Source organism: Orycteropus afer, unplaced genomic scaffold, assembly GCF_000298275.1.
Source record: "Orycteropus afer afer isolate SDZICR_OR568_19922 unplaced genomic scaffold, OryAfe1.0 scaffold00064, whole genome shotgun sequence".
Lineage (NCBI taxonomy): Eukaryota > Metazoa > Chordata > Mammalia > Tubulidentata > Orycteropodidae > Orycteropus > Orycteropus afer.
In genome coordinates, this window is record NW_006921651.1 from 3,964,672 (window position 1) to 4,015,275 (window position 50,604).

A 50,604-nucleotide genomic window follows, 5' to 3' on the forward strand; every position below is an offset into this window, starting at 1 on the left:
TTTAATTGGATTGTTTGTCTTTTTGTTATTGAGGTGCTGGAGTTTTCTATAAATTCTAGAGATAAGTCCCTTGTCAGATATGTTATTACCAAGTATTTTTTCCCAATCTGTAGGTTCTCTTTTGACTCTTTTGGAGAAGTCTTTGGAAGCACATAAAAATTTAATTTTTAGAAGGTCGACATGGGACTTTCTTAAATGCAATAAGTTGCCTCCTGTCTCAAGTTCTTTGCAAATGCTGTTCCCTGTGCAGAATGCTATTCTCACTCCCTTTTCTCTAAGTAACACCTACTCATCCTTCAGATTTCAGCTTAAACATGATCTCCTCAGGAAGTCCTTCTTTGAAACATTCCCCTCCTCCAACCTCCTCTGCTACTAGATCAGGGGCCCTGCCATCAGCCCTCCTGCCTGTGTGCTTTTTGTTTAGAGCTGTGACAGTTTGTCATTCCACTCCGTGGCTTTATGTTGATGAATGCCTACCTCCCCCACTAGGCCAAGAGCTCCTCCAAGTCAGGGGCTGTGTTCATCTTGCTCACCACTGCAGCCCCGGGGCTTGGCACAGTGGCTGCGCGAGGAAGGCATTCAAGTATGTGCTGAACAAGAGGTCCAGTAAGTCGGCATTTGGATAGTCAAGCCTGAAAGAAAGCAGAGAGCACAGAGGTCTGGGCTAGAAGTGAAAGACTGAACCAGCTGGGTGGAGGTAGTTTCAGATACAGTTTCCAGTGAGAAGACACAGAATGGGGAGAGAAGACAGCTGATGACAAACCCTGAAACAGCGCTACATTGAAGAGGCAAGCTGAAAAAACAAAGGCCCCAAAAGGGTAAGAACCACCAGAGAGGTAGGAGCTGGGGAAAGCCAACATAGGGGGAAAGAGAGCTTAGTGGTCAATTTTATTTTTTTTTTTAAGGATTTTAATTTTTTTTTTAAGGGAGAAACTTCAGCTGGGTGATATACTGAGAGCAGGTCAAATTGGACCAAGGAGGAGCCCGGGGCAGAGTGGCCAGTGGGGGGTAACTACAGCACACCTGCCTGACCCTGACCCACCAGGGAGAAGCCAGAACCTGGCACAAGCGTCCACTGCCCAAACTCTAACTTCTCCTCTCCCCCACGGAGCCCACGAGGAAGCCCTGGGCCCTGTCCTCCAAGGACAGGCTGACTCAGCCTCCTGCAGCTAGTTCAAAGACCAAAGGCATTTCGCTCAGACTGCTCACCAGAAAGTTGGAGGTTCAAACCCACCAGCCACTCCTCGGAAGGAAGGTTGGGCAATCCTACTTCCGTAGTGATACTGCCTCGAAAACCCAGGGAGGGGTTGCTATGAGTCGGCCGACTCGACGGCACATAACAACAACAACAACAAGTGGAGCCTACGAGGGGGAGGAGGGGAGAGAACTCACCTTCCCTGACTCTGTTGTTGCTTTGTGATTCTGACTCAGTGACCCTACAGGACAGATCAGAACTGCCCCACAGGGCTTCCTAGGTTGTCATCTTACTGGAGCAGGTGGCCAGGTCTTTTCTCCCACAGAGCAGCAGCTGGTGGGTTTGAACAGCTGACCTTATGGTTAGTAGCCAAATGCTTAACCACTGCACTACTAGGGCTCTTTCCCTGACTCTACATGAAGCTAAAAGCAGTCTGCCTGGCCCACAGATCATACCACCTTGCCTTACAGAAGTCCAGGCTCATAGGTGCTGGTGAAAATGTTACACCCCCTTTTCCTCAACACATACACACACACCCCCACCTTCTCTGCCATCTCTCTCCATCCTCCAGCTCAACACTGGAAAGTCTTCTGCCTTTCACTTCTACTGGGAAGGGTAATCATTGGCTAAATTACGCAAGAACTTTTGCCCTTGTTACAGAGGTCAGGATGGGAGCAACCCAGCTCCTGTCTTCTGCGAAACATAAGGCAAAAAGAAAAACAAAATCTAAACTCTCCGTCTGGGACAGGAGCTCTGGTAGCGTAGTGCCTAAGGCACTTGACTACTAACCAGAAGGCTGGCAGTTCAAACCCACCAGCCACTCCTTGGAAGGAAGATGGGGCAATCTACTTCCGTAGTGATACTGCCTCAGAAACCCAAGGAGGGTCGCTATGAGTCGGGTCCGACTCGACAGCACATTAACAACAACAACCACCACCACCACCGTCTGGGACATTTCCCTCATACCCAGTGCCCCCCAACCCTCTTCAGAGTAGATTATCCTTCATCCTCTCAGCTTAAACATGACCTCTTCAGGGCCCAGGGCCCTGCCTGCTTCAGGGCAAATTCAAGTCCCTCTGTTATACCCCCAAGGCCCCTGGACTTCTCCTTGGCAGCACCTGGGGCTTTTGCAATGACACTTTCTTGCTATTTACAGTTATTTGTTTAAAGTCTGCCTCCTCTGATAGACTGCCAGCCTTATAAACATGGAGAACACATCCCTGTTGTTTACTGCTGCATCTCTCATCTGCCCTCAAGAAATATCCACTGCATGTAGAAATATATTCTTACTTATTCTTGGGCCCACTGGGAATGTCATTTCTTTTAAGTCAAACTCAGCACCTGCCTTGGCTAGTGGACCATGCAAACCTCAGCCTATATGAATATGAGACCAGAACTAGATGGTGTCCGACTATCACCGTCAACCACTCAGAAAGGGACCAGTGCAGGAGATCCTGGATAGAATGGGAGAATAATGTAGAATAAAACTCAAAATCATAAAAAAGACCAAGTTTACTGTTCTGATAGAGATGGTAAGACCCCTGAGACTATGGCCCCTAGTTACCCTTCATGCCTGGAATTGAATCCACTCCTGTGGCTTCCAGTCAAACAATAGACAGGCATATAGGGTGAACAGTTACACCAGGTAGATACACTCCTTAGAACAATCAATCATGGGTGAACAGAGGGCAGTGTTTGCAGAGGAAGACAGCTCAGGGGGCAGGAATACATAGGGAAGGACACAGGGAAGAGGTAAGCACAGGGAGGAAGTAGGAAAGAGTTATTACATTGTAGGGAATTGCAGTCAATGCCATGAAACAAACTGTGTGTGAACTGCTGTATGGAAAATGAATTTGCTCTGTAAACTCACCCAAACCACAATTTAAAAAAAAAAAAAAAACACCTGTCTTGGCTACAGAACTAAGAGTGGGCATTCTTTCATGAGGTTGCAAATGGTCTGCCCCAGCTGCACTGACCATATGTGCCACTGTTAGGTGCCACTCAATCGATGTTGACTCAGCGATCCCATAGGACAGAATAGAACTGTCCCACAGGGATTCTTCTTGACCAGGCATTTCTCTCACAAAGCTGCTGAGTATGTTCAAGCGCCATCCTTTTGGTTAGCAGTGAGCGCTTAACAATTCTGCCACCAGGGCTCCTTGAACCATATGTAGTCTCTAACTTTTTTGCCACAGTTACTCTCTCTCCTCCCACACTACACCTAGTGCTCCCTGAGAAGGTCATTATCATGTCCAAGGTGGCTCCACTTCTGAAGCAATGTGGTTCTCGCTACTGGAAACAAGAGGGTACAAATTAAACAGGGGAATGACTGATACTTCATCTTCTTTGAGGGTTAGAGAATGTCATAGCTCAAAGACACTGGGCACCCTGGACCAACCTTCTCTGTTCACAGATGGGAAGACGGAAGCCCTTAGTCTTCCTTCCGAGTAGTGGCTGATGAGTTTGAACCGCCAGCCTTCTGGTTAGCAGTCAAATGCCTAGGCACAATGCCACCAGAGCTCCTAAAGACATGTAGCAGGGACAAAACATTTCTCCAAGAGCTCATGATAGCTACAATCCTACTCTCCCAAGGTCACAAGGCTTGGCTTAGGGCCACTAGACAGCTTCTCTTTCCACTAATCCATGACCAAACCCATTGCCATCGAGGTAATTCCAACTCACAGTGACCCTACAGGACAGACCAGAACTGCCCCTTGGGTTTTCAAGACTGTAAATCTTTATAGAAGTAGACTGGCATGTCTTTCTTTCTTCCATGGAGCAGCTGGTGGGTTTGAGCCACCAACTTTTCGGTTAGAAGCCACTGCACCAGCAGGGTTCCTTCTCTTTCTGCCACAGTCTAGTTATTTTCTCCTGGGGGGGGGGGGAGCAGCAGAAGAGAAAAGAGAGAAGGAAATAACCCACTACCGCTCCTGAAGTAACTCTCACCCTTTCCAGAGTGCCTTGTTTTTCTCGGCAAACAGTATCACAGTTCAGGGAACAGGCTCCCAACCCCCCCTCGGGTATTCCCCTGCAAGGGGTAAAGTGCAGGTAATTTTCTCTATCCAAGAATTCCCTGTTTGGAACCCCAAGTAAAAAGACAAACAAAATGTCATCTCTGGTATTCACACCAGAGGAACAAGGCAGCCAAAGACTCAAGAGGGTTTGCACACAAACCACACAGGTGAGGGCTACCGTCAAGACTGGGGCAAGCTGGAGACAGAGACTAATAACTCAGAGTTGGCTGAGGTGTGTGCCTGTGTACACCCATATTATTCCAAGGCAACCGTGATAAAGGACACAGACACAGCTCAGAAAGAGAAATCTGCCTTGCCTATTTCACAAAAGGGCCATCAAGGTGGGTAGAGATGATTGCTGTTGTCTGCTTATTGAGTCAATTCTGACTCATAGTGACCCAATAGGATGGAGTAGAAGTCCCCACACAGGGTTTCCTAGGCTATAATCCTTATGGGAGGAGATTTCTTTTCTCCCTCGGAGCCACTGGTGGGTTTAAACCATTGACCTCTTGGTTAGCATCCAAGCTCTTAACAATTGTGCCACCAGGACTCCTTGTAGAGACAGTACACACTCTGAATTCACTGTTCACCTTGCACCTTCTAAATTAAGGTTCTGAACTGAGTTTTCTCTCCAAGGTTCTGAAGCAGTTACACAAGTAGCAGATACTTAAAAATTCACTGAAGTTGCGAATAGCCAAGGACCGACTGGTTGCCACTGAGTCAATTCTGACTCATAGCAACCATACAGCACAGAGTAGAACTGCCCCATAGGTTTCTGAGGTTGTAAGTCTATGGAAGCAGAATGCCACATCTTTCTCCCATGAGCAGCAGGTAGGTTCAAACCACCAACCTTCTGTTTAGCAGCCAAACACTTTAATCACTGTGCCACCAGGCCCCTTAGCTAAGGACCACTCAGATAAAAATTTGCGTTCATTCCAACAATCTTGGATAGGCTGGAAATTATTTTGGTAGAAGAGAGTCAGAGGCCAAACACCTAGATAAAACTATAAATAATAGCTAACCCCTATATAGCTCTTCCTGTGTGCAATATTGCTGTATGCCTGTGACATAAATGAGAAACCCAAACCCACTGCCACGGCGTTGATTCTGACTCCTTGCAACCCTACAGGGCAGAGCAAAATTGCCCCATAGGGTTCGCAAGGCTGTAAATGTTTACAGAAGCAGACTGACTCATCTTTCTCCAAAAGAGTGGCTGGGAGGTTGGAACTGCCAACCTTTTGATTAGCAACCCAATGCTTTAACCACAGCGCCACTTGAGCTTCTCCACGTACAATTCATATAATCCTCAAATAACTGCAGAAGGTAGGTAACAGGCACTCATGCATCTGCAAACTTCCAGGTCTGTCCATCTATGCCTAGACTTTATCAGCTCTTAAAAGGTCTGGTTGACACTGCAGATATAAACCACTCTGTTCCTCCTACCTGGACAACAGAATAGCATCAAGAAGCACTCCCTCAAGGGTCACACAGAACTAGGCTCAAGCCCTATGCTACTGCTTATAATAACCAACTTCCAGGGTGGTCGTCAAAATGAAATAAATCGTGCATGAAAAGCATTTCAAAAGGAAGCAAATTCTGTCCACTGCTATTATCTCCAGTGTCCAGAACAGGGCCTGGAATGGATGTGATAACTCTTCTATGGGCCTCTGCATGGTAAAGGGGTGGGAAGAAGCACTTCCCAACTCACCCAGAACCCCCTCGCTCTTCCGTGGTTAGAAGTCTAGGTCCATTTTTGCTTCTTCTCAGACCGCAGACGGTGTACGACCTGGTGCAACGTAGCTCTGTAAAACCCGGCCAACTGCAAAATGCCTTTCACCCATGCTGTCAGCTCAGATCAGGGTCAGTCCCAGATTGGTCTTTGCCCTAAGAAAGACGGCTTCCTCCCCTCCCATCACTGGGATCCCACATCACAGACTCTCATACAGGATGTGGAGGTGAGCGCGGAGCCCAAAACGTCCCTGCCCCTTTGCCTAGCATAGAACTTCTTGCGCCACGTGGCTTCTGCAGGTCCAGCGTCCAGCCAGCGCTGCATTTCCTTCTGGGCAAACTAAGGACAGAAATCCCTGCTGGAACGTGGAGACTCAAAGTAGATTTAACAAGAGGCCTGCACCCCAAAGCCCTTACCTGGTCCCAGAAGTCGTGCACTGAAACAACTACCACCAAATACAACATGCTTTGGAAGCACGGTCTGGCACTAGCGGCTCGCCCTGGGAACCGCCCACTCGATCCGCCCCCCAGGCCCCTTAGTGACCAATCACAGGCTCGGCAACCCAGCCAGCGGCGTGAAGGGTTTACACCATTCTCCAAGTTCCAGCAAACCAGCTGCAGCCTCGAGTCGCTCGAGCAGCACGCCTGCGCAATGGGCGGGCCTTTGGCGCGCTTGCGCATTTCGGGGAAAGCGGAGCTGGACCCGCCTCTGTACCACTGCTTTCCTCCTTCGCTGTGCGTGCGAGGGACGTCGGGGGCGGCGCCGAAGCAGTTGCCCCTGGTAACCGGGAGGCAGGAGGAGGAGGAGGAGGAGGAGGAGGAGGAGGAGGGACTCGGCGGGAGGATGGTGAGTGTGGGGGCCCGGGCCCCTCCGGAGCTGGCGGGTCACTCTCCCGTCCCCAGACCCAGGGCAGGGCACTCACTGCGCTATGAGCTAAGGAGGGAAAGGGACGATGCGCAGTCCGCTGCTCGGTTCCGGATCGGTTTCTGGGGATGGCGGGGAGCCCCGAGGATGGGTCCTGGAGGGAGGTCTGGGCCTAGGGAGGAAGGCGGGGCTTGCAACGGGTTCGAAGCTCTGGGAAGGGGCTGACAGGGTGCGTGGCTGGCCCCGTACGAAGCTGGGGCTCCATCATTGCTCTGGGGACAGGGCTGAAGGCGGATCCGAGGAGCGCGGAGAACAGCCTCCGCACGAAGGCTTAGATCTTCCGGAGGAATCCGCCTACCCGCACCGCAGGAAAGTGGGGTCTGCCCGGGCCGAGCCCGAAGCCGGGAAAAGGGCCGACGCTGCTCTCTTTGAGGTCGCCCTGGCAGCCCCTAGGGAGGGGTTAGCCGTAGCTCGCCTCTGCCCCTGGAGACGCGGGCCCTTGGGGTGTGGAGGTCCCAGAGCACAAAGGTGCTGCTTGAAAAGGATGCCTGGTGAATCTTAAACTGCCTTGGCGTCTGCGTGGCGGGCGTGCTTCTGCAATCTCGAGTTATTTATTTGCTGAGGCTGCAAAATCTGGTTGGTGATGACTGGTTTCCTGTTCAGTACTTAGTCCACATTGGTGTAAGCAAATTACCCACCCAGTCTCTAGTGTTTCTGTTGGAACTTGTGACCTTTTGCATAATACCATACCAAGACTAAAGGTTTAATCCCAGTTTGAGGTCTGCAAACTAACTGGGAAATTAAAATTGGGAGTGACATCAATTTGGGGCAAGTCTTTTCACTGTTAGCTCAGCTCTCCCAGAGTGTGAATTATGATGTGTGACAGATTGGACACTCTGTGCCTTCTTGATGTGGGAGAAAGATGTGGCAATCTCCTTCTTGGAAACCCTATGGAGCAGTTCTACTCTGTCCTACAGCGTTGCTGTGAGTCAGAATCAACTCGATAGCAGTTAGCCTTCTTGATTCCTCTGCAGTTTCTTGAAGGGGTTTAAAATGGAATGAATAGCTTTAGAGCTCTTCAGTAGAAAAAATGATTTTGATTGGAAGTAGATTGGTTGGTTTGCCAACTGCGAAGAGCCAGTACTCAAACTTATAGTTACTTCCCTATCTCCCACCCCTAATTTCTTTTTTTGACTTTTTAAAATACTTATCCATTTCTATCGATTTAAGAAGAAAAAGTTAGGTGTGCGGGAGGAGAAACAAACTACCAAATGTATCTTTGTTCTGATTATCCAGTGAGAAAGAATATTTTTATTTTTTTAATTCTACTTGATTGTACATTGTCAGATTGTTAAATTATTTGATCCAAAGCTGCCAATCACTTTTCACAGTTGTTACACTGCAGTTTTATTAACCGCAGGTTAAACAGATTTTACAAGTGTTTTCTTTATATGAATCGTTTATATACGAGCTGTCCATTAAAAGGCTACATTTTTCTCAACACAAGAATATACACATAAATATTTACACAGAAAATAACTGGAATTGAAAGGACAAAGGCATGCAAACCAACAGAGAATGAAGTTTGTCGTCATAGATGAGAAACACATGAGCATTGGCCAACTTCTCCTAGTTTGTCAATTAAGTAGACTGTGTAATTTTATGATTGTTTAATTTATAATTACAGGCCACAATAAATTTAGCACTACTTGTGTTTCCAGGTGCAAATTGACATTGTCTCCAGCAAATAGACACTCTGTCCAACCAATTGACAGTGTATCCAACCATTGACAGCGTATCCAATACTATGGCATGTAACTGTGGTATTCAGTGATCAAGACAGATTTTTAATTTACTTTCATTTTTCCTAAAATGAACAGTAAGAAATTAGGACAAAATATTCTAGATTCTTTATCTTGTTTCCTAAACATATATATTTTTTTTTTCCTGTCTCCAAAAGTGTGAGCTGTTCTTAGAACTGGAAGTGGAACACCAAATTTAAATGGTCAGTGGTTTGATTAAATGTGTCACATCTGATATCCTATGACCACTGTGGTTAATGTTGTTGTTGTTGTATTTGCCATCAAGTCAGACCCAACTCATAGCAACCCCTCCTTGGGTTTCTGAAGTAGTATGGCTACGGAAGTAGATTGCCCCATCTTCCTTTCGAGGAGTGGCTGGTGGGTTTGAACCGCCAGACTTCTGGTTAGCAGTCAAGTGCCTTAGGCACTATGCTACCAGAGCTCTTGTGGTTAATAGTACAACTAAAGAATGGGTTCCAGGCTCTTTGTACTGGTGTTTTTGGTTTGTTTTTTTTTCCCCTAATCTTAAGCTATGAGTAATACTTTAACTTGAGTTACTATTAAAAAAAAAACAAAAAACTCATAATTGGTTTCCCTGAACATTTAGGATTAGCATGGTGAAATACTAAGATGACAGTAATTTTAGTACATAACTAATCACTGTTTATTTAAAATATGAATCATTCACTAACTATTTATACTGGACTTTCACCTATATGAACATAGAGCTAGTAATCAAATATTTGAAGATGGTTCAACAGTATTTCTGTTTCCTGGCCAGAAAATGGTCAGTGAAAAATACTGTTTTGAGTACTTAACTATGTGCCATGTGTTACATATATTATCTCGTTTAATTCTTGCAAAACATTTTTTTTCTTGAAATACAAGTATTATTCCCATTTTCTACAAGAATCCACGCTCAGGGTTTGTAAAAATGTTGTGGCAGTAACATTTGACCTCCTCTAGCCACCAGCCACTCCTCGGAAGGAAGATGGGGCAATCTACTTCCGTAGTGATACTGCCTCGGAAACCCAAGGAGGGGTCGCTATTAGTCGGGACCTACTCGACGGCACATGACAACAACAACAACAGCTTCATGAGAGGGAAGGAGGATCAAGACCAACAGCTCAAGGCTGATGATTCCTATGAGATGGAGGTCAGACTTGCCTCTACTCTCCAGCCTTTTTACCTGTCTGGCAACAACCATCCTGCCCATGGCACTCTCTGCTTCTCTGCTGAGTGGTCATTTGTTTGCAGCACAGCACTCACAGACCATACTCGATAACATGAGATTTATTAGGGAAGTAAGAGGATACAACTCAGGACCAGGATCAACTTAGAAGTAACAAGAACAGCTCAGAATACACTTCTTAACCACACATCTTCTTTTCACCTTCTGCTGCTGGGCCCTGTTCAGGCCTTCTTGGGCAAGTGTTACAACTCTTAGCTCCAGTAGGTCAGTTAGCCTAGTTCAGCCAGTTGCCAAGGTACCTCTCTGTCAGCATCCTCCTCAAGGTGCTCAGCCTTGTCACTCACTCCATGGGCCCAGAAGTCCCCTGCACTGTCTCCTGCCCACCTCCTGGTTCTGCTGCCACCATTTCTCCGCTGCTGCTTCTTGTCATCGTCTCTCACTGTCTTCCATGTAGTAGTTCTCTTTCTCTCTGTCTCCTGGGTCTAGGAGGTTCTCAGCATAGGGACCCCAGGTCCAAAGGACACACTCCAGTCTTGTCTCTCCTTCATGGTGATAATGAGTTCCACCCTGTGCTCTGGAATTAGCTCACTTAAGCCTAGAAGAGGGCAAAACTGACCAATCCCCTCTTTAGGGTTCCATATACTGTATTTGCATAGTCCCACTCCAACATGGGTTCCTTGCCCCTTATTTGCAGGCCGTTCAATCCACTTGGTGGGCCACAAGTACCTTATTTGCATAGTACCACCCAGTCATTCTGTAGGAGTCATAAGACCATGGTGAGAAAGGCCATACAAAAGTGATCCATCACACCTCAGAGTTAAACATATAGGGTAGTTAAAATACAAGTGTGAAACTAAAACCCATAGCATCCTTTTCATCAGGACTCTGGTGAAGTGGAAACCAGTCTTTCTGAGAAGATGTCCATATCTGTTCCTGAGAAAACGTTCTCTATATTTATTCAGTATAGTAGTGGTGAGAAAGACAAAGTTTGGGTGTGGGATTGCCTTTCAAAATCAAAGGAGTTCGTGGAGAAGAATAAGGTCTCTCTGGGCAGCACCTTTTTTTTTTTTTTTTTAAATAGTTTAAAGAGGTCAAAATAAATTAAAGTCAATTGCATTTAAGCTAGCTACATAAAGTTACTTGACAACAGACCTAGTAATTTTTTTTTTCTTGATGGCGGTGGGTTGGTTGGTTTTTATTTAAAGTACCAAGCCAAAAACCAAACCCACTGCCATCAAGTTGATTCTGACTCATAGCAACCTGGCCTAGTAATTTTAATATTTAAATGTTAGCTACTCATGACAGCCACCTGTATTTTCCATATCCACCACATTTTCTTCCCTTGCCCTCCCAAGTCTTTTTGAATGCACTACTTTGTATCGTTTTAGGTTAGTGCACCAGGCCTCTGCCTGTGGTTGAGTTTCAATTGATTTTGAGGCAGATACATGTAGTCAGTAGCACATCCATTCCTGATGTGCTGATAGGAAAGTGTGTTTGTTTTGTGGCTGACTCATACCAGTTCTGTCCACCAGGGGGCAGATAACTTGTGTACAACACAGGACCACGACACAGGATACAATTAACTGACGTTCTTATTTCTTAAATTGCCTTCATTTAATGTCAGAGATGTATAAATTCTGAGGATGCAGAATCCCTGGAGATGATGTCTTATTTCCCTCACAGTTGTACTTGGGGTCATAGTATGGGTGCTTAATGAAAATTGAATGAATGGATGCTTTGGTCAAAAATACACTTTGAAAATAATTTTCTTGTGATTGTACTGCAAAACTTGGCCCCATAATAAATTTAACTAGTAATGTTTGTTTTCTTTCATTTGACATTTAAAATAAAGTATGGGCATATATGAATAAAAGCATGAAATAGATTTACTCTGCTCCCTGTCCTCCAGCCTCTTAAATCAGCTTACTTTTACCTTTCAGGCAGAATGCTCAGATAATCTATAAATACCTCTTCCCTATTTAGCGCACCCTGATAATCCTGTGATCACTGTCCTCAGTCTCTGGGTTAATATGATGTGTGTTGTCTGTGCATTAGTCTTCTCTAGACCATGCTTCAGATGTCTTTATCGTTTTCCTGGAAGAAAATATTAGCTAAACTTTCCATTTCTCTGTCATTTCACTTGAAGATGAAGCTTGTGAAGTTACTTGCTTTTGAAGTTACTTTCCTAACAAGGAAAATTACTCATTAGAAGTGGAGAAGTACTGTTTTCTGTGTCATTAAGTTTATAGCATTTAACTATAGTCAGAATGGTTTCTTTTTTATCTGTGCTTTTTCTCTGAATTACTCCATTTCAGATATAATGAATGTGTAAGAGGCCTCAGCCTGCAGGATATGTTTTTATTCAGTTTTTTTTTTGTTTTGTTTTGTTTTTTGTTTTTGTTTTTTAAGAAGGAGATGATTCTGAGGGAAAGCTAAAAACATTCATTTTGAATTTGGAAAATATTGGTCAGAAAACAGATTTTCCTTCACAATTTCTACACTCATAGTTAATACGTGAGAATGCCTTTGCCCTGTACTGTCGACTAATGTGATTAAGTTTCAGTCATTTCAGAATTGACTGTAACAGGTAATAAGACTCTTTCTTTTCCCATGTAATTAGGACCTCAGGATGAGTAAGATAATGTGATTTCCCTGTTCTGAGACTTTTTATATCATTAGTCCTGCAGGGATCTCAGAATGTGAATTTTACCTGTTTGAAAGGTAACCCATGGCTGTCGAGTTGCTCATGACTCATGGTGACCCTATAAATACGACGGATTGCAATATAGCCACTAAAAGCCACCTCTAACTATGGCTCAAGAAGGAATGGTGTCGAGGTAGTCAAGGCCAGATGCCAGAAAAACAAAAGTGAAAACTGTTCTGTTTTTGTTTCAAATCTGTTCAGTCTCTCTTCCTCAAATCTTTTGGCTTAGAATTTCTTTCTTCCTTAGGCTAAACCTTCCAATTTATTGTTTGAAAAAATTAAGGCATAGAGAGGTTAATATGGTCCTTAACAAGACAGTGCAATTACAGTACTAAAACTGGTGAAACAGTTTCTGAGGCAGAAAGAAATGCTTAATAATTAGGCATATTTGCATATCATTGTCCAAAGGCCCAATTGTTGAGAATTACTTCACAGAAGTATTATTTGATCTTAGTGAATAAACTAGTTTGCATTATTGCCTGGTACAATGCTGATAACAAACATGACCACTTTATATACTTCTAAGACTCCTCTTCAAGGAATTTCAGCTCAAGCTGGGAGATTAGATTATATGCCCTTTCAACCCTGGAAGTCTTTGATTGTTGTCGTAACCATGCTTGCCTCATTAGATCTAGATTGTCAGCTTTAGGACAGAACAAATAGCTGGCATGTAAAAATTATGTTCTTAGCTAAAAAGCAACATGATTTTAGTCTCTCCATTAAAAAATAATAAGTAAAAACAATACACAGAAAATATTAGATTGCAAGTCAGAAATACTCTTGTTATATTTTGATGTTTTTGGCTTCATGAGTGACTTTTTCAAAAAGTCTTTTGTGTCAGACTCTTCATCTGAAAAACATAGGTAATTTGTATCTTGCACCTATTCTTGCTGTAAGAGTCTTGTGAAAAGTTAGGTGACGGTCGGGTGGTTTGAACAAAGTCTTAAACACGAAGCGAAGGAGATAGTCTTCAACAGAGATCCCAGCTACAAAGTTGTACCTTTTTGTGTTTTTTTTTTTGTCACACCTTAAAATCTTGTTAACTCTTTGGAGCAATCAATCCTGTGAGAATGGAAGGGCAGTGTTTGCACAGGGAGACACCAGGGGGCCGGAGTGCATGGGAGGGAAGGACACAGGGAAGAGGTAACTACAGGGAGGAAGTGGGCAGAGAGCTGTTACAGTGTGGGGAATTGCAGCAGTCAATGTCATGAGACAAAATGTGTATGAACTGCTGTATGGAAAATGAATGTGCTCTCTAAACTTTTGCCCAAATCACGATTGGGAAAAAAACAAACAAACAAAAAAGCCATTGTATGTTAACTTGGCTGGATAGTTCTGTTTAATCAACAGCTATTATGTAGTGTTTATTGAATTAAGATGCAAGAAGATAGAGAACTATAGTCCTTACCAGCAAGAAACTTTATTCTAGTGAAAGAGAAAAATACACAGAACAGCTGCCTGTAGGCCTGATAGGATGAGCACTCTCAAATATGTACAATGAGCTGTGGGAATATAGGTAGGATAGCAGTTCATACTCCCAGGAGATTTGGGGTGACTGTTAAGCTGGTTTAATAGGAGAGGCAGAAATAAGCTGTGTTATTTATTAAGCTGCTGAACTAGGCTTCTGCCAGAACTTGAAAAGAGGAAGCAAATAGAACAAATGGAATAAATTAGAGTGGAAAGTAATAATACTATAAGCTATCCATAACAAAAACGTTTTCTTTTCAAAGGAGGAGGAGACATTCAGATACCCAGTAATGTCAAATCAGTGCCCCAAAAGTAATCTCTTTCTTTATGGTTGTTCAAGGGCTTACTCTCAATTCTGCGCAAACTGAAAAGTGCACCAGACCAGGAGGTGAGAATCCTCCTCCTGGGCTTGGATAATGCTGGGAAGACTACTCTTCTGAAGCAGCTGGCATCTGAAGACATCAGCCACATCACACCTACACAGGTGAACATGGCCGTGGTCCCGCGTGCTTGTGTGACACAAGGAAGGTGACAATCGTGAAAGGCAACATGGGTGATATAATTTTGTCTACTTCTGAGCTTTAGTTTAGAAAAATAAAAGTCTATAGAATCTAAAATTTCAAAAACATATCAAGGCAGTTGATTCTCTCAGATCTAGCTTTATCTTCCTTGATTATGAAATTAATACACATAGAATATAGAGCATGTTTAAATGAAAAAACTAATGAGCGCTCTGAGAAGAGCCACTGTCAGTAACTTAGTGTGTACTTTCCAGGCTTAGTAAATACAAATATGTACCAATTTTTAAAAAACAGTTACCTATCTTTTTAAATCAAGCATCATCGACCTTCCACTTTCCTAAGGCTGCTCAAGGTGGTGCTCACAGTTTAGAAGTTTAAAGACAAGTCTTGACTAGAAGAATTGTAGTATGCTTCTTTAGGCCTCATTCCCTTTAGAAATCCTAAGAAAGCTTGACCTTTAGCTGGGCCCCTGGGTTTCTTAACTAAAGACTGCCCTGTTAATAGCTTTGAAGTATCTGTTGCAGAGGTTTTAGCAAAACCATGGTTATTGAGCATTTCTGTCACCTTCCTGTGATAAGACCTTGATGTTGAGTTTGAATGGCTGCTGCCAGTGTGTGTGCTTCATGGCCTGTGAGTCTTAGGTTTGCAACTCTTTGTAGAAAATTCATTTCAACTACTACCCAATGAGCAATGTTATAGCTTCTGAACAAATTTAACATATAGCCAAGGAGGAGCAAATTATAGTAGTCTAGCCTGGAAGGCCTGAAAATGCATATTAGTGTGTCAGAATTTCTGCCAGAGAAAGAAAAGCTACTTCATTGCACTATTAGCAGTAGGCTGTGTCTCTGGAGAGCGGACAGAGGCCTTCCTCACGGCAAACATAGAAATGAATCCAGAGTTACAAACCCCAGGTTCTAATTCTAACTTTCACCATCAGGCTTTGTTGAATATGTCATAGTTGACCTTGTTATCACATTACGTCAAGGTTCCAAATTTATTTTAAAACAAACTTTTATGTGTTTCTGTTTTATATTACAAAAAGTAATTAATGTCCATTAATTTAGAATAATGAATAATTAGTTATTAATTTAGTAATAAATTTAGAAAGTGTCATTAACGTATGGGAATATATCCATTGAGTCTTTTTTTCAACACATATATATGATGGATATATTTAAAATAAAAAGTAAAAATGGCTTTGTATCATCTTTTTGACTTACTGTTTCATGAACATCTTTCTACATTGTTGTACATTTAGTCACTGATGCAATACACATCTCAGATGTTTTTACCCATTCATTATTGTTTCCTTAGAAAAAATTTCCTAGAAGATTTGTTGGGTCTGAGGCCTTATAGAATTTTAAGGCAGCTGATACATGTGACCGAATTCTAGGATTTACTCTTATTTATTCCCTGTCTCATTCCAGAAAGGATTTTATTTTACTGGGTTTGATGTTTAATATCACAATGAGTATAACATTTTTAAATACACAAAGTGGTTTTGTCAGTGAGTGAAAATGAAGTAGCCTTTTGCAATAAGCTTAATCCATTTCCCTTTAGAGTTCTTAAACTTCTAACTTATCTGTTTATAGGTATTTTAGAGATGGGGTAGTCATCATCATCCCTTCTTATTCTCTATTGTTGTTGTTATATGCTGTTGAGTCGGACCTGGCTCATAGAGACCCCTCCTTGGGTTTCCAAGACAGTATCACTAAGGAAGTAGATTGCCCAACCTTCCTTCCAAGGAGTGGCTGGTGGATTTGAACTGCCAGCCTTCTGGTTAGCAGTCAAGTGCCTTAGGTACTACGCTACCAGCGCTCCTTCTTATTCGCTAGTGTCTTATTCTCTCGTGAGTGTTTCTCCTCAGTGGAAATTGGGTGGCAGTGTTCCTGTGCCATTGCATTATGCCTTGTCCTTCTGTGCTACACAGTAGTGTTGGCAAGCTGCCAGATGAGGCATATGTTTATGGACACAACCCCAGACCCATTTAATACCAGTTATTGTGAATGAAATTTTTTTTGATTGTTGCAAGCTGATGATTGGATTGTTCAAATCCTGATTTTACTGTATCATTCTTTAAAGAGGTTTTTTTGTTTTTGTTTTTAATTCTTGATCGTGAAGTGGGTTCTCCAAACCCGGAGGTCTTGTTCATTTGTTTCTCTCCACACTAACTCCCAGCTCACAATTCTGCCTGCCCCTGACTTACTTGCCCCCCAGGGTTCCGCCTAGAGTAACTGTGTTCATGTTCATCAGACATGCCATTAAGGAAGAGTTCTGAACGCCCTCTTGTCTGTCTCCATCACTGTCTATAGGTGAGGGCTCCGCCTCAGAGCATGAAATGCTGTCCCAGCAGGCCCCTCCTTCCCCGTTGAATTGATTACTGTGGATACAAAACCAGCGTCTCCTCCATAGCGTCCTAAGTCCAGCTCCACCCTTTTCCCAGTTAATTCATAGGAAGACATTTCTTTCTAGCTGCTTTTGAAGAATCCAGTCCTCCCTGTTTGTAGTTTTTGCCTCTTTCAAACTCAGGATTTGTTCTGTTCTGTGGAGTCTTCAGATTCAGCTTCTGTTATTTCATTAGTTACAGGCAACATCCTGTTAAATTTTTCCAGCCCGAGGCCTCATCAGGGAGTGTGGACTGTGTTGATTATCAGACCTGTTCTTACACCCAGTCCTTGTAAGCAACTTACACGGGTGCACTCATCACACAGAGTGTGGCTGTAGCTGTGACATTGGCACTGACTCAGCAGCCTGAATGAACTGATATGCATGTAGATGTGTTTTCCCTCTGCCCTGGCACAGCAAGCCATTGTCAGTATTACCAATGTCATATATAGCCACATGACTCAGAATTAATAAATAACAGTTTTTAAATGTAACTTTGTCAGAATTAGGATCTCAAAGCATAATAAAACTTGATGTTTTTGCCTCTTTCTGTTTTAGGGTTTTAATATCAAAAGTGTACAATCACAAGGTTTTAAACTGAATGTATGGGATATTGGTGGACAGAGGAAAATTAGACCATACTGGAGGAATTATTTTGAAAATACCGATATTCTTGTAAGTACTTCTTCTAATGCACTAATTCGTAGTCTTTTCTGCCATGTGTCGGGAACGTTAACACTGTAATGTTCTTTCTTGTCAGCAATTCCATTGCCATAACATTAATCACTTAGTGGGGCTGATAGAAGGCTGCAGATTGGGAAGGACAGATCTTTGCCTAACTTGTATAAAGGTGTTTGTTGCTCAATGACAGTATTATGCCCACAGCCTCCTTATTAATTACCATAGTGGTTTGAACAGCAGAGGGGAAGTCAGAAGGTAGTGCCACTGACCTTGTTACCCCAAGGAAATCAGCAAAGCAGAGTACATCCTGCACAGAAGAACAAGACAGTGAAAGTTCTGGAAACCGTCACATACTGGGAGTGTTTGCGAGACCTGATGATATTCTGCCTGGAAAAAGAGAATGCTTGGGACTGTCTTCAGTTGCTTTAAGAACTACCCTAAGCCAGAGATTAGTCTAATCATGAAGAGTTCTACAAGACTGAGCTAGTAGCAATATGGAACGTATTAGGGAGGTAGAGTTCAACTCAGAATAAAGAATTTTCCTATAATTACAAGTTCTCAGAAGTAGGAGAAGCTGCCTCTTGCATTGGGGATTGGTTCATGCAGAGGCTGAGATTTTAGGTCCCAGTGCACTGCTGTTTTCTCTAGGATTGTTTCAGAATTCTTGCAAACTGCAATATCCACCTACATGATTTCTCCTGTTTCTTCACTTCCATTTCTTCACCTTTGCCTCTGATCTTCCAGTGCCTTTACCCTCCACCCTCCCTTAGCCACTCACTGTCATGTTCATACCCTACAATCAGGGTCTCCTGAACTTGGATGGTGGCTAGGGATTGCATATTATTTTCGCTAACCTCTAACTGCAAGTTTGCATTTACTTCAATTAGGAGCATTGGCAATAGACTGCAACAATATCGGTCAGTTGTATAACTTTGTTACCAGTAGAAATGTTAGTAATTGTTACCAATAGCACTAGGTATTTGCAGCTCACGTTACAATTACTGCAGACATCATGAAATATTGTTTAGGCTCATCATTTCTTCAAAATCATGGTAGCTGTTAGACTCACCACGGGATCTTGTTACTTAATGTGTTATAAAGAAGTACATGTATTCCTCTGTCACAAATTTTAGAAACATATTTTGATAACTATTTTATACATTTATAATATATAAAATACAATTTGTCTCTAATACTGTTATTTTATTTTATGCATTTTAGAATATTCCAGGAAGGGATCCAGGGGTCAGTAGGCTGCTGAAAAATTCATGATTCAAAAATGGTTAAGAACCCCTGCCATAGACCTTATCATCTCCAAGTCTCATTCCATCTAGAATCATAATGTCAAGCTTCTCACACTCTCACTACTGTTTCCTGTCTTTCCAGCCTCCCTCCTAGTCTGAGTCCAACAATTCTTACATCACCTATAATCTATTGATCCTAACTCCTTTTCCTGTCCCTTATCTTCCTCATGTCCTCGCTTCCCTCCTTAACCAGCTTAAATTTTGTGATCCGTCTTTATAATCACTCCCTTGTAACATCATCCAATCCCTTGCTTTTATCAGCCTTAATCACACTTGCCTAGAAAAACTCAAATCCTGGTCTAATCCAACTTTCTATCCACTCCATGGTTGAACTTGTGGAGCTGAGTGTAAGTAGAAAACAAACTAAACCAAAGTGACAGCTTGTGCTTAAATGTTTACCCGCCCACCTCAGCCTGGTCGTCTTCCTACCCTTCCCTGGTCTGCTTACTCCTCTCAGCAGTGCTTCACTCCTCTTTTTCTCCTCACACTTCTTCCCTCTCCAGTGGTTTCACTCTCTGCTGATGACGTTGCCTTCTGTTTGTCTCCCTCTCCTGGATCATTCCTATCATACACACAGCCAGTAACTTCTGTTGTTTGATCAAACAACAAAACCACTTCTCTTGACTGTATATTCCCTTCTAGCTACTGTCTCATTCCTCATCCCCCATTTACTGCAAAACTCCTTGAAAGAGTTTTCTGTGCTGTTTTCTTTTTCTTCTTCCCAACCTTGAATCCTGCATGCAGGCACCCCAGTAATTCCACATTGCTGAGGCCAGTGGTCAGTTCTCAGCTTTCACCTTACTTGACCTATCAGCACATTTAATGTAGTTGGTCATGCTGTCCTTGAAATATTCTCTTCCTTTGATTTCCAGAACCCTCTGTATCTTGGTTTTCCTCCTCTCATACTCCTCAGTCTCTTATTTTTTTTCTTATCTTCCCAGTCTCCAAATGTTAGCATGCCCCACTCCTTGTGCCTTTCTTAGGTGACCTCATCCAGTATCAAGGCTTTAATTGTCACCTACATGCTGGTGAATCTCAAACTGATGTCTCCAGCCTCTGGAACTAACTTCCCTAAACTCCAGTTTCATTTACCAAACCAAAAAAAAACAAACTCTGCTGCCATTGAGTTGTATCTGACTCATAGCAACCCCTCCTTGGGTTTCCAAGATGGTATCACTACAGAAGTAGATTGCCCAGTCTTCCTTCTGAGGAGTGGCGGGTTGAACTGGTTCAAACCCACCAGCCTTCTAATTAGCAGTCCAATGTCTTGGGCACTATGCCACCAGAGCTACCGCTTCATGCAGAGCCAGCTGCATATTTGACATTTCCACTCCAACCTCAGCATGTCCCAAACCAGATTCCAAGCTACATCCACCCCTCCCCAAATCCACTCCTCCTACAGTCTTCTCAGTTATTCAAAAACAGTGGAGTCACCCTAGACTTATTCTTTCCCTCTCATTTCCCATATGTGATCCATCAGCAAATCCTGTCAACACTCCCTTCAAAACATTTTTAGAATCTAACAACTTCTTTCTACCTTCACTGCTCCCATACATTGATTATTGCAGTATCATCCTAACTAGTCTCCTCACTTCTGCCTTGCCTCCCCAAAGTCTACTCTAAACACAGGATCTGTAGTAATCTTACTAAAACCTGCACTTCCCATCTCAGAGTAAAAGCCAAGGTTCTTACAGTGGCCTACAAAACCCATTATGTTCTGCTTCCTTGTTACCTTTCTTGACTTCATCTCCCACTTCTCTAACTTGGTTGCAGCCCTGCTGGCCTCCTTGCTACCACCTCAGGGTCTTTATCATTGCTAGTCCCCCACCAAGTCTCTTTCCGTAGATCTCCTCCTGGCTTACTTCCTTACCTCCTTCAGGTCTTTGCTCCCCTGTCACCTTAATCACTGCGACCTTCCCTGAATACCCTACACCCCATCCTTCTGGTACTGTCATCTTTCCTTGGCCCTCCAGCCCCAGCACCTGTCATCATCAGCTATATCTGTCTCCCCCTCTGGAATGTAAGGACAAGAACTTTGCCTTTTTTTTTTTTTTTGCTGTGTATCTCCAGTGCCTAGAAAAATACCTGAATCAATGAAATGGATAGTTGGATTCTGACATTAGGTAGAACGTGGAGTTTTATAACCTCTAAATTCCCTTATATCTTTGGTCAAGTCCAAGGGCTTGTTTATTCCTTCTATGAAATGGGAAAAGCATCTACTTCATGGCAGGTTTACGAGAAGTAGTAAATTGATTCATTGACCACAATTCCTGAATGGAGAATAATACCAAAATGCAAATTTGCACTGTCGTCAAATCAGCAGACACATAAGGTGCTGCGATGGCTGTGGCATAGGCTTACCATCTGCATGGTCTTCATGATGCTGAGTCCCATTCTGCTCCTGGCACCAGCTTAAAGGTTTAAATGGATGAGGAGAAAAGATGAAATACATGGATCCATCCTTCTATCCATCTATTCCACCACTTACTCTTCCAAAATATATCAAGTACTTTTTTAGGAAAATGAAGATAAATGTTGGAGAGAAAATTTTTTTTTTCCTTTGAGACCAAAAGAAACATCTTCAGTAATCTCAAATAATATATTTATACTTAAGATATTGCAAAAACGACAAGGAGGCCACATGTTCTGACCTCCTCTAACCCTACAAGGGGAAGGCAGGATTACCAGCAGTAACCCAAGGCCTATTACTGCAAGGCCAGACATGCTGCCTCCCTCCAGCCCTTTCACCAACCGTTCTTCCCAAGGCACCCACCACCTCTCTCCTGGGTTCGATAATTCGCTGCAGTGGCCACACAGAACTCACAGATTACAAGGTTTATTAGGGAAGCACCAAGCTACAACTCAAGTCCAGGAAGAACGCTCAGTCTCTCTCCCAGCCCACCGTCCCTCAGCCAAGAGTCTCTCACAGTCTCTTTCTCAGCAGTGCCGGTCCCTCGGTGTCTCACTCAGCGATGCGTGTCTCTTGCGGCTCTTTCCCAGCAGCACGTGTCTCTTTCAGGGGTGCGTGTCTCTTTCGGCAGCACGTCTTCCTCCACCAGCAGTCAGAGAGAGTTCTGCCTCTAGGAGGCCTCCTTTTGAGCCCGGCAGGGTGGTCAAACTAGCCAATCATAGCATCAGAACTCTAAGCACGTGAGAGAGAGTGGGAACTTCCCAGAACATTGTATTGTGCCACGCCCAACAGAAATAACCCAGGTGGGCGACTTTAAAATCAGGATCTCCTCCGTAGCTAATAGCAATTCCCACCTTAGAGTTTACAAAGACTTATGGGTAGAAAAGCCACACTAAGTAATTTACTACACCGCAGATATATATATATTTTTTCTATTTTAGAAATGTTCAAATTTATGCAAACATCAAGAAAATAGTATAATGAAACCCCACATACCTACCCATCACCCAAACAAAACCAAACCCACTGCCATAGAGTTGTATCCAACTCATAGCAACCCCTCCTTGAGTTTCCGAGGCAGTATCACTACGAAGTAGACTGCCCAACCTTCCTTCCAAGGAATGGCTGGTGGGTTTGAACTGCCAGCCTTCTGGTTAGCAGTCACATGCCCTAGGCACTATGCTGCCAGAGCTCCTATCCATCACCCAGCTTCCTTAATTTTAGTTTTGCCATCTCTCCTACCACCATTTTTTTAAAAAGAGTGCCTTAAAGCAAGTCCCAGATGTCATGTTATTTCACTCATAAATACTTGAAATGTAAGATTGAACAACTAGTCTCTAAATTGTGATCTGAAACCACGTTATCAGAAAATTTGAACATTAAAAGTCTTCAAAGAATCATCCAAAAAACAAAACAAAAAATCTCCTGGAACCAAGAAGTAATTTAATTATAATAAGATTATAGGAAATAAGATTAATATGCAAAAGTCAATTGTTTTCCAGTATACCAGCAATGAACAATTGAAATTTAAAATTAAAAGTACAACTGAATTTATATTAGAACTCCCCAAGATAAAACATTTAGGCATAAATCTAACAAAATATGTACAGGATCTACATGACAAAAAGTGTAAAACCAAAGAGAAGAAATCAAAGATCTTAATAAATGAAGAGATATTCCATATTCATGAGTTGGAAGACTCAATATTGTTAAGATATCAGTTCTTCCCAATTTAATCTATAGAGTCAATCAAAATCCTTGCCAATTGTTTTGTGGATATTGATAAGCTAATTTAGGGAGCTCTGGTAGTGTAGTGCCTAAGGCACTTGACTGCTAACCAGAAGGCTGGCAGTTCAAACCCACCAGCCACTCCTCGAAGGAAGGGTGGGCAATCTACTTCCGTAGTGATAAGGCCTAGGAAACCCCAGGAGGGGTCACTATGAGTCGGTATGACTCGACAGCACATAACAACAACAACAATAACAATTCTAAAGTTTATATAGAAAACCAAAAGACCCAGAATAACCAACACTATATTAAGAAGAACAAAGTCAGAGGACTGGCTCTACCTGATTTATTATAAAGCTATAGTAATCAAGGTAGTATTTGGAACAAGCAGAACACAATTAATGAAAATGTTGACACATTGTGACAAATATAACTGATGTCATTGAACAACTTGTGTAGAAATTGTCAAATGGAAACCTAATTTGCTGTGTAAGCTTTCACTGAAAAACAATAAAATATTATTTTTTAAAGAAGACTACATGGTATTAGCAAAGGAATAGACAATTGATCAGTGAAACAGGGAGGCCAGAAATAGACCCACACAAATGTAGTCAACTGATCTTTGTCAAAGGAGCAAGACAGTCAATGGAGGAAGGATAGTCTTCCAACAAATGGAGTTGGGACAACTGGACAGCTACATGCAAAAAAAAAAACACCCCCCCCCCCCCCACCAAACAAACAACCCAAAAAAAAAATCAGTTGGACTCCTCTACACCAACAAAGAGTCCTCTGATAAAGAAATAAGGGAAACAATACCATTTACAATAGCTACTAAAAAGATAAAATATCTAGGAATAAACCTCACCAGAGACACAAAAGACCTATACAAAGAAAACTATAAAACACTGCTATAAGAGACAATAAGGGCACTACATAAATGAAAAAACTTACGTTGTTCATGGATAGGTAGACTGAATATTGTGAAAATTTCAATACTACCTAAAGCAATCTACGCATTTAATGCAATCCTGATCCAGATTCCAACAAAATTTTTTAGGGACATGGTAAAACCAATTACTAATTTCTTACAGAAAGGAAAGAGACCTTGGATAAGCAGAACACTTCTGAAGAAGAACAAAGTGGGAGGTCTTACACTCCCAGATCTTAAGAAGTACTATACAGTCACAGTAGTCTAAACAGCATGGTATTGGTACAATGATAGACAGATAGACCAATGGAACAGAATCAAAAGTCCAGATATAGACCCATCCATCTATGGACAACTGATCTTTGACAAAGGTCCAAAGCCCATTAAATTGGAAAGACAGCCTCTTTAACAAACGGTGCTGGCAAAACTGGATATCCACCTGCAGAAAAATGAAATAAGACCCATACTTCACCCCATACACAAAAACAAACTCAAGCTAGATCAAAGACTTATATGTCAAACCCAAAACTATAAAATTTATCAAAGATAAAATAGGGGCAAATCTGGGAGCCCTAATTTATGGCATAAATAGACTATCAAGCATGACCCAGAATGTGCAAGAGATAGAAGAGAAGCTAGATGACTAGGACCTTTTAAAAATTAAATTCTTATGCACATTGACAGACTTCGTCAAAGGCATAAAAAGAGAACCTACAAGTTGGGAGAAAATATTTACCTGTGACATATCTGATAAAGGACTTATCTCCAAAATCTATAGAAAAATTCAACACCTCAACACCAAAAAGACAAATAACCCAGTTCACAAATGGGCAAAAGACTTGAACAGACACTTCACCAAAGAAGATATACAGGCAGCCCCAAACACATGAGAAATTGCTCACAATCATTAATCATTAGAGAAATGCAAATCAAAACAACAATGAGATATCATCTCACCTCAGCAATAATAGCAAAGTTCAACAGTCAGAAAATAACAAATGCTGGCGAGGTTGTGGAGGGATTGGAACTCTTGTGCACTGCTGGTGGGATTGTAAAATGGTACAACCATTGTGACAAACGGTATGGTGTTTCCTTAAAAAACTGAAAATAGAAGTAGCATTTGACCCAGCAATTCCATTACTAGGAATATATCCTAAAGAGGTGAGAGATAGCACATGAACAGACATATGTACACCTATGTTCATCGCAGCACAATTCACTATAGCAAAGAGATGGAAACAACCTACATGCCCATTAATGGATAAGTGGATAACAAAATTATGGTACATGCACACAATGGAATACTATGCTACATTAAAGAACAGTGAGGATACCTGAATCATCTCACAACGTGGATGAACCTGGAGGACATTATGCTGAGTGAAATAAGTCAATCGCAGAAAGACAAGTACTATATGAGCCCCCATTACTGTAAAAAGACAGAGAAGGGTTTGTTTGGCAAAGGGAACTCATTTAGTAGGTTACCAGGATGGAGAGGGAAAGGGAGGGATTAATTTTGGGCTAGTTGGGTCCCACTCGCTGACGTGGGTAAGGAGAGGGATATAGAGAAAGGGTTTGTGACCACCATGATAACATTAGGAAATGGGAGGACACCGAATTGTGCACATAAGAGATAGATGACAGATGCTAATACCCACCATTGTGTCCACAATACTGCATTACCATTAACACCAAACACCAGGCTACAGATAAACACATAAACACTTGAGAGGATCAGATGGGAGGTCAGTGAAAAGGAGTATATGCCAGACCAAGGATAGATTCAGCTGAGTCTAATCTTGCACAGACACCAGTGATACAAAATACTTGCAATCCTTACAGAAACAATAGAAGACAGACACAGAGCAATCCCTCGCAGACACACAGACACTATGGGAGAGAGATCCAATAGATCTATCATCTCAGGACCATAGTACTGGGGGACACTGACTCAAGTGGCACAACAAAATACATAAAAAGCCTTGTTCCGCATCCTACGTTTGTGAGTAGCAACTGGGGTCTTAAAAGCTTTCAGGCGGCCATCTAAGATGCAGCTAATAGTCTCCTAGTGTCAGAAGCGAAGAAGAATGCAAAAAAAAAAAAACTAGGGCATTTGGAAGCAATCAGCCCTAGGACAGGATGGCCCTTGAGACCAGAAGAACTAGATGGTGCCTGGCTACCAATGCCAACCACTCAAGAAAGGATCAAATCTGGAGATCTGGATACAGTGGGAGGGAAAACGTGGAACAAAATCCAAAAACATAATAATGACCAGAATTACTGGTCAGATGGAGTCTGGCAGGACCACTAATACTATGGCCCTGGGATACACTTCAGGCCTGGAATAAAGCTCACTCCCAGGGGCTGGCTCTCAGCCCAGTGGTAAACAAGATGTACATGCAGACCACTCAACCCAGGGTGACACACCCACATAACGCTATGGTAACACATCCCTTAGAGCGATAGACCATGGAGCGCCAGAGGACCAACATTCAAATTGATGAAATGCAGGACGAACAAGATTACATAATATGAGGGGCACGGGGGAGAGCTACTGGATAGGGAGGAGAGGAGACTGGGTTAGGGTTAGACATGGTAAATGGGGAGTGAAATTAAATGAACACATAACGTTGAATGTAAAACAAGTTCTTAAAATAAAAAATAAAAATAAAAAGAATACATGGTACCAGCAAATGAATAGACAGTTATCAGTGGAACAGAGCAGAGAGGCCAGAAATAGACCCACACAAATGTAGTCAACTGATCTTTGTCAAAGGAGCAAGACAGTCAATGGAGGAAGGATAGTCTTTTTAACAAATGGCATTGGGACAACTGGACAACCACATGCAAAAAAATGAATCTAGGCCCTGAACTTAATCCTTTCACCAAAATCTCAAAATGAGTATTAGACATAAATGTAAAATTCAAAACCATAAACTTTCTAGAAGATGACATAGGAGAAAACCTCCTGTAGGTGACTTTTGAGTTTGGCAATGAGTTTTTAGAAGCAACGCCAAAAGCATGATACATGAAATAAAAAATTAATAGTTGGGTTTTATTAAAATTAAAAACATCTGCTCTGTAAAAGATACTGTTAAGGAATGCAGAGACAAGCCATAACTGGGAGAAAATATTTGTGAAGCACATCTGACTTGTATTCAAAATATACAAAGAACTCATCAAACTCAACAATGAGGCAACAAACAACTCAATTAAAAAATGGTGAAAAGATCTGAAGAGACACCTCATTACAGATACAGATAAGCAAACAAAAAGATGCTGAACATCAAATGTCATTACAGAATTGCAAATTAAAGTGAGGTACCATAATATACCTATTGTTGTTGTTGTTGTTATGTACTGTCAAGTCGGACCCAACTCATAGCAACCCCTCCTTGGATTTCCGAGGCGGTATCACTACGGAAGTAGATTGCCCAGCCTTCCTTCCGAGGAGTGGCTGGTGGGTTTGAACTGCCAGCCTTCTGGTTAGCAGTCAAGTGCCTTAGGCACTATGTTACCAGAGCTCCCAATATACCTATTAGAATGGCTAAAACCCAGAAACCTGACATTACCAAATGCTGAAGAAGATATGTAGCAACAGGAACACTCATTCACTGATGTTGGGAATGGAAAATGGTACAACCATTTTAGAAGAAAGTTTGGAAGTTTCTTATGAAACTAAATATCTTATCATATAGTCCAGCAATCACACTCCTAGATAGCTACCCAAATGCGTTGAAGACATGTCTACACAAAAATTTGTGTGCAAATGTTTGTAGCTGCTTTATTCATAATTGCCAAAAACTACAAGCAACCAAGATGTCCTTCAGCAGGTAAGTGGATAAACCAACTAGTAGAGCCATACAATAGGATATACTATTTACAACAATGTACTATTTACAACAATGTACTATTTACAATGGATATGCTACATATAGTGGTAAAAAATGAGCTATCAAGCCACAGAAAGACATGAGGGAACCTCAAGTGCATATTGCTGAGTGAAAGATGCCAGTCTGGAAAGGCTACATACAGTATGACTCCAACTGTATGACATTTTGGAAAAGGCAAAACTATAGACATAGTAGAAAGATCAGTGGTTGCCAGGGCTTCAGGGCAGTGGAGGGGAGGGATGAGTAGGTGAAGGTCGGGATTTTTAGGGTGGTGAATCTATTCTGTATGAAAGTGCAGTGCTGGGTATGTGTCATTTTTTATTTGTCCAAACTCAAAGAACTGTACAACCCAAAGAGTGGACTCTAATGTACACTATGAATGACTGTTGATGATAACGTATTGATATTACCTCATCGATTGTAACAAATGCACCACACTAATGCAAAGTGTTAACTAGGTGAAATTTCAGGAATGGTGGATGGGGGGGTATATGAACTCTGTGTACTACTATCTGTTCAGTTATTCTATAAATCTAAAACTATGAGAGAAGCTCTGGTGGGGCAGTGATTAACACATTCGGCTGCTAACAGAAAAGTCAGCAGCCACTCCATGGAAGAAAGATGAGGCAGTCTGCTTCCTTAAAGATGTACAGTTTTAGAAACCATATGGAGCAGTTCTGCAGTCCTGTAGGGTCACTAGGAGTTAGAATTGACTCAATGGCAGTGGGTTTTTTTTTTTTTTTTTTTTTTTTTTAAATCTCAAAGCTTGAGATTCCCTTTTCCTTTTGAGTCAAGAGTTGGAATAAGGTAAATGGCTGAGAAAAATAACATTCCTACCTGTTCATCTGCTGGATGAAGATACTTTGAAGAAAGTACCTAAAGAGGAGCAGTGTAAGGATACCAATGATTGTGAAGCTCCAAAAACAGGTCTCAGAAACTTTCTGGTCTGCAGGCAAGAGTAATTTAAATCATAAGCTCTTAAGACCTTGAGGGTAGATTGCAAGGTGAGTTGTAATAAGATCCTGAATTCAACATTCCTCATTAGCTGAGGTCCAGGAATTAGTGTACAGTCCTAGAGGAACTTTCTCCAGCTACATTAGACTACAAGTACAAGATACTACTGTGGGTCCAGAGTCCATCTTTCATTATTTTCCAGTGCTGTTTGCGACTAAGTAAGTCTCGGGGAGTAACTGAGTCCCCTGGGTTAGATTCCAAGGCCTTGTCGCTTTGAGCCTGTTTGCCAGTTTTGCAGCAGTTTGAAGTGGCAGCGGCTGATAGGTTTTACTGGTTGTGTGTCTGTATTTAAAATAGTCTCCCATTGTTGATTGAGAAAGACTCATTGCACGAGACTCCACACTGCTGAGTAGAATAAGGCCAAGGCCTGATACATTTAGTTACCTGGTTAACTCTGATCTCTAGAGTGTCGGGTCAAATTCTTACTGTAAAGCAGTGTTCGGCAAACTAATCCAGCCTGCCAACTCTTTTTTAAAGCCTGAGAGCTAAGAGTAGTTTTCACATTTTTTAATGGTTGAAAAAAATCAACAGAAGAAGATAGTATTTCATGACATGTGAAAATTATATGAAACTCCAGTTTCAGTGTCAGTAAGTAAAGTTCTGTTGGAACCTAGCCACATCCACTTGTTTACATATTGCCCATAGTTGCTTTTGGACCACAATAGTGGAATGCTTTCAGAAGAGATTGTTTGGGCCACAAAGCCTAAAATATTCACAGTCTACAGAAAAAATTTGCCAACCCCTGCAGTGGAGCATTGAATGGTTCCCTAGTGGTTTGAAGTGTATGGCAACTTCTAAAAGTGCCAAAGTTCTTCTTGGGCAAGATGGCACCGAGAATATCTAACTTCAGCTTTATAAATTTTGGGGGAAGTAACCAAAAAGTAAAACCCACTGCCAACAAGTTGATTCCCACTCATAGCAACCCCCACTGGGTTTCCAAGGCTGTAAATCTTTACAAAAGTAGATTGCCTCATTTTCCTTCCACAGAGCAGCTGGTGGGTTTGAACTGCCAACCTTCTGGTTAGCAGCCAAGTGCCTTACTACGCCACCAAATCTACTTGTGTTTTATTGACTATGCAAAAGCATTTGACTGTGTAGATCATAACAAATTATGTATAACATTGGGAAGTGTGGAAATTCCAGAGCACTGCGTTGTGCTCATGAGGAACCTGTACTTAGACCAGAAGGCTGTCATTCAAACAGAACAAGGGGATATTGAATGCTTTAAAATCAGGAAGGGAGTGCATCAGGGTTGTATCCTTTCACCGTACTCATTCAATCTGTATGATGAGCAATAATCCGAGAAGCTGGACTATATGAAGAAAAGCATAGCATCAGGATTGGGGGGAGACTCATTAACAACCTGCAGTATACAGATGACATAACTTTGCTTGCTGAAAGTGAAGATGACTTGAAAGCATTTACTGATAAGATTAAAGACTATAGTCTGCAGTATGGATTACACCTCCACATAAAGAAAATGAAAGCCCTCGACTGAACCAATAGGCAGCATCATGATAGATGGAGAAAAGATTGAAGTTGTCAGAGTTTCATAATTTCATAATACTTGGTTCCACAATCAACACCAATGGAAATAGCAATCAAGAAATAAAATGATGTATTGCTCTGGGCATATCTTCTGCAAAAGATCTCTTTAAAGTGCTGAAGAGCACTTTGAAGACTAAGGTGTGCCTAACCCAAGCGTGGTATTTTCAATCGCCTCATGTGCATGTGAAAGCTGGACAGTGAATAAGAAAGACTGAAGAAGAGTTGATGCTTTTGAGTTGTGATGTTGGCAAAGAATACTGAAAGTACCATCGACTGCCAGAAGAACTAAGAGATCTGTCCTGGTGCACCCAGACTACTTCTTGGAAGCAAGAATGGACAGACTTCGTCTTACCTACTTTGGTCATGTTGTCAGAAGAGACTGTTCCCTGGAGAAGGATATCATGCTTGGTAAAGTGGAGGGTCAATGAAAAAGGGAAGGCCCTCAATGAAATAGATTGACACAGTAGTTGCAACGATAGGCTCAGGTATAGCAAGGATTGTGAGGCTGGCACAAGACCAGGTAGTGTTTCATTCTATTGTACATAGGGTCACAATGAGTTGGAGCCAACTCGACGGCACGTAACAACAGTAACAACAACCAAGAAATAAAGTGTAAGGTGTGATGGAAGGAATGGGGCATCTTCTGTTTCTCTTTAGGCCTGGAAATGATTGCACCCTTTTTGCAAGATAAAAATGCATAGTCACGTTTGTACCTCCAGGTGTATTCATGCTACTGCTAAACTCTGCTTTATTATAATCAGTTTTGTTTTTAAACTTATCATGATTTAAAGTAACTTTGCCATCATTTCCATACCCAAAGTACAGGATATCAGATGAGAGAGATCTCAAGCACCCTAGAATAAGATAACCATCTCTAGTATTATTTCCGTAATATCGGTCACACTTGAGCATCAGTACTGGAAACAAATAGGAGAGAAAGAGCACAGTAACAGAACCTCAAACTATCCAGAAACCTTGTTTCTTAGTTCCAGCCCCCTCTCAAACTCTACTCAGGCCATCAGTCAAAAGCCACAGTTTGCAGGGCCATCTTTTTGTCTCTGTCTACCCTGTGGTAGAGAAATGGAGCAACAAAATGGCCAAAAGGTGGCAGCAGGAGGGAGGAGCAGCAGCAGCCAGCAAGAAACAAAGAGCTCTCTCCCTCCATCCACTGGGTACCCGGCCCCTGGATGGTCCCATAACCAAAGAATTTAAAAGCAGTTTGCCCAGGAAGATGTGAATTGGCTTTGCTTAAAGCATCATTCTGAGTACACAAATTATAACCTTATTTTAGAATAACTTTTAAGACTTGATTTATGGGGAGCTGTGGTGGCATAGTGCCTAAAGCATTTGACTGCTTTCCAGAAGGTTGGCAGTTCAGACCCACCAGCCACTCCGCAGAAGGAAGACTGGGCATTCTACTTCCGTAAAGATTTACCACTTTGGAAACCCAAAGGGGTCACTATGTGTCGCAATCAACTCAATGGCAGTGAGTTTGGTTTGGTTATACTGTTTTAAGCTCAGTCAGAAACATAATAAATGCTTAACTTCCTCTAATACTCTCTAGCTAAAGACCAGAAAATTCCTTTTTTAAAAAAAAAAAAAATTATTATGATTTGGGTGAAAGTTTACAGAGCAAATTCATTTTCCATGCAGCAGTTCATACACATTTTGTTTCATGACATTGATTGCAATTTCCCACAGTGTAGCAGCTCTCTTCCCACTTCCTCCTCATAGTTACCTCTTCCCTGTGTCCTTCTTTCCTATGCATTCCTGCTCCCTGAGCTATCTCCCTGTGCAAATACTGCCCTTCTGTTCTCCCACAAAGACTGTATCTACCTGATGTAAATGCTCACCCCATATGACTGTCTGTTGTTTGGCTGGAAGCCACAGGAATGAGTTCAATTCCAGACCTGAAGGGTAATTAGGGACCATAGTCTCGGGGGTCTCACCAGGCTCTATCAGACCAGCAAACCTGGTCTTTTTTTTTATGATTTTGAGTTTTGTTCCACATTGTTCTCCAGCTCTATCCAAGATTGCCTGCACTGGTCCCTTTCCAAGTGGAAGACAGAAGTCTATCCTTTCTTGAAAATAGCTGTTCTTCTATTATCCAGAAGAAAACAGATACTAGCATGAAAAAACTGGTAGAACTAGGCGGGGGTAACCCAGAGATGGGGTATCCCACCACTGAGAAACAAACTTACGGGATCACCAGAGACTAGTTTGTCCTTATGGCTTTTTCACTTGGCCTTTTTCCTAGGTGGCAAATGGGACACTTGTCATAGAGATGTCCTCTTGGAATTATACTGTAGTGATTTTCAAATTTACAAAAGTTACTTTAGAGAATGCTAAATGATAGGAAACAATTTGTGTATAAACCAAAAAAAACAAAACTCACTGCTGTCAAGTCACTTCTGACTCATAGCAACCCCTCCTTGGGTTTCCGAGGTGGTATCATTACAGAAGTAGATTGCCCAACCTTCCTTCTGAGGAGTGGATTGTGGGTTTGAACCAGCAGACTTCTGGTTAGCAGTCAATATCTCTATGGAATTTGTCTGTAGTTTAGAAAAATCTTCCTTTTGGAGCTTTTCATGGAAGTGTTTCCTGTGAGGTTTTATGTCTAAGCAGTAAATAGCAAGAAAGTTAGCAAGTCATTATAAAAATTGAAGCTTTCATATTAACCTTCAGCCTCTGGATTCTCAGGTATCTGACTGGAGGTCTTTCTTGTCTACTGTTGAAACTAGCTCCCCTTCCCTTGTCCTCTCCCCACTGTTTGCTTTGTAAATGAAGCATCGGTTTCTTAGTCACACCTTTGGTCACGTGCCTAGCCTTGTCTTGGCCTCCTCTGTTCCCCCTTCCCTCTAACTCATGCCCTTTGCTCTGAGCACTCCGTTTCTCCTGCTTTGTCCCTCCTTTCTTACACAGTGACCTGCATGCAGCTTCTGGACAACCCTCTGAGCCCAAAACGCTCTCCAGTTACCGCAGCCCTTCTTCCCTCCTTCCTATCTTCTTGGCTGCTTGCTTGAGTGAGGATCATTCTAATCCATTGTAGATGTGCCCTCAGTATTCTAATTAGGTCTTTTATATTGGCGGTTACTCTCCCATTGGATTCCTCTCCTTTTCTGCATCTATGTTTATGCCATGCTTGCTTCCTTTAAAATATCAGTCCCATTGGTTAAAAAACTTAGCTGTCATCATGTTCTGCATAGGGACTTACCAGGCAGCATGGGATTTGGGGAAGGAACCCTGGGAGAGCCATGGTTCAGTACTTGTGCCAACTGAAAGGTTGGCAGTTGGAACCCACTGGTCACTTCGTGGGAGAAGGTGGCAGTCTGCTTCTGTGAAGATTACAGCCTTAGAAACACTATGGGACAGTTCTGCTCTGTTCTATGGTGTCTGTATGAGTTGCAATAGATTTGATGACAATGGGTTTGGGATTTTTGTTGTTGTTGCTGTTATGGTGTGCATAGCCCGTGAATGCATATGTTGACATTGAGTCATAGTAACAACTACAACAATAATAAGGCCACAGAGATACACTGAGACCAGACACATTCACCCTTCCTCCTTCTCTGGTTCTGCCTGAAGGAAGCACAGGTAGAAACATAGGGTATTGTTGAGAAGGGCTGAGCTTCGTTCCTGGTAAAGTATCTAGCACTAGTGACTCTAAATGAAAGAGCATTAAGCAAAAGAATTTTAATTGCTTTGTTTCAGAAGAGAGCAGGTTTTCAGGGTGACACAGAATTTGACTTGCGTGCAGAAATGCCTGTGTGCATTGCAGTTTATGTGATTGAAGGCATGTAAAAGTGAGAGTTGAGAATTGTTTTTTTGTTTTTAATTGAAGATAATCTTTTAAAAGAGATCTTTTTTCCCCTATTATTCCATTACCTTAAAAACAATTTTAAATTTTCTAAGAGTTTGAAAAGTTGACAGTTTTTAAGATGAATTTTGTACCTCTAATTTTTCCTTTCTAAAATTTCAGATGAAGGACTAGAAGGAACTTCCCACAGAAAATTAAGATAGTTACTGTGTTTGGGTGCTCTAACTATAGGTGAATATTTTTTCCTTTACTGTTGTTATAGGGTGTTAGTTATGCAATAAATGAAACTCAAGAATAGGGGAGAAACTTGGGATTTATCATTTATGATGAACCTCAAGACTTCTCTTACTTTTGGCAAAGCCTAGGCTCTGTTTTCAGTATTGATCTTAACCAGGAAGGTGGGAGTGGGAGGAGATCGCGGCCTCCCGCTTCAGCATCTGCAGGGAGCACATAGTTAATGCCCTGAATGGCATTCTCACCGTGACAATGATGGAGGCACACAGGATTGTAAAGGCCTCCAAACGCTTGTCCGTGCTGATGATTGGGGAGCAGTAGAGTGGAGTGGTTAACAGCAGCTACAGACTCGACTGCCAGGTATGTCGGAATCTGTGTCAGGGTCTTGTCACCTACCAGCTGTAACTTGGGCAAGTTACTTAAATTCTTCAGGTTTCTGTTTATATATGTACAAAATAGGAAAATGATGAAATCCATCTCACAGAGTTGTGAGGAAAATTAATAAAGTAAACCTAGCACAAATGCTTAGTGAGATATCAAGTGCCCATTAAATGCAGCTCTTTCCTGTGTTTATCCTGCCTTGGCTGTCCTCTCCTAGTCTTTGGAGTGTTGCTAGAGGTATTTTCTAGACATCCTCATTTCACTAATCAATTTGTTTCTGTTTTTTATTTTACTTCCATAGATCAGCGTTCCCAGCTCCATTTCTGTACCCTGTGTTAGTCTGAAATCTGCCGAATTGAGATCACCTGCTCCTTTTATACAAGTAGCCATGTCTTTTATCATATCTGCTTATTGAAGTAACCACCTTCTTTTCCTTTACAGATATATGTAATTGACAGTGCAGACAGAAAAAGATTCGAAGAGACGGGTCAGGTAAATAATTCTTCTGTTGAGGTATTTCCCAAATAACTAGGTATTCATTAATCTACCTTGTAAATGTGTGAGAGTAAGGGAGGTATTTTTTGTTTAGCCTTTGCAGTTCAAACAAGATACCCATTCGGGCAAGCAGGCAAAAATAACCAGCTGTCTAACAGGAAAATAGTTGGGAGTCCATGCAACATTTTTTTATTAAAGCTCTTTAGCTTTAATCAAATTAAATTATCTAGATATAAGCAAATGGAACTTAGCAGTATGCCTAAAAGCTCTTCAGGTCATTTTCCCCCCACCCCACAGCACCTAGGAATGACTCCCCAGGAACAAGTCACTTAATCATTTCTACTTACATTTTTCAATACCAACTTAATTGATTCAGGGGCAATAATAAAGTCAGAGATAGAAAGAAATACGTAAGCCAACACTAAGCTGCTCTTGTTTTTAAGCCAGGAGATAAGGTACAGCTTGGGCCCACATATAGTCTCAAATACCAGGTACGTGTCAACACAATTCCACTATATAATTGGTGTACACAGTTATTAAGTAGAGAAGCAATGGTCATAGACTATTTTACCCAGACTGGGTACCCTGATAGAAGCAGCAAGATGTAGGTGAACAACTTTGGAGAAACATGCTTAAATCTCACTGTGGAGTCCTTGGCCTGTGTCCCGGAGTCCTCCTGGTGACCTTCCAAAGGTAGTTGTCCCCATGTTTATGTTCTTTTTTCCTGGAAATTAGATTAAAAATTCCCCAGACTCCTGGAGACAGCCCATTTCCCTTCCATACCCTGAAGATCTCTGAATCCTCATTCTATGTACCAACATTAAATATGAGCTTAGAGGTAAAGGGTGTCACAGATAATCACCTGCCTCTTGAACCATCCAGTTCTCTTTGAGAGCCCAAGTATTTTAAGTAGCTAAATGGAAGTTTAATGAGGAAGAGGTGGGACTGATCATTTAGATAAGTATACACCTTCTATACTTACTCCAGGCAGATTCAACATACAATTTAGACTCCCACCATCACCTAAACATCAGGGACCTTGTCAGATGGACTATTATAGTTATTTTAGGATGTGGGTTTGATGATGTGTAGTGCACGTGCATGCAGGTCTTGGAGGTGTTCGATGAAATAGAATCATAACCCTAAAGCAATAGTCGTTTTCAGTTTAAATTCAGTGTGTGTGTATATGTATGTGTGTGTATTTGTGTGTGTGCATACACACATACACATACATATGTTGTCAGTTGCCATCAAGTCAGTTCTGATTAATTGCAGCTCCGTGTGTGCAGGTAGCACTGCTCCATAGAGTTTTCAGAGCTATGACCTTTCAGAAGCAGATATCCAGGCCTGACTTCCAAGGTGCCTCTGAGTAGATTTGAACTGCCAACCTTTTAGTTCGTTGTCCAGTGCTTAACCACTTGTGCCAACCAGGGACTCTGTATACATATATATATAGAGAGAGAGAGAAAGTTACCTGTGGATAATAACCTTGAGTGAGTTTGTGTCTCTGACCACTACTAGTAGTCTCCCTTGAACAGTGTTTCAAAAGTGTGATTAATGTCACCGATAGCAGAATCACCTGGGGAGCTTGTTAAAAATGCAGATTCCTGAGCCTCAGCTCAGACTTTCTCAAATCGCATCTCTGGCATAGGCCCAGTTATCAGCAGAGGATTCTCCCACTGCACTTGAAGTTGCTAGTTGATCAACCTAATTGTTTTGGCTTTTCTAATTAGAGGCACGTGGTTAAAGATCATAAATTTTCATCCTTCTCTCCCTTTCCCTCCCCACCCCTCCTCAAAATGCTCCAGGAACTAGCTGAATTACTGGAGGAAGAAAAACTGAGCTGTGTGCCAGTGCTCATCTTTGCTAATAAACAGGATTTGCTCACGGCAGCCCCTGCCTCCGAGATCGCAGAAGGATTGAACCTGCACACCATCCGCGACCGAGTCTGGCAGATCCAGTCTTGCTCAGCTCTCACAGGAGAGGGCATTCAGGTGAGACTACAGGAGGGTTTGATCACCTGGCAAAATGGCTGCCACCCACAGTGGTTATGCTGATTGGCGGGGCTGGTCTAGGTAGAAAAAGGTATGATACAGACAGTTTTTGATTGGCAGATAAATCATTTCAGGATGTGAAGGGCAAGGTCCTTTTCTACTTTACAGTCAATGTGATATCATTAACTGTTCCAGGAAAGCCACACATAAACCACTCCCCACAAACAACACGCTTTCCCTTCTGGGGAGGGGGTCAGAACCAAAGCCTGGAAGATCCTTCCTATTTCTAAGATTCTTTGATGATTGAGTTGGGGGTTTTGTGTTTTGTCTAACATATGGATGCTAAATACCTGTCCTCCCAAAGTAGTCATACACACTCGTTATCCTGTTATTGATTTTTCCCTTGGTTATCTCTGCTGCCCTCAGGGTTGGTGGGTTGGTTCCCCAGTGGGAGGCTTCTGCTGACAGAAAGCCCAAGTTGTGCTGAGCAACTGTACCGGAAGAGAGATGCCCCTCATTTGATACTCATTTAGGGCGGAAAATGGCTGTGTACCGGAAGAGCAGATGCCCCTCATTTGATACTCATTTAGGGCAGAAAATGGCTGTACCCCAAACACCCAAGAGGCTATATCCTCAAAGAATGATGAACAGTTTCAGCTCTGAGGCTTCAAGCAGCCTCAGATCAGTTGATACTCTGGAGTCAGTCTGCTAGGTCCACTTCTTTATTCTGAAGCCCCAAGCATGCTTTACATGCCTCGTTTTAAGCATCTGGTATACCTGCCAAGGCTGTGACATGGAGCTATGAGAACTGGACAGTGCTGCTCTAGGATGCTGTGGGAGCCTGGTAACATCTAAAGAGATTCTCTCTTCCCTCACTGCTACGTGGCATGTTTCTTTAATGACACAACCAGTTTGTTTTTCTCTGAACTTGACATGTTGGAATATGGCACCTGAGATTGATTCCTGATCATTGTGCACAGTCTCTTTCCATTCCTTCTAGTTTCTTCTTCCCTCTCTCCTAAGACATTTGATGAAGATTTGTCTTAGTGCTGCCTGACGACTTTTCTCAAGCAAATAATCACTCCTTAGAATTATCTCAGTTGATCCATTGGGTTTATCATTTGGCTTTTTGCTTTTTGTTATATAAGCAGCTGGCCTGCTTCTGTGCTTGATCTCTGACTCCGAGGGGAGACTGGTTGGCCCAAGAAAAGCTCACCCCCTCTTCCAGAAGGCCCATCACCTGTCCCCTCAGAAGCCCTTCATGTATGTACATGTTGGGGGACCACCTCACCACCTAGAGATCACCTCAGCTACATCCCCAGAGTGGACTTGGGAGCTCTGTGGGTCTTTGTGAGGTTTAGGTGTGGGGAATTGTGTTTTTTTAAGCTTTGTTTTCCTTCCTTTCCTCCTTCCTTCCTTCCTAGATTCTTATTATATAAGAAATATATTCCCATTATTAATCTTACAAAAATATATAAGTTAAATTATAAATGTGTATAAAGTGAAAAGTTCTTTTTGTCTAATCCCACTACATAAAGGAACAACTACCATAAACAATTACATTTTGAAGTCTCCCCTATACAATTGCAATCACATATGTGATTATATAACTATCAGGTTTTTATTTTTTGTCCTTTTTCAGCTTAATTTGGAACAGTCACACTGCAACCCCGAATGGTTTTGAATGGGTAAACTCTGGTGATTTTAGTTGGCTTTCTCCAGTTATAATCCACGTATGGGGGGGAGCATTTTTCCAAAAGTATTTCCCTGTGATTGTGTGGATGGTGGTATTGATAAGGCCTAAGGGTTTTTGGGTGAGGAGGAGGCCCAGGAGAGGAGAGTAGCTTTTTGTTAGGTTTCTACAAACCACCTCAGCAAGAGGAGTTTGCCTCTCTAAAAAGGTTGGGAAGAGAAGTGCAAGAAACAGAAAACGTTGAGGTTACAGGACTATAAGGGCGAGGCCATACAGAAATGTATCCCCCCACACACACACACTCACACACACACATAGTTTGGGTGCATCCTCATAAGAAAGTGGGAATTGACAGCTCTGTTATCTTTTTTCACTTGGCCGCAGTGTTAAAAGGAAGAGAAAGCAAAGCAGGGTTTGACAGTGAAGCGCTTATTTCTTCAGCCGGGCTCTGGGATGTGAGAGAGATGGACTAGAGTCATCTAGAATCAGTATGTCAGTGGCATTGAAGTCTAGGGCACTGCTTCAGAGGAGCCTGGAGGTAGGGAGGAAGCCTGTGATTTCTTCCCAAGCTCCATCCTCCTGACCCCTGTCCAGCAGCTGTTACAGAAGCAAGGCTCTCTGTTCCTGGCTGTGTAACTACCATAGAGAGGCAGTGCTTTTTAAGTCGCAGGATCTTTAGGCCAAAAAAAGAGTCAGTGAGCTAGGAAGCAGTAGAGCGTAGGGGTGGACCTGGAAGGGCTTTAAAATCAACCCATTTGAATCAAGTGAGAATACTAAGTATGGTTTGATTTTGATATAGTTCCCAGATCAGGGACCTTCAGCAACCAAGTTCACAGGAAATGATATCAAGAGAGCTCTAACAAAGAGATAGGAGAAAAAAAAGAGAGAGAGAGAATTTATATGGAGGAGAAATAGTTTGAAGGTCATTTAATTAGTTTAGTAGATAGTACCATGGTGGATAGAATTGGGTAGTTAAGACTGGGATTTCAAGGTTAATGAGATTAGATTATGGTTAATAGAATGATATAAATTTAGAGAATTTAACCATTATTTGAAATGGGTTATTTAATAAAAATGTTAATTAAGAAGGGGATCTGCTGTCTATTGTCCTTTAATGGTAACCTTTGGGGACTGGAGAAAGGTCGTGAAGTTTTCCCCTGGAGACACTGCTCTCTGTGAGGCGCTGAATGACCATGTCCCTCCTTCAGGTAATGCCCTGACCTAAGCTCTTGCCCACTCAGCCAGTTTCTTGGTTTTCACTTTAAAAAGAGTCCCTTAAATGGAATTTCTGCTTGCTTAGTTGAAGTTCAGGCCTTTAATGATTCTTATTAATTAAGGCTCAAAGTGTTCCTAAAAACATTAAAGACTTCATTAGAAAATGTCTATTAAGACCAAATTGTTTAGGGTTCACTTTCAGACATAGATACTGTGTGATAAATACTGAAGTTCCCTAGACTGTTGTTTCATCCTTTCCCCACCCCTGAAAGTTCATCAGTAATAGGCAAAAACCCACTGCCATCAAGTCAATTTCGACTCATAGCAACCTTATAGGACGCAGTAGAACTGCCCCATAGGGTTTCCAAGGCTGTAAATCTTTACAGGAGCAGACTGTCTCATCTTTCTCCTGTGGGGTGCCTGATGGGTTTGAACCACAGACCTTTTGGTTAGTACCCCAGTGCTTTAACCACACGACCACCAGAGCTCCTTAGTAATAGTAGTAGGCAAAGCTGTCAAAAGGCTCCGACACTCTATGAATCACGTAACATCTGGTACCACAGTTCAAGTGACCCTGAAGAAAAATGCAAAAGTAAAAAAAGAAAACTGCATTTGGTACAGTTTCAGGTGTTTGAAGACTGTCTCTATTCACATTGTGTGTGTGTCTTTAATCAAAATGTATTTGAGAAACCCATCCTATAATAATAACAGGCACCCATGGGTCAGTAAGCCAAGGAAACAGCCACATCTTAGTTCACTGGTGAGTCCTGCCTCTCTCTGATAGATCACTTCTGATTTGAGGTTAGGGAAGGTACCGATTGCTAGGACAGAATTCAGGCCTTGCTCCCGCTGCTCTTGTGCAGGCAACTATATGCAGTCCTTGCAAGGAAAGGCAGTTCCCTGTGTTTGTTCAGCAGCCCCTGTTCTGGATGTAGACATGGACTTTTCAGGACTTCAGGAGAGTTCAGAACAGGTCTGTCTTTGCCTGATTGATGATGACTAGTAGCAGGCCCATCATATAATTAAAGCAGGTTTTCATGGGAAACGGTCCAGAGCAGAGAATCAGTAAAGGGCGTGAGAAGCTGAAGGAGAACATCAATCTTGGAAACTCTGTTCTGCTCAGAGACCCACAGACCAGAGGAGGGATCAGAAGAGACCCAGTTCTGTCAAGCAGATGAAGGCAGAAAGGGGGAAAACTGAAAAATGTCTGCAAGGGAAGGGGATAACCTCAAACTCCCCCAGCCAGACTCCCTCGTAGACATGAGGACAGCTCCCTCTATGCCCTTGTGGCCAGGCCAGGGTTGCTAGGACCTCTCCTAGGGTGTAACATTTAGCCCAAGGACTCCTTCTTTCCTTTTCCCTTGGGTGCCTAGAAAATAGTAACAAAGGATCTGGCTTAGAGCCAAATAGAAGTACAGAGAAACATCAGTCACTCTTCCATTACAGGCCCAAATTTGAACCCCAAACCACAGCTCTCTTTGCTGTTGTTGTTTCTGGTGTTTTAGGACATTTTCTCTCTAAAACATCATGTGCATGTGTGTGTGTGTAATTAAAATTATAGTAGATTTGAATTTCCTTGCAAAGCAGAGATCAGCAATTGTAATTTGGTCTCTAGCCTAATCATACCAGAGGCCTGCCTACACCCACAGCCGTGAACTAACAGAAGGTTCTGGGTACTGCTGTCTGTGCCACCACCTCCTGCTCACCTTCTTTTTACATCTCTTTCCACATGGCCTCTCTTTCATCCACCAGCAGCAGCGATGGTCTAGTTCACAGTGGTCCCGCTTGCTAGAAAGGACACTAGCAGTCCACGCACTGAACGAGAGCTGGCCTTGAGAGTCAGCCTCACAGATGAACACTGAACACTTACTCGTCCACACTTTCTTGTTTCTGTTTCTTTTTCCTTGATCTCAGGGACTTTTCCCTTAAAATACCAACAGAATTTCATTATTGAAAAAAAAAAAATTACATTTACCACTTCTTTCTAGGCCTGGCATCCCTTGTAATTGTCTCCAAATGTGCAGAGAACTGCATATCTGCAAGTCAGACCTCAGGTTTATTTTTAAATTTTCAAACATTTCAGGAGACTAAGAAAGTAAGTTCAGGATGTACAGTTTCACTGCCTATTCAGTGCAGTATACAGAAAAAAATATCACAGGCAAGTAGTATCTTATGTATGCAGCATCTAGCTGCTCCTGGACGCTGGGGCCCTCGTGGCACAATGGCACAGGCCACATTGCTCAGCCGGGATCTGAGCTCCTTGTCATCTTAAAGCAATTACGGATGTGACTGCATAGTCTTCGTGGCTTTTAAAAGCAAGCCCACCCAACCATGGCCGCCACTGCTTTCTTCTGACCATAGAGCAGTGATGGATGCATTGTAGGGAGATCAAATTAAAAAGAGCAGTGCAGGGAGAGACCACTTTTCCCATAAAAGCAGCAGCATGCCTTGGATTCAGGAAGGTGGAGATCTGTCATTAGTAGGTTCCCACTCATATGGTTAGGGGCAGCCTTTTATTTTTCCCAGTGGTTATGGTAGCGGATGGTACTGTGACATGGTGATATTTATTTCCTCTCCATGAGGCCAAATAGTGCTCAGTGTTTGAGAGTCAGTGTCTCTTTTTAGCCTCTATTATTGAATTGAAGCTAATCAATTCAAATTCAGTTTCAGCAAGGTTGGCCAGGGGAAGGTGTAGGAGAAGAAAGGGAGTACTATTCATACCATAAGATTGTCATCCCCTAACGAAGATCAAATGTGCAGAAAATTCGTCAAACCAGTTTTTAACAATAAAGGTTCAACCATTAAACAAACCTATGAGTTCATTTCCTTCTGTTGGAGTCAGAGTAGTAACCTATTTCAAGTCAACAATCACCTTTTCTCAGTCGTCTGTTCAAAAAACAACACAAAGCCTTACCAAATAAGGCAACAGTGGGGTGAAGCATTAATTCAAGCATAAGAAAGTTCCTCCTCTCCCAACTATGCTGTCTGTAAATGTACAGTTTCCCCTGAAGGCAGTGGTCCTGGTGAGTAGTTAATATGCTGGGATCCTGCAGCCAGGTAGATAGCCAGCCCTCCACACACAGCTCAGGAAGCTTGAGGTTGAGTGGCCAAAAGCAGCCCCTGGAACTTTCAGAGACACAGCAAAGCCCTGGAGGGTACTTGGCTGGGGGGCTACCCCAGTCCTATGCCCTGTGTTCAGTGGGAAGTCACAGTGAAGAAAAAGCTGAAATAGGGTCACTATGGGTCAAAAGGGAGCTCTGGTAGCATAGTGCCTAAGGCACTTGACTGCTAACCAGAAGGCTGGTGGTTCAAACCCACCAGCCACTCCCCGGAAGGAAGGTTGGGCAATCCTACTTCCGTAGTGATACTGCCTCGGAAACCCAAGGAGGGGTCGCTATGAGTCGGGGCCGACTCGAGGGCAAATAACAACAACAACAACATGGGTCAAAATGGACTTGACGGCAGTGGGTTTGGGTTTTTTAGTAGGCCAGATGCCATGCTACGTTCTGTGAATACAACCTCAAACAAATCTGGTATGCACCCTCTCCTCAGGGATCTTGGGCAACACTATTGTCTTTCCTTTCCAGTGGGCAACTTGGCAAAACTTGCTCCTGGTTTAAGAGGTATTAGCACCTTCATCTTGCCTTCTCACCTCCCACCCCCAGCTCAGGTTCTCTGGGTAATGAGGAGGGTTGCAGCCTCTAGGAAGACCAGAAACCCAAACCTGTCATCAAGCTGATTCCGACTCATAGTGACCCTATAGCACTGAGTAATACTGCCCCATAGGGTTTCCAAGGCTTTAGAGAAGCAGATCGCCTCATCTTTCTCCCACAGAGCAGCTGGTGGGTTTGAACCACCAACCTTTTGGTTAGCAGCCTAATGCTTTAATTACAGCACCACCAGAGTGCTCTTCAGATCAAAACTCACTGCCGTTGAGTTGGATCCAACTCATAGCAACCCCTCCTTGGGTTTTTGAGGCAGTATGGCTACGGAAGTAGATTGCCCAACCTTCCTTCCAAGGAGTGGCTGGTGGGTTTGAACTGCCAGCCTTCTGGTTAGCAGTCAGATGCCTTAGGCACTATGTCACCAGATAGAAAACTCAAAAATTCACTGCTGTTGAGTCGACTTGACTCATAGCAACCTGTCCTTGGGTTTCCAAGGCAGTATCTCCACGGAAGTAGATTGCCCAGTCTTCCTTCTGATCAGATAGGAACCAAACGAAACCAAACTCACTGCTGTCAAGTTGTATCCGACTCATAGTGACCCCTCCTTGGGTTTCTGAGGCAGTATCACTATGGAAGTAGATTGCCCAACCTTCCTTCCGAGGAGTGGCTGGTGGGTTTGAACTGCCAGCCTTCCTGGTTAGCAGTCAAATGCCTTAGGCACTATGCTACCAGAGCTGATAGGAAGGGCCTCCTCAATTCCCTGTCTTCCCACATTCCTCCAGGTTGCAGGTGGCAGCGGCAGACACCCAGGGGCTGTCAAGGCCGCTGGTGGTGCTGACCTCTGAGCGCCCTCTGTTGGCCAGATCGGGGCTGGAGGGACCTGGCCACTGTTGGCTCACAGCCATCTGGAGAAATACACCGCCCCTCAGCAGGGCTCCACCGTTTAAACCCCCCTCTGCCTCCATAACAGATACCCAGGATAAAACTGCCCCTCACCCTCCACCTTCTGCTGTGGGCTCCTGCAGCTGAGTAAATATTTTTCCTATCTCTTTGCCTGCGTTTGTGTTCCATTAAATATAATAAAAGAAAACCCCCCTCCATAATCAGTTATAAAACAAGAAAAAAGAGATGGTATTCATGTAGTGTGGGAACACTGTTGTTGATTTGTCTGAGAAGATGATTTGATAAAATGTGCGAGTCTCTCTAAAGGAGAAAATACTGAGTTGTGCACCTTTGATGTGTTTGTGCGGGCTCCTGAAGATGGAAGGTGCCACGTAAGTGCTGAGCTGTTCAGCTTCGCAGGCAAAGAGAAGATGACCATCTTACTCATCCCTCTTTATTTGTAAAATCTTTTTTGTCTCCTGGCAGGTGATCATTTCTTCCTGAAAACCAATTAGCTACTAAAATTAAACATGCTCCTTTTTAAATTAATCCTTTTCATAAAGTGGTCTTAAAATTGGCCTCAGCTTTTCAGCGTAAGTAGCTGACCCAGTTGTAATTGGAGAGGCATGTGGAGCCCGCCTCCGTCCCACTGGGCATTCCTCACCCTTTTCCCCACCGAGGCCAGGTGCTTGCCACCTTTGGGCTTTCGGCCACGGCCAGCCTCATCTTGGCAAATGTCACAGGGTCCACTCTGGGACAGACGTCAGATTATCTGGTTCTGCCGCCCAAGTGCTCTGATGGCAACTGGCAGAGTTTGAATCACTGTAAATTCAGGTTATGGTCAGATTAGCCAGGAGATAGGAGGCCTGCTGGTTGTTTCGCAGTGATGTATTGTTTACGGGATTAATGTTCTGAACGGCCCAGGGTGTCAGCTGATATTTATTACTTTAAGCTGTCTCAGCTGTTCTGGTTCAGCAACTGGCTCCATGGTCACAGGGAATGTGGAACTCCGCGTGTCATGGATGCCCTGATATGTGCAAGTTCGACCCGGTCCTCAGTGAGCATGTGTTGCAGATGCGAGGGAAGGGACTCTGGTTTGGCTCTGGGCTTCTGAGGCAGCTCTGTTACCCGCCCCCCCAAGGTCAGAGGGGGAACTCTGGGGACAGGGAGAGCATTCAGATGTTGCTCCAAGAAGAGTTGAAAAGGAGGTCATCATTGACAGGCCTGACATCAGGGGAAAGCATGCCACCTGCCAGGTGGCTGTAGGCATTGTGTGGTTTTCACCTGTGTCCTTCTCCAGCCTTCCAGGAGAGGACACTTTCAAGGTCACTGTGCCTTTAAGGGAACCTTCTCTCCAGTCCCTCTGCTTGGTAGTGCTTAAAGCTACAAGAGCCTGGCCAGGCCCTGTTCAAAGAGGGATAAATGCCCGTCGCCCAGTGTGTGTCTAGTAACACGCGCTGTGGTTGGTTTGTTTTTCCAAAAAGAAATTTAATTTAACCCCAAGTGCACACTGTCACACTGTAAACACACTGGGGTACCAGAAGGTGGCTTATTGAATTTAATGCCCTAGCAAAGGTCACCTTTTACAAAAAGCCAGAAATGGCTGAAATCTCTCGTAATAGCTCCTCAGCCAGGTTGGGTCCTTTTCTCAGAGGGAGTTCCTCAGGACCCATCTCAAATTCAGACACTGGACACTGGCCACAACCCCCACCCCAAACTCCCACACCCTCCTCTGCTCCCAGAAGCCTCCCTCCTGGTCGCCCAGGTGGGCCCCTTAAACAAGCAAACTCCCCGGACTGCAGTGTGGTGCATTTCCTACGACTAACGTTGCCTTTTCTCTACCCCTTCCCCTCCAAGGACGGCATGAACTGGGTCTGCAAAAATGTTAATGCAAAGAAGAAATAAAATCTAGACAAGCGGAGATGCAGGAGCTGCGGGAGCCGAGTTCTGTCCTGAAAAACACTAATTTGCTGCTTTCTGACCAAATGTTTTTCCATCTGTGTACAGCTACAGCTGTTTGAAGAGAGGGAACAGCAGTTTAAAGAGAATCCCATTCCAGCAGTAGGTTTAACTGATCTCTAAGGTTCAGTATCATTTTTCAAATAAAGGAATTATATTATTTCCTCTGCATAATTGAAATAGTATTAAATGTCTCTAAGCACATGATTAGAAAATGAGATCTTTTAAATGAGCAAGAGATTGCATTGCAGTTTAGACAATTCCAGTGGGCTTTTTTTCTCTTTCAAAAAAAAAAAAAAAGAAGAAGAAAGAAAAAGAGGAAGCAGCAGCCTGTGCGGGGTTCGTTCATTGACTGACCTGCTCCTTACATCCCGCCCCCCTCCCGGCTTTGAAACCGCAGCCGCCTTTGCCAGTGCAGCCTGGTGATTTTTACCCTAACCAAGTGAGCCCGGCTTCAGTCTGTCCAGCGGGAAGATGCTGGTGGGGGAGGGGAGGGGTAGCAGACGATTAAAGCCTCTTGTCATGCAGGTAGCACACTGTGTAATCCTCACCCTTTGGACAAGGGGGGAAAATCCTTTCTTGCAAACAAGTTGCTACAGAACTATATCCCCCCACCCTGTGCAAGCCGCCCCCCATCCCCCCCCCCCCCCCCCGCACAGGAAAGCAAATTCTTATGACTTTTGACTGTAAGGACATCTGGAATGTAAGGAGAGGTGGGAGGTTTAATGCCAGAAAAATTACAAAGTCCTTAAAAAGCCCTCTCACATTGAGGGCTCAGGCTATCGTCAACAGGCTTGCTTCTCCAGTTCAGTGGAGCAGGGAGTAGCCATCGCCAGAGATTAGCTGCCTTCTCCAGGCCGTCCTATGGAAGGAATTTCTAAAGCTCAAAGAATTCTGTGTTTAAGTGATCACAATAGGCCGCCGCTATCAGATTTTAAAAATAAATGCAGCTTTACCGTGAACCTGCTCCTCTGAGAAAAGCCAGGCGGATCGATTTTTAGAAGAGATCAATTTTTACAGAGCCGGCAACTTTGTGGGGTGGGTTGATCCTGAGTGGAGAGGGTTTGCTGCTGGGAAGAACGGGTATGTATGAGGCCGGGGTCATGCCCTAGGAACCAGAGTCACCCGGCTGCAGGCCGCCTCTGCCGCTCTCCAGCAAAATGTGTCCTCTGAGAGGAATGGCAGGGGCTTCTCCTGCCCCGCGTGGCAAAAAGAGCTTATTTCCCCGAGCCTTAAGAAATCCGCAGCTTCAGACCTGGGAAAGCCAGCCAGGGTATCAGCCGGCTCCTGAATTAAACTCTGTTCTGGTGCCTGAACGCAAGGGCTTTCAAAGAATGAATAAGAGACTGTCCAGTGGCTGCCAGGTCCCAGGACACCAGCTGCCTTCTCATCCTGGGAGGTGGCCCTTCCCAAGCCACCAGGGCACTAGAGCAGACCAGTGGAGCCTTTCAGCCCCTGGCCCTCAGGACCCAACCTTTTCTGACTAAGAGTCGTGCAGGTGAGACTGAAGCATGGCCAGTTTCAAAGGTGGTCTGAGGCGTAGGTCATTCACAAAGCCAGACATGAAGAGGTGTCCTGAGGGTGCTGTGGACAAACCAGTAAGGGCTTAAGAAAACAAAGACAGGTGAAGTTTCTTAAACCACTGAGGTCCACTGGTTTCTCTGGTTCACCTGGCCTCCTCTCCAGCTTTGAACAGGGACAAAACTGAATTAGATGCAACCAGAGGTTCCCCATCTACCAGGCTGCATATGTAGCTCTTGTTGTCCTTGGGTGATGGTGAGTTGTTCTGGTTCATAGCGCCCCTGTGTGCAACAGAACGAAACACTGCCCAGGCCTCCGGCATCCTCGCAGTCGCTGTGTTGAGCCCGTCATGGCAGCCACTGTGTCAGTGCATCTTGTTGAGGGTCTTCCCTTTTTCCTGACCCTCTGCTTTACCAAGCATGATGTCCTTCTCCAGGGACTGGTCCCTCCTGACAACGTGTCCAAAGTATGGGAACCGAAGTCTCACCGTCCTCCCTTCTAAGGAGCATTCGGGCTGCACTTCTTCCAAGACGGAGTTGGTTCTTCAGGCAGTCTATAGTACATTCAGTATTCTTGGCCAACACTGCAATTCAAATGCATCAATTCTTCCTCCGTCTTATTTATTGTCCAGCTTTCGCATGCATATGAAGTGATGGAAAATGCCATGGCTTGGGTCAGGCACGCTTTAGTCCTCAGAGTGACATCTTTGCTTTTTAACGCTTGAAAGAGGTTTTCTGCAGCAGATTAGCCTAGTGCAGTACTGTGGTTCTAGTACTTGAGAATTGCTTATCCCTCTAAATAATGCCCCCCAGAGGAGACCTGAGGGGCGATATGCCTGCTTGGAGGGCTGCCGTTCGGCAACACTGCAATATGCCACTTTGACTCTGGCAGCGGCTAGTATGTAAAGTATTTTTGTTCTTTTACCACCAGCTTGGGGAACTATTTTAAAGAGCCCTCCCCAGGCCTCAGCTAGTGGGCAGAAGCTACTTGGCCTCCTCTGCTAGCAGCCTCTGTGCATGTTCAGATTTGCTTTTCAGCTAAAGACACAAAGACGTTGTGGGTGTCACAAGCTTTCATCTTCCCTTTGAGCCCTATTAACCCCTCCCGGGGCGCTCAGGGTATAGATGAGAGAAGCCTGAAAAATGCAGAGTTTGAAAGCTCCCATTTGTAAAAACAAAAAGCTTTCAAAGTCCCCTTTCCTCTCCCCAGTCCCACCCCCCACCACCTGTGGCCTCCGACCAGGGGACAGAATCTGAAGCTAGAAAGGGGATACCCCTTTTCCCATCCTCCCTCCCACTCCCAGTAAGTCAAGTCTCAGTAAGACTTTTTCTGCCCTGCCCATGACTGCATGAGAATGTGGGGGCAAGAGGTAGGGAGCCAGAGGGCAGGCAAGGCCTGGGACAGGGGCCTGTGATACTGTACTCAAACCAGTGGTGGGAAAAACTCAAGTCTTTCCCCTCCCCTGCTCCCTGCCGGCTCCTCCCGACCGGAGCAGCTCCTGCTGGCTGGATTCCTGCGCCCAGTGCAGCACACCCTTTCCCCTTCACTCTCCCTTGGTTACTATGGAAACAAGGGTGTCATTGATGTGGGCTGAGCTGGGGAACATGTCGGTGCACAGCTGAAAGTCAGCGATTATGCCGGGTGGTTAGAAACGTCATGCCAGGGTCAAAGGAGCCCGCACTCCCACCGCAGCTGGAAGGACGCAGCTCTCGCTGCCCCCTTGGTCTCTACTGCTCTCTCCCTCCTGGCTTTTGACAAATTTCTTTATTCCCCCCTGGGCTACAGTGGTGGCTATTTTTGTGCCACTCTGTGCCCCACCCTCACTGTCAGCCACTCCTTATCCGGCCTAGCTGCCTAGCCGGGAGGGTGACACCATGTCACCCTCACCAGGGCTCATCCCTCAATTCCCGTCAGAATTTGCTTTCATTTCTCTTTCCTTCCCTTCTCAGGGACCAGCGCTTAGTTCCTTTTATTTTTAGTTCTGCACTCCATGTGGTTTCAGGGTTCAGTCTGATCCATTGAAAGGTTCTTTTTTTACAGTCCCTTTTGAAAATGATAATCAAAGGAAGGACGTGGTATTTGGTCATGTGGAAAACTCAGTGTATAATTTAGACGTCTGTCAGAAATCTGACAAATAAAATTCAGCTGAAATGAAGGTGGTTTGGAAAGTGCCGTGCCCTTCACTGAAGCTGGACAGGGTCTGAAAGGTCTTTGTCCTGTCAGAGGTTGTTGTTGTTGTTGTTATGTGCCCTCAAGTTGGATCCGACTCATAGCGACCCCTCCTTGGGTTTCCAAGGCAGTATCACTGCAGAAGTGGATTGCCCCATCTTCCTTCTGAGGAGTTTAGCATTCCTTAAAGTGCTTTCCAG

General features: G+C 43.4%; 1 protein-coding gene across 1 annotated transcript; it reads left to right on the forward strand.

Moving 5' to 3' along the window:
- Window positions 1-6,589: 6,589 nt before the first annotated feature.
- Window positions 6,590-46,660, forward strand: ARL3 (ADP ribosylation factor like GTPase 3). Its single transcript, XM_007939891.2, has 6 exons — window positions 6,590-6,784; window positions 14,308-14,451; window positions 17,432-17,548; window positions 35,253-35,303; window positions 37,115-37,300; window positions 46,613-46,660. Exons 1-6 carry the CDS (start codon window positions 6,590-6,592, stop codon window positions 46,658-46,660), a joined length of 741 nt encoding a protein of 246 aa, XP_007938082.2.
- The last annotated feature ends 3,944 nt before the right edge of the window (window positions 46,661-50,604 follow it).

Bases quoted from the DNA above. Each gene is read 5' to 3' on its own strand.
- ARL3 (XM_007939891.2), top strand. From the start codon at position 6,590: ATGGGCGGGCCTTTGGCGCGCTTGCGCATTTCGGGGAAAGCGGAGCTG. The intron at 17,549-35,252 runs GTAAGTACTTCT...TTTCCTTTACAG, and splicing joins TTGAAAATACCGATATTCTT to ATATATGTAATTGACAGTGC. The intron at 37,301-46,612 runs GTGAGACTACAG...TTCCCCTCCAAG, and splicing joins TCACAGGAGAGGGCATTCAG to GACGGCATGAACTGGGTCTG.